Below are 69,928 nucleotides of genomic sequence, written 5' to 3'. Positions count from 1 at the left end.
TCTGGAAAAACAACCATAGTAGGAAATGTTACTTGTGGCAGCCTAAGAGACGGTGGCCATATTGTGGTGGTCGAGCGTCTCGGGCCATGGCGATGGCAATTACCGCAAGGTGTCAACAATCTCAGCAGTCTCATGCTGTCCCTCTGTTGTTTTTTCAATTTGTTTGAATTGCTGATGTGGTATCTTGTGAGCTATTTGATTAATCATAACATGATGCATGTATTCTGGCATCCACCTCAGCACTCTGGCTAATGAAGTTAATAGAGGGACTAATGGTGACTCCCTTTAAAAAGTACGAGGACCATTTTGAATAATAAAAGCATAGGACGATTTTGTATTTCCAACAATAATACAGGTACTACTGTTGGCATTATCCAAGAAAAAAAAATGGCTGATATGCTACACAAGTACAATATGATTGACACTGTAAATCATAAGTACGATCCTTCACACTGATAAAGTATAGAATAGGAAAATGCATCTGCTGCTCATTTTTTTGTCTTCCTTGTATGGAAATTTATGAAATGAAAATTGGTGCTGTTATGTCCGTTTTGAAGTCAAAGGACATTGAAACAAATTTAAGTAAGCTTATGTCCCTTCATCATTCATATTTCCTTTTGGTTCAACAAAATGAATTCTAAAATTATAACCTTGAGCCAGTTTGACTTTGCAGCAACTAACACCATGCCTGTTAGGAGGGATTAGGAGTTAAGAGAAAAATCTCTAAAATTGTGTTTGGATGATAGAAAAGAGACGGAAGGATTAGAAGGGATTATGACAGTGGTTTGGTCAATTTTATGTACATTTTAAATTCCTCCGCATCCCTCTAACTATGGCGTGATTCGGAAAAATTGAGAGCAATTTGTGTATTAATAAACAAATTATTATTATTTTTGAAAATTGTAGTCATTGATAAAGCAAAACTTGCAAACTTGAAAGGGAGACTACAGGGATTCCTAGGGTTATTATCTATCTTTACAATGATGGCTGAGAATAATCTAGATCCGACATCTATTTGTCAAAGTTAAGACTCGGTAAAAGAAGGATGCATGAAGTCACTATAAATGCAGCAATTTTGATTATGTAATGAAAAAAAATATAGATTTCATACATTAGGAACCATCATAAGGTAAATGAATAATTTTAATAAGGCTTAAGTACACTACAAGTGCCAAAATTTGTGTATGACGCTCACTTTGGTGCCAAAACTTTCAAAATGATCACTTAAGTGCCAAATTTTTTGAAAAGTGATCACCTCAGTGCCAAAACTTTTAAAATGATTACTTAAGTGCCAAATTTTTTGAAAAACACTCACTTCGGTGCCAAGTCCGGTGAACCACGTCGGCTCAAATCGAAGTTGGCGCTGAAGTGAGTGTTTTTTCAAAAATTTGACACTTAAGTGATCGTTTTGAAAGTTTTGGCACTAAAGTGGGCGTCGTACACAAATTTTGGCACTTGTAGTGTACTTTGGCCATTTTAATTAGCTTTCAATGCAAATTGCCCAGCGAAAACGGCACAAAAATTTACATACCTGAGCAAGAATGGCAAAAAAGTTGACTTTGCAGCAACTAACACCATGTTTGTTAGGAGGGATTAGGAGGTGAGAGGAAAAGCTCTAAAATTGTGTTTGGATGATGGGAAAGAGACAGGGAAGGATTGGAAGAGATTAGTAGGAGATTATGACAGTGGTTTGGTCTATTTTATGTACATTTTAAATTCTTCCGCATCCCTCTAAATATGGCGTGATTCGGAAAAATTGAGAGCAATTTGTGTATTAATAAACAAATTTATTTTTCATTCTGACTTATACCCTATATCTATATATTCATATAATAATGCATTCTTTTTCTTTTCTTTTCTCTCAATATCATCCGAATAATATGATAACTCTATCCCTTCAAATCCTCTATTCTTTTCTCTCATGACAGTGTAAAAGAAAATCCCTTTGTTTCTTTTCTAGTCACTCCATCCAAACTGTGTAAGGTCACCTGGAAGTCCTTGAGACTAGGTGATTTCGGTTCATCATTGAGTATACACTTTTCTCTGCTTCTTTTATTATTATTATTATTATTATTATTATATAATGAGTTCAATGCTGAAACCTTTCGTATATAGAGCCTTCACCTGCTTTTTAACCATAGGGAGGCATGGAATATTGAAGTTAATGTTATGGTGCATTTATGCTTGTGACATGTTTGTCGCATTACATATAGGTTCTTCTTTATCGCCTTGGTTTGGGGCAATTTAATCAGGGCACTTTTTTTCGAGGAATCACAGCGCTACCAAGTACCTAACTTGGCAATCCTCAACTGAAATCAGTGTTTACTTACATTAAAAAGATGAGGTAAATTTGGCATATATATAATTTGTTCTTCAGTTTCGGGCTTGGGAATATTGTGAAGTAGTTTGCAGAGTTCCACAATCTTCTGTTATAGATGAAGTTTGTATTCATGATCCTCCCTATCCTCTCACTTCACATTCTAGGGAACTCTAAGCAATAGGAAGATTTTGAAGAAGGGAGCTGACCAAAACTTTGAACTTGTGAAATTTTCATTTATGTTCATCGTATCTTACTTAGCATACCTTAAGCAGATACTAGGCTAATGAAAAGAATGTAGAGCATGAGTATTTATATAAACATATTATGTGCTACTTATCTCTCGTTCTGTTTGCTTGCAGTGTATAGGAAAGCTGAAGACATGAATTACCACTCAGTTTGCCTGCATGTTCTTGCAGATTCCATTCGTAGGTATAAAAACACTCTTGCATTCTCTTTGGCCTTATATGCATTTGTAATTTAGGAATCCATCTTAAGCTTGCGCATATTTGTTTCTCAGTGCAGGTTTGATACTTGCATCCTGGTTATTGTCCATTGGGTAAGTACCAATTCCATTCTTGATTTATTTTGGCGAGGAAGACTTATTTATTTATTTTTTGGTTGGCAAGGAAGATTACTTGCAAGTTTTGCTTGCTTTTTTCTTTCTCTAGTTTGCATGAGATGACTTTAATCCTTTTGCTCTGCAGGGTTCAGAATGCAGAGGTTCTGTGTTTGGGTCTAGTTTCAGTGGCCGTCTTTATGCTTGTTATGCCACTCTTTAAAGCGAGTGGGGGTATATTGCTCCAAATGGCTCCACCTAGTATGCCAACTTCAGCATTGAGCAAATGCTGCAGACAGGTGATTGTGTATTTCTTTATATTCTGCCCACGTAAATTGGTCAATTTATTAACGGTTCCTGAAGGTTTCAAAACTGTGTGCAGATTACTGCTAGAGAAGATGTAAAAGAGATATCTCAGGCTCGTTTCTGGGAATTGGTTCCTGGTCATGTGATTGGCTCACTTTCCGTACAGGTAACTTTAATATGTATCATTTAATAGGCGTTGCCCTCCTTACTTCTTCACTTGATTGTTCTCTTCTGATTTGATTTCTGGTAGCTTACTTTATTATGATTTAATAGTGATTAAGAAGCTTTGAATGTTGTCTCATGCTAACAGGTGAAGAATGGGATGAGTGATCAATCGTTGATGCAGTTCGTCCCCGGTTTGTATCATGATTTGGGTATTCAAGATTTGACATTGCAAGTAGACGATGTCTGACCTGACCTGTTTGTTGCTCTATTCAACGGTTGGTATTTGAAACTGTCAATGTGTCTGCATTACATGGATCTGCTTTCAAACAATGGCTGGATAGTTGTATTATTACAGTGGCATTTAATTCTTTCCAGTCCAGTCATCCGAGTCGAGTCTTTTATGCCTGATCCTTATGTAATGAAGTTATTGGAGGGAGAATTGCGAGAAACTTGCTCCTTTACTTGTGTTCTCTTGATGCCAGTGTTGGTTTGTGTAAGATGCAAATGATTTCCTAGACGAGGTAGCGAATCCCTGGTCTGAGGTTTTGTGATACGAGCTATAATGGATTTGTATGTTTTGAGAGAAATGTTAAACGTATCCAGTAAATTTGTCTACCGAGCAATGCGGCACATTCCTGTGGGCTGTCTAAATGAGCCTACTAACTTAAATAACAACACGCAGAATGAGACATCTCTTTATAAAACTATTTTAGTAGACAGTCTTATTATATCTACATTGTTCTTTTCGTGTGTCCTATTCAAAAATTTCAGGTTATCTGATTTACGATGCCGTACTTTTTTGCATTTTCATTGAAGAGAAGTAGCGAATATCCCTTCGCCCCTTTAGATTTGTGATAGAAACTGAAAGTAATGAATGTAGGAAGGCAGAGAGGTTGGACATTCTCCTTTTGACTTGGCTAATTTTATGGCAGATTAGTAGCTCGTGCGATGCATGCAACCGAAGGGATTTGTTTTGAAGCGATGAGCCTGTTGACACCGACATCATACTGCCTGATAATTGTGCGACGAGCAAGAGCTCCTCTTAGGGAACAAGGTATCGATTCCAGAAATTCAGCTCATCTGTAAAAGGAGGATTAGCCTACTGAACAATTCAATATCGCCGGCCTCGGGCGAGCTCAAGGCTCGGCGGGCCGCATTTGTGGCTGGTCGCCATTGAGGCCCGGAGAGTGGCGGAGGAAGGAAAAAAAAAAGAAAAGAAGAAGAGAAAAAATTAGTTAAATAAAAAATGAAATAGTTATCTAAACAAAAAATAAAAAGAAATTATTTTTTTGGTCGAAATAAAAATTGTAAAAAATACTTAAAAAATTCGAAGCATGTAGATAGAGAAAGAGAGAGGAGAGGAGAGAGATTGATCTCCATGAAAAATTATTTCCTCATTTTTTTTTTACTTTTGAATGTGTTTTTTTTATTGGCAGAAATGTTTTCTTTGATTTATCTATTTTTTGTGAACCAATCGCGCTGGAAAATTCAAAAAATATTTTTCTAGAAGTTGTTTTCCGAAAAAAGTAACGGGTTGCCTTAGCGTAACGAAGGGAATGGAAGAAGGGTAGGAAGGCTGAGCTGAGATTTTGAGACCACTGAAAGAAGCTATACCGCCATTCGTGCTAGTAAATCAGTAGGAAGATGCACAGAAGATACAAACAAGGAGATAAAAACATGCACAATGGTGATGATCCCAGCATAAACAATATAGATTCACACGAAACTCGCCGGGCATGACAATCAACCGCGTGTGGACTTCTAGCACAGAGTACGATGATACTTCCGGGAACCCCTCCTGTTATTTTTCTTTGCCTGTCTCACATCGACATCGTCCCAATCATCCTAAGTTCCTCACACCGTAAATTGATGACAGATTCCAACATTCACTGCATCGAACGGACACTCGCACACGCCAACAGGGGGAAAAAAGAGAGCAAAGAAACATGAACTCTCTCAACAACGAGGCAAGGCCGGTTTTCCGGCACTTCAGCCACGAGCACCCGTTGGAACTCGCTAACTTCGGCGGAGCCGGCACTGCCGTATGCTTGGCCTGCAACATTCAGGTGATAGCCGGCAGGGATTACTATGCTTGCGGAGCCTGTCCCTTCTCTCTTCACCGCCCTTGCTTCAACATGCCCGAGCTGGTCCACCACCCGGCGGATCCCACCCACGACTTGAACCTTCTCCTCACGCCGTGCTTCCGCTGCAGAGCTTGTGGATGCTGAGGCGCTGGCTTCTCTTATCACTGCCTCTTGTGCCAAGTCCAGTACCACTCACCGTGCTTGCTCATGCTGCTTGCAAAGCGGAGTCATTGCCATCCCCATGAGTTGCATCTCAAGTTCTCTCCTCCTTACAGCGATTCCCAGGGCTTCCGCTGTGACCTCTGCGGCAACCCCAGTTCCGACCAGTGGGTGTACTGATGCGACGCCTGCGAGTTCGATGTCCACCTCAGTTGCTCCTCAGCTGCTGCTTCAGCACCAGAACCTCCCCTCCAACCTCCACCAGTCGCTGCAAACAATGGGAATCCGCATGTCGTCGATCACGGGCACTCAGTTTGAATGATCATCGAATGAGTTAGCCAGGGTGTCATCCATCATGGACTGGGAGTGAAGGGTCTAGTTTATTTCAGATTAAACTGTTCTCGACTGACTTCCCGGTCTAAAAGTCACACATTAGGCACTGTTTTGTAGTGCTTGAATAAGATGACGGCTTCTGTTCGACAATACATAAATGTCTGTGTCAACAAATGGGCCGCGAGCTCTCCAACTTCCAGCAATCTCTCTAATTTTCTCGTGCACAAGGCAGATGCTCATTGGCAACGATGAACCACTCTCCATCACCCAATTGGAAGAAAACCGGCTTCGAAAGTTCGCCAACTGCTCAGGAATTATCAGAATGATGTTGTTCTCAACCGCGAACAGGTAACAGCCACTTACTAAGAAAAATAAAGCCCTCAGACACGGTTCAAATTCTTCCTAGTGTAGGAACTGTGAGAACCTCAAAAGTGTGTGGTCTGTCAATGTCCAAATGTACCTAAAGGGAAGATTTTCAAGATTATCGCATGTCATTTGTCTTCTGCTAAAAGCTTCCCTGCACTTCTTGTTTTGGTTGGCTTCTAGGATGAAGGTCCACATCTTGGGCTGAGCAGAGAATGAAAAGATATCCCAAAACTTTATGCGAGACTTTGGAACATTTGCGAATACCCCAACAGTTTCATCTTTACTTCAGCAGGCCGGCCGGCCATTACTTTGTTGTCGACTTCGTTATCTTCAAGTTAGGATTCGGGGAGATGACAAAGTGTGACTTCGTAATCAAGAAAGACCGAGGCCGGCCGGCACAATTCTTTCAGTATTCTGTATTCCACATGGACTCAATTCCACACATTAGTTAAAAATGGTACGAACTTCATTTGCACAGCTCAAAGCATTGGATGTTGTTAATCATTCTTTCTCGGTCCGTCTTTTCTTGTGTGCTTGCTTAAGAACTGAATAGCCGAGACTCGTCGAACAGCTGCTGAAATAGGTTTTCTGTGACTCCAAGAGGAGCGAGCAGCGATGGAAGTACAGAGAAAGGAAGCTGTCTTTAACCACTTCAGCCATGACCATCCACTGCAACTAGCAAACTCACCTACTTCGCAAAATGTTCGGTGTTTCAGATGCAAGCTATGTCTTCTCCCAGGAACATACTACTACTACTGCAAGAGCTGCCCTTTTTTCCTGCACCGGCTCTGCTTCAACATGCCGAGGAAGCTGCAACTTCCCGCCCATCCAGATCACTGCTTGACCCTTCTCTCAACGTCCTCATCCTTCCGAGGCGACTCCACTTGCAAGGCCTGCGAACAGCAGGTCGACAGCGGTTCTTTTCGCTACAGCTGCGCGGTGTGTAGCGTTTCTTATCACGCGTTATGCTCGGCCCTGCCACCTTCAATCGCAATCACTTCTCACCCTCATGTGCTCAAATTGTTATTCTCACTCCCATACGAATTCAGGTGTGATCTGTGCAATAAACCCAGCTACAGAGGGTGGCTATACAGATGTAGCATCTGCGAGTTCGATATTCACCTCACCTGTGCTATTTCTTGCCATCGAGCGGAGCTAAATGGGGAAGAAGATGCGAACAAAGAAGTAATGCAACTACTAGCGCAAAAAATTACCAGGAGTGAAGCGGCTAAATGGGTCGAGATGCCTAACTCTTTAAGAGAGAACATCACCATCAGGAGTGGCTGGACGGAAAGTCCCGATTTGAGTAGAGGAAAACTCGAGACAATTTCAACTCCGCCGCTCTCAGAACAGACTCGTCCAGAGGACAAATCGCCTCTGCTTTCTGAAGGCCACCTGACTCCAAGTTATCAGTTCAGCGACGGGTACTTCTCAATTGATTTGGCGAAGTCTTACTCGAGCTATCTCGAGAAAAATCAGCCAGGAAAGGGAGCAGCTGATGAAGATGCTACATATGTTTCTGGAGCAAAAGAGAAGATGAATTCCGGTGGTAACACGATGCCGGGCAAGAGCGTGGGAGTGTCCGAACAAGAAAAGCGGCAAATGAATCATTGGAACATAGTCGGACACGGCTTAGCATCGCAATATAAGGTGCCAGATGCTGGGACGAACCAAGCATTTGTAACATGGGGTGGGGCTTATCCCGCGCAGCACTTGGCACTTCAAATGGACCAAAACGGATACGTCGATGGATCCATCAGCAAATCGCAGAGTGAAGATCAGAGCCTCGGATCAGCTGCAGTGAGTAACTTATTACTGATAAGAACTCCAATTTGCCTTGCTTGTATTGAACAGTGGACAGAAACATTTTAAAGTTTGTCCGAATTGCTTCCTAGCACATTCTACATCGAATATTGATATTCTCTACTATATCTACGTGTGCAGGGAAGGTGTCCAAATTGGAGGAAACTATTTTTCTGGTGCTGTCATTCCGGCTAAAGAAAAGCTGGACAAGGCAACTCGGGAAGTTCTATACGCGAGCTCTTCGATGTACTTAACGAAAGTTTTGCGAATTTGGGATTTTAACTTGGTCTCTAAGCTGTATAACTGGCAAGAATGAGTGAGTGAGGCTGGCCAACTCAAGCTTGATATGACCGAAGGCATGTACATTATACATATACCAGCTGGTGTATGCTCCATAACAGCTGATCTTTTTAGTTTGCAAGTTCATGCATTCTGATATTTCCATAATTCCCTAGATGCATTCTGATATATTGAGCAAGATCCTATCTTCCTTCTGTACATTTTTCGGATTTTGAGACATGAACAGGCCATGAAGTTGGAAGAGGAATGCCGCGATCTCGACATGGATCTTTGTCATGCACCACGTACACGATTCAATTGTCCCTAATATCCGATGTAAGCTGCGAGCATGGGGAAACAAATGTTTTGATCGAAAATCGCGAAAAAAAAAGCACGGTTTTGCAAAGGGAACGAAAACTACAGTCGATTGCTCAGCATCATCCACTAGGAAGCTTAAGAAGGATTTAGCATGGCGCTCTTGACTTGGGAAACTTGATAATTCTGAAGTTGTAATGCGACGAGTATGGGAAAAGTATATTAGAAGTGCCACAACTTTTGTATGGCATTCACTTGAGTGTCATAACTTTCAAGATGTTCACTTAAGTGTCATAACTTTCAAAAATCGTTTATTTGAGTGCCATGTTGATGTGGACGCCGGACAATCTAATGTAGCAGCCGAAAAGTTGACGTGGCTCACCGGAAAGCTGAGGTGTCACGTCGGAAAGCTGGCGTGGCACGCCAGAAAAATTACTGTAGCACTCAAGTGGATGATTTTGCTCCGACGGTGCACTTAAGTGAACGATTTTTGAAAGTTATGACACCTAAGTGAACATTTTGAAAGTTATGGCACTCAAGTGAACACCGTACACAAGTTATGGTACTCATGGTGTACTTATCTCCGACGAGTATTTAACGCATAAACTAGTTATTACTATAACAAACTACACCCATTTCAAGAAATAGAGACGACTATACAACACCCAACAAGAAAGATAAAACTTCCCGACATAATTTTCATAGTGTGATCGATTCCGTTCATCGCATCATCGGTAAAACGAGCCTACGCGGACATTTTCATATCACCAACAACCAATCCAGCATCTTGAGATCGTTTCTTTACTACCTCGTGTGCGTCCAAAAGCTACAACCGACGGGCACAGCATCACTCGATAATACCTCGTTATTCTCTCCACGAAGCAAATAAGCACAAGAAACCCTAATGCTTCTTCCAAGGAATGTCGATAGACATGTCCTACAGAAGTGGCACTCCATCTATCTTGATCAGTCTCGACCCAATGACCATCGTTCAATAAGAAAGACTAGAACTATTCAAATACGTGCACAAAACGTTCAATTCTGAGAATGGCCGGCTTCCCAAGCGAACTTTTTGACGAGTAAGCTATTATATGTACATGTACATATAGGTCAGAATAATACAATATACAGCAATCAAATTACTTGTGTTGCGTACCAATAACCTAAGTGAATACCAAGTTAACTTTATGGTGAGGTGGATGCTTATTAAAATTTCCGAAACCGAAGCACAGAAGAGGAGCCAGATTGGTGGCAAAGGCAAATGGGAGGATGGTGTCCATCACCATCACCATACTAAATTCTAATAATGCTTCTGCTGTCCACCAGCCTGGCTTGTCGTCACCTTTTTTTTTTTTTTTTTTTCACTCATTTTTTCTTGTCCAATTAGCTCCCAAATAGGTCCCACCCAACACATCCTCTGTACACGTCATCCTTAATGAAAAAGGAGGAGATAGAGAGAGAGGGAGAATAATTTTCTTTGCTATGGTGGGGTATGGTAGGAGATGGGAATATACACATAAAGACGGTCCATTTTTCAACTTTGCAACCCGGGCAGCTCCATCTTTTGGGAAGAAAGAAATGGCACAGAAGAAGTGGGAAGACGTCGGGAAGAAGTCATTTCATATATTCGGTTCAGTTAAACTATGTCCATCGATCGAACCTAAGAAATAGCGAGACCTATTATTTCTATCCCGTCGATAAATATAAATCTCTATGTTATTCCTGATTTCATCCATCACGTTATTTTCCGGATCATTATATCTGTTATTGGTTTAGAGGACATCGATTTACACTACTTTACATATCAAACAAAAACATATGGTACCAACCCTCTCGATTCTCTTATGAGATAAAAGCTAAAGTCAAATGCTTGAGTAGTTGTTTAGCGCCAAAAACCCTAACGAAAACGAGAAAGATAAGAACAAGGGTTTGGATGAGTCAAACCAAAACATATGAATAGTGATCATCGTCCGATAAAAACTGTGCCAAAAGTATAACCAAGCCTTCAAAGTATTGATATATACAAGAGATATTGAACTGGAAAATGTTAAAAATAAAGTTTGACATTGCTTTATTGGTTTTATTCGTATAATGTTGGGAGGTGTTCGGAAAACTAGGTTTAACTGTACAAAACTTGTATTTTTACCAAACGGGGGAAATATATTTCCATGAAAAATCTCCCGTTCCTTCTCTCCGTATCAACTTCATTTCTTCAAAGTGAGCGAGATCTTGCCTTAATCTCTCTCTCTTTCACTGGCTTCTATACCTCTTTTCTCAAGCATTCTTCCCTCATTGTAGAAACATCGCAACAAGTCGCCGGTCTCTCCGTTGCCGGTGTCTTTGAGCTTTCTCATCTAAGTCGCCGGTGTATCGCGATTTGGCTCTTTAATTTCTGACTGTTGGAATGGTTTGCCAAAACTGTGGTTTCTTCCTTCGGTTCTGTTGATGTGAAAAAAAAAAATTTAAATATGTCAATCGCATGTAAGAAATAGCGAGACCCATATTTCGAGGACATTGATTCATAATACTCTACATCCGAGTAAGAACAAAGAATATGAACTCTCTTGAATATTCTTGTAAGATATATGAAATCTTGAAGGCGAAATGCTTAAATAGTTCTTATCTTTGATAAAAAAAAAACTCTAATGAAGATAAAAAAAAAATGGAACGGAATTACCGGCGATGTTATATATCTAGGCAATGTGACATTAGTATAGAGGGTTCGACCCAAAAAAAAAGAAAAGAAAGGACATTAGTATAGAGAGGCAAAAAAAAAAAAAAAAAAGGGGACGATGATGATTTGAAACGAATTTGAACCGGAGAGAGCATGAATTACTCATTAATAGGTCCTAAAAGAGTTGCATTTGCTACTAAACTCTAGTGCAATGTGATTAACACTTTGTTTTCGGGATAAAATAGCGGATATTTCCTACGTCCACCTATCAATCAAAATAATCCAGATAGACCTAATATTTCACATTCATTTTAAATAATTCACTAATTCAACCAGCAACCTCACCAAGAAAATAAAGTGATAAACTGCGTGAAACATAGTATACTGCACTTAAAACTATCTATGCAAATTCATGATTTCGGTGAGAATAGGATTATGTTATAATTTCATGCGGAAAGCTTTCCATGCACAGTGCACGTATGGATGATATAGACACAGTCGGCTATTAAATAGAACGTGCCTTTCTCTTAGGAGCTTTTATATGTTAAAATGGACCAAACCAACTTAGATGAGTTCATGCAAATCGAAATTATCCGCATGAAATTGGTTCCGAGATTAAGAGTGCGACACATCGTTGCGTGATCTAGATGCCAGGCGCATGTACACTCCACCCGCTGCGTCCTCATTGACCACTTGATCGCTGGAGACCCCCTACTCGAACAAAAAAACTCATCGAAAGTGCATCAGGCGTACATAATAAGTCACTCGAAGGGATAGTCCGGACGTTCATTTCTTAGAACTCTTTGCATCATCGGTCATGGGTTGGAGACCTGATGGCTTGAAAGAGCCGAACATGCGCGTCGATCTCATCGACATGGAGAAAAAGATGGAGCGAAGCATTTCCTTACATGTGATAAAAATTAGGGCTACGGATGTGAGGTTCCAAAGATATCTCGTCTCGTCTCCCACTCTCGGACAGCTAAGCTGTCGTGGAAGTTCTCGAGCCTTTGGCATTTCATGAACAGCTTCAAATTTTTCCTTGTACTCACATAGCTATAATACCCCTTTACGTGTAAATTGCGAATCTACCTAAGATTAGTTTGACTGGCTCACATTGTTCTATTTCGAGCTAACATGCCGTCGAAATAGATGTCTCCATGCCGCACATCTCCCTCCCTTTTCTTTCCCTTTCTGTTCGTAACTTTCGAATGAAAATTTGTCGAATGTTTGTCCCATGTTATGATCAATTTTCTGACCACACACACACTCTTCTCTCCTTTTCGAGCGGCAAACTCCAAATCGCATGTGCCAGCCAGCAGCCAAACGCCAGATCATACGACGTGAGTCAAATAATGATACAGTGATCATGAAAAAGCTTCGGTCTTCTGGGGTCGGCCCACGCACAGACCTATATATAAATTACTAATAACTTTCCTCATCCCCTCAAGAAAAAAAATGATAAAATATAAATATAACACTGAGCATCAAAGAATAATCCAAACTGAACGAAAATTGAAAACCCACAAAAAAATTTGATTTGAAAATCTCACGGAGAACACGCCTTTTCTTTTATCTGATTCCTTACATGAAACAATACACAGCTCGAAAACATTAGAAACAGTTGACCTAGTAGATCAATACCCACACCTCCGTTCTTGTCCCTCTCCGGTTCTTTCCCCGACGTTGTCGGACGCTAGGTACGCTAATAAGAGTATGTCGAATCACTCAGCTGCATGCCGATACATGAGCTCAGTCATAGTATGGCTAGCATTGTTGCTAACCTAGACTTGGCGCTCGCACATGCTTCTCTTCTCCATGCTCCCGACATCATCGCAGCGTGTCGGCGGTTGCGGCTGTTGCTTGGCCGAGCAGGCTGCTCATGGAGCGAGCTTTCACCATCCCGAGCTTCACCTTCTTCTTCACCGCCGCCTTCTCCTCGATGTCCCCGTCATCTTCTTCATCTCCATCTTCGGGGCCTTCCGCTTTTGGCGGTGAATCTAGAGCTCTCTCTCCCGGGAGTAGTTCGTCAGCTCGCGAGGGCGGTGGCAAGTTGGGTCTCTTGCTTTTGCTCCGGACGCTCGTCATGCTCCTGAGCCTCCCTTTGCCCAAGTGATGCTCGCACAACGAGTACCCCACCAGAGTCTGCTGGCAACACCGCCATCCTCTCCCGTTGACGCGGCTGCACCTCGAACCTTCCATGAGCGCGCCGCCCCTCCCTTTCTTCTTTGCACCGGAGCTCTCAATGCCCACCGAAACCTTCTTCTCTTCCCCTCCACCTTGGCCTCGCCCTTCTTCGAATTCGCGGTCACCATCCTCATCGATATCGTCTCGCCTCGCATCTTTCTTGCTTGTTCTCGCGTTCCCGGACTTGGCTGACTTCATCTTCTTGCTGCCGCTATCTTTAACATCTAGCATCGCGGTGTCGCCCAAAGTCCCTCTCCTCTTCTTCAGCGGAAACGCTCTCTCCCCCTCGCACCATCTCTCCGCTGCTAACAATCACACAACAACGCACATTCGTCGAATCCGCCCCGTGCTCTATCAGCAGCAACACACGTTCCTGACCCTTTTCATGAATTATTTTTTTTTTTCGAAATGAAAGACTCACCTTGACGGGAAAGAGATGAACTTGCAAGAGACCCGCTTGGATATTCCGCGGCCAAAGCACTGGGGCGCGCAAGATAGCCACACAACACAACACAACCAGTGATGAGCATGAGCATGGCGAGCCATAAAAGAGAGAAGATCGACGACCGCAGTCATGCGGAGAAACTTTGAGGCAGAAAAGGAGGGACGAGAAGAGGAAGAAACGACCCAATAATAATAATAATGGAGAGTGAGTGCAAGGTGCAACAATGAAGGGTGCAAAAATGTTCTATTGCGTCTTTCGCTGGACGGGGACCAGCATCCTATGCTAACGTGCGCCGCATCAGAACTATATGTATGTATCTATAGCTCTATACATATATAGTAGTTGGCCAAATTTATAACAAGGGAAATTTAAAAAGAAAGAAGAGGGTGAGATTAGATTCAAGTGACTGGTCTACCTGATCTTTAAGCTCCTTTTTTGTTTTTTTGCCTTTTTACTACAAAGAATTTTCATGTAGAGGAGAGAAAAACAAATTGGGTTTTTCTTTTTTTTCAAACTTTATGTTAATTATTGTTGATTGGCTGTCTTACCTGGAATCATTACCCTTCTTCTTCTCTCCTCCATCTTCTTCCTCTTCTTGCAACAACAACAACTCCTGTAAAACTTACGCATCATATGGAGGATCTATATTCAACAACAAGACTTACACCAATATGTCCTAACCCCACCTATGAGGAAAGGGATGGATCAAATCAAAGACAGTACAGCTCTCGCGAAAATCACATTGAACAGAAAAAAAATTGCATTATTCCCAACAAAAAAGCAGAAGGAAGGAAAAAAAACGAAAATCGAGAGCGCCCCTCTTCACAGAACAAAGGGAAAGTGCATAAAATGAACGTCTTCTGTTTACTTACGGGGAAATCTGTCCTTCTTTCGCTCTCCTCCAGAGCGGCAGCGGAATCGGGCGAATCCCGGGCTTCCGTGTCTGGTCCGAGCGGTTGGGAAGGCCGATTGGGTCGATCAGACGGCTGAGAACTGGTGGGGCCGTCGGCTTTGTCGTCGTCATGGGCGGACCGGAGTTGCACCAGGTAAGAGCGGTGGCTGGAGAGGGGATCTGAGAGAGGGGCCGGCGAGAGAGCCGAGAGAGGAAGATGGACTTGCCTCTTCCTGATCCTCATGCCTCTTTGTTTGCTTTTGGTGCCCCGCTGCCGCAGAAATATTGCCGAAGAAAGGTGCGATTTTTGTTCACCCAACGCAAGAAAGACCCAGCAGAGACGCGACCCACCAGCTCAGACAGCACCAAGGTCTGATCTTCTCCGAGGTCTGATTACGGTGTGGAGGAGGTGGAGGAGATGAAGGAGATGGGGTCTAGAGAGAGAGAGAGAGAGAGAGAGAGAGAGAGAGTGCAAAGGCGAGACCGAAAGAATACTTGCTAATACAACACCAAGACCGAAGGAAGAAAATGTCTTTTATATTTTAACTCATACAAGTCACGCACAGCAGACGCACCACAAACACACAAGAAGAGAAGAACACATTACTTTGGTTTCTCTCTCTAACTTTTATTTGTTGCACCACAGGAACAAGAGAGAGAGGGAGGGGGAGGACACACGTGGGAGGGGCGGGGCAGCACGTGCGGAGACGGGCTGAGCCGGTAACCGGTAAGTCACCGCAGGAAGTGGAAGGTAGGGAGGAGACATAAGCACCCCTCCCTTCCTTGTATTGGCGATCATCTGCCGGAGGTTCATGCCAAATTACATGTCCGATAAAATCACATAGTCGAGGAAATAACTTATCAATTTCTCGTTACGATATGGTAACTGAAATTACCGCGATCTTATTACAAAAAAAATGTCGTATGCAATATCACTTATAAGTTTCTACGTATCTTTGAAACATTTCAAGTAAAAAAAGAAGAAAAAATAAATATCGAAAGTTTTTACGGAGCATTTAAATATAAAAGTAAGTCATGAAATGATTTTTTTTATTCATTTAATTCGTATTTATTTGTTTATATTTTGTTGGGTGTGGGTGTGGGTGTGGGAATGGATCGGGGGGATGATGCTCCTGGCTGGCTGGCTGGCGGGCCGGGGTGAAGTGAAGGGAATGCTACAAAATGATGGGAGTGGGTGGTTTTATCGTTTGCACCTCCCCCTCTCCTTCCTTTTTTTTTAATCTTAGGAACATACCACAAGCAAGTGGGCCCCCCCTCCCTTTTGGTGTAGCAGCGACCGAGATGCTCTTCATTAAAACCCTCCTTCCTTGTCATTAAAGAAAACCGCAACCCCCCCACCGCCCCAAAAAAAAAAAAAAAAACACTGCAGCTCCCCCTCCTCCTTTTGTCTTGCCGGATCCATCGTATCGACATTTTGGCTACTCATGCGCGACTCACATGATCACACAATCATAGCATGACCGACCCGTTTAGATTCGGATCCGGGCAAAGCGTTAGCCTGCCCTCCTTCTCCTTCCTGTCGGATCCTCTGTTTTGGCCTTTTTGGCTGTTTACGTGTGACCCGCTTAATCAGGCAATTATAATAGAATCGATCTAGTTCGATTCAGATCTGGAGCAAAGCGTCGCCCTGAATGGCGAGGGATACTTGTGTGGTATGGTTATTCCCTTGCACAAAGACATGTGACGGGATAGGTACATTTCATTTTCGTCTCATGCTCTCGCGAATAGCACCAAGCACACTAGCTAAAGAGACTTTGCTGCACTGCCCATCCTTGTCTAAATGAATCTGATCCGAACGTGATATTAACTACGTATTCCACATTTGATGTTCAACTATCTTCTGGTTAATTGAACTCGGAATTTTAAAACTCAAGAGAGGAGATTGTTTATGCATGATGTGGATTTGTTGATGCAATGTGAGAATGTGGCATTAAAATGTACACCTAGCCTTTCCGACGCCGTAATCACGTAGATGCACCAAAGTTATCGCGTCATCGCCTTGATTTGACATACATCAACAACTTTTTTTTTCCTTATTGTGCTTATGACATGAATTGGCAATATGTAAGATACATGAAAAGGTCGGTTGAATATATATATATATTCCGATGTGCATGTAATGTTTATTCTTCACACGAAATAAACAAAGTGTGTCTTTATAGAAATTGTATCGATATCAAAATCTCATCAGTCGATATTAGGCTAATTTGGTGTATTTCAAATCTAATACATCATCTGACCAAAAAAAGAAAAATGTCTCACACATTACAAAAAAAGTTCCATTAAATAGATCAAAAGATATATGTGGATTATTACTAAAATAAATAAAGCCTTGAACTTTGACGATATCTCGTATATACTAGGGAAGATCAAAGGAAAAGACCACGCAAAATATATATTCACCTATGTCACTAATAGAGTGGAGTACATTTTAATGGTAAGTTGGTGTAAAGTACCCAACATATTCTGATTTTACTATCTAATTTTGACAATCATACATATTTATCAAAAGATTGTTCTTGGTACATCTTTTGATCTTAGAAAAAATTTGATTAAAACAATTATTATTTACAACTATTCTCAATGTGGCAAAGGCACGGGATTATTACTAGTGTAGTATTATTTCGTTCGATGGGTGAGATGAGCGAGGGGGAATTTCGGAATAATATGCGAAAGACCTTAGGGATTATATTAATGATGAAATATCACTGGGCTAAATCAGCGTGTTTAATATTTAACAAAGACCAATTTGCATAAAAAGACGGTAATAATTGAATTCTTTTTTGCTAAATAGGTCCTTAAATTTAATTATATCTTTATTCGAGATGATCCTTTTTCTCAAATAGATGAAAATATTGGTGTTGCCCGTTTATTGCCGTTAGGTGCCCGGGCGAAACATAAAGAATTAGATAAGACAAATTTTGAAAATCAGAACACGGAATTTTGGAAAGAAGAAGAAAGGTAAAGATAAAAACGGGGAAGGGGAAGTGGCCGTGGCGGGGAGGAAGCGGGCAGCGGCAATTGCGGCGGAGGCACCGGCGAGGGCTCGGTGCCCTTGCCCAGCTTAGGTGGTGCCTCCACCTCCGTTGCTGCACCGACACATACATGGAGAGAGTGAGAGAGGGAGAGAGAGAGAGATATCTCGCCACAGATCTGAGCCAGATCACGACCCTCGCTGGCTGTTGCGAGTTGAGCTCGTCCGACAAGATGGGTTCGGACATGAGCGCGCGCTTCCAGAGCCAGAACATGGCGCAGGAGCTGCTGGAGAAGGGCTCAGCGTAGGCGACGGCCGCCAGGATATCATGAAATCTGCTTGTTCGACATGAAGACCCCCTCAATAATGCAGACAATGGCGACCAGGCGCTCGGTGAAGGACCGAAAGCCGTCGACCTAGTGAAGGGACCACTGGGCCTTGCGAGCGGGGATGCGTGCGGTGTAGGCGGCCCTCGCTGACGCTTGGGCAGCGGGGCGGCCTTCCCTGTCAGACTCGCCACTTCCTCCTCCGAACCCTGGCCATACCAACTAGCACAGCCGCTTCCCCCGCACCTCTCGCGAGCGCCTGGAAGAACACGAGGGTCAACGAAGAAGAAGGAACGTCGGAACTTCTGCTTGATCTGCCTCAGTTTCGAGCCGAAGGAAGTGAAATTTGTTCGAGCCGAAACTTGTCATCTTGTTCCACCTCAAAACAGCGTGGAACCCTCACCCAGATCTGCTTGGAATCAAAGGCGCGGCGGCCCTCGCCAGGGCTGCACGGCGGTGACAAAGCACGATCGACGCGCAAGCCTAAAGTCCCTATCGACTTTGGGTGGTGGGGCGCAGGAGAAAGCAAAGAGAACTGCGCACCAACGAGTCATTCACTCAGATACAAAGCACACGATTGAACTCGAACAAGAGCCTAGTAAATTTGTGGCGTGATCTAACATATTCGACGGCTCAGATGGATTCATCGAGCGCTCGTTCACGAAACAAGGGGTTCCGAAATGGTGCGGGGGATTGAAGCCAAAATGGAGAGCATTCCTCGTGAAGCCCTTATCCAAAGGAATCTAAGATTCGCTTGAAAACATCCACTCGGCTTTTTTTTTTTTGCTTAGGAGTGCATGCCATGTTCCTTTCTTACCATCTTTTTCACAGAGGGCAGGGGGGCTAGTCCTCTTAGCTTTGCAATTATCTAATTGTTGTTCATTGCCAAAGCGCATATGCTTTCAAAGTCCTTTTTTATCTGCCAATGTATTTTCTATTCAAATGGGGTGTACACAGTCAAGAAAAGCGCAACACACATCTGCAATTATTGGCAAAATGGGAAAACAAAAAGAAGAGAGAGGGGAAAGCACAAATCAAATCTTGATGAGAGAGATGGATAACGCATAGGATCCACGCTCTAATGGAGTTGTACGAATTCAATGGAGTTCACTGACCTTAATGGCTTTTTTCCCTTGGCATTGAAGTACGATAAGAGATTCGAATCCCCACAATAATCCAACACCCGGTTAATCAAATCAGATTCGATAAAGATGCACCTGTTGATGTTTGTTTGTGAAACGAACAAAATTGTGCATTTTCCTTGTCAGATGGGAAAGCGTGAGATAATTTATAAGTGAAAGTGAAAGGCTTATTTTAACCTTTCAAATGAAGAAATGGGTTAAGTGGGTTAGACCTCAACTGAATATGTTGACGAGCTTGAACTTGTGCTCCCTCTTGGCAATCTTCCTGGGTGAAGGAATAGAACTTCTACTAAGCGCCCCTAACAAATGGTATCATAGCTGATGCTAGGAAAAAGGCTAGGGATGAAAATGGGTATTGGAGATTCAAGTTGATGCAGAATGATTGTATATACTCTAGTTGACCCCGAGCTCACACGTAAGAAGAAGATTGTTGAGGTACGTTTAAGTTTTGAGTAAAGGTAGGTCGTCCAACTGGATACGCGATCTCTCTAGGTGAATATATCATATTTTTGCTAGCGCGCTCCCAACATATACGAAGGTTTAGGTACATTCTCTGTGCACCAAGCGTTAGCATGTGTGGCTTCTGCTCAAAACCCGATCGATGAACCGGGTCGCAATCTATCCTCCTCATGATCAATTGAACATTATTTCGTTCAAGCCAGCTCCTGCCCGAGCACAAGTCAAGAATCTCTCCGCAACACTTTCGAGCAAGGGCTAAAGACCATTTCACTCCTATCAGCAAAGCCGTTCATCATTCAGATTGCTGTACCTTACTCCAACCCAAAGAGAGAATCGAACTTTCATGGGACATTACTTACCCAGCTAAGGTATCGGCCCAATAAAGCAAGAAAGTCAATGTCGTATCTGTTGTTTCCATCTCCTCTCTCTCTCTCTCTCTCTCTCTCTCTCTAACCCTTTCTCTCAAAATCTACTGCTTTTGCCCTCCCTTGCAAGGCTGCTGAGGCCTCAGATTCCCTCGTTTTAGAGGATTCCCAAAAGTGCAAGGACCCACTTCATGCACTCATCATTCATGACACATTTGATCTTCAAAACAAAACAAATTATCTACCAATAATCATGTCGATGGTTAGCCCCGAATTTGGTTTTCGCTTCGGCCGATTTTACTAAAACCACTTTCTCGCGTAGTCCGACGACGCATCTCGCCTGTTCGACTAAGCAATAAACAGATGGATGCATAGAAAAGACTTAGGCCTTAAGTAATTAATCGCGGTGAAGGAGGTTGCCGGTTGGCTTTCCGCCAGCAGCATCCCTTGCCTTGGAGGAAATCGATTGACAAGGAAAGAATCTCTTCTTTTACGAGATAAAAGGAGCTTCTATTGTTGTCTCAAAGATTAAATTGGTCCCTAAATTAGATTCGTGTAGTGATGTCGCATCACCACGATAGAAAGGAAAACGACTAACCAATCCTTAGAAAGCCTTCTTGCCTCTGGCTTCTCTGAGGTCTTATGGCAAAGAACTTGGTGCACATTGTGGAGATATTTTCCGAGACTAGACATATTGTCAACTATTCTTGTGTTCAATTGGAGCATTAATTGATGATTTGAAAGATATAAAAGCAACCAGCTCATCGCGTGATTATCGCCAAAGCTACGCATAACATGAGCTTTGCTTTTCTTCCCAATTAAGTTGGGCTCTAGAGTTCCCACACTCGTTTGGAGGAACGGAGACTAATCTGATGACTTTTGTTGTGAGGTAGCGCCGAAGCTGCCGAATCTGGTGGACCGAGTTCATTGCTTAGGAGAAATCCGAGCTTGTCTAGGACTTTATAGAAGTTCATGGTGGTTGAGCGTCCATCAGTTCATCGACAGAACCGGCATGAATGACGAGAACAATAACTTAACTTCAACTATGGAGTTAACGTAAAGAAAACGTTAAACTATGTCTCGAGTTTGAGCCCGTCATGGAGAGCTCGACGCGGCATAAGTGTGGCCTGTATTATGTAGCTGCTTGGGGTATTGATTTAGATGAGCCCGCTTGGACTTTGCTTTCCAAGAAAATTCGGTGGACATGATCTTGGAATTAAAGGAAGGAAAGAAGGGATTCCATGTTTTTTAGTCCGGGAAATTTATGACTTGGCTTTGGATTCTTGTCTTGACCACCTTTGTTCTTCTCGGATTCCATTAAAGCCGAGTGTTGCATGAGAATGAACGCACATGAAACATCCGAGGCAGCAAATGTTAGTTCTGCCCGTGAGTTTGCTTATTGAAACGAATAACACGAGTGATATGAATAATTCATCTGTAGATTTTTTTGAATAAGTTCTCTGTGAGAAATTATGAGATAATATTTTTATGAGTTTGCTTTGGATGTAATTTGAGACCGAGAAATATATTAACGATTGAGCGACTGTAAACTCTGTAATTCTCCGGATTCGTAAGAAAATTCTTTGCCACCGACTCTTCCGGTGGCGTAGATACCTATCTTCGGGCTGAGCCACGTGAATTTTTAGATGTCCTTATTCCATGTTCTCTCACGTTCATCGAATCGCAAGATCTGTTACCTTTTGCATTATTTCACAGCAACTTCGACTATTATCTAATTCAAAGCTGTAATACGTAAAAGCATATGTCAATATTTGAGGGGTGAGATTTTCCTTCGCAAAGAATATACTGCTATTTCAAGTTGGATTTCGTTGGCGAGTATCTCAATTACATTAGTTAAGCAACCAATAGAAAGACTTCGCGGTTTTTAATGCACCGATTGTCGCTTGTCATCCACAACGGGTACATTAAACATCTAATATATTATTCCAAGAAAGTATAGTTGACAAGTGCTTCCAGGATATTAGTTTACAGCACCCAACCAGTTTATCAAATTTTCAGAACCTCCCCGGACATAGGATTCCAAGCATCTTACGTTATACATCGAACTCTGTTTCTAAAGTTTCCAAAAAGAGTGTTTGAGGATTTCCCTGCATATAAAGGTCAGGTTTCGACTGTATAGATAAGGAAGACGGGCCTTCTACAGTGTCTCCGCGTAAGGCGCTCGCTTAGTGGCTGATGAACTCCAACGTGCCACATCATGAAAAATTGTCCACGTTAGCCCCGGTCTGCTGCATGGATTGAATTAGCACAAATACAAAAGGTTTATGACTCAGTTGGTTAAAAAAAAAGTTTATAACTGAATTACCACAATTGCAATAGGTTTATGACTGTTCTGGTAATTATCCCCGCTTGAAGTCATCATAACGCGTCATAAACATTTCTTTAAGTGTTAATCAATAGAAAATGTCGTGGATTACTGCATATACTTATACAAAAGAGCCTTTTGATTAACCCACCTAGTTTAGCATAAATAAATATAAGGTGCTTTATCATTGACAAGCTATTTCGATACGATAACATCAGCTTATTTATGATAGGTTACCAAGGAATGTGATGCCCCGGGAAGACATGACCCTAAAGTAATGATATTGCTATAGAGAGTTGACTGTTTCAACTTAAGGCCAATAGTTTTTTTATAGCACCGATTCACATAATGTGTATCCGTATGTTTTGTAAAACATAAATGATTTGATTTTTTTATATTATCCGCTTCTATCAATTGAAATAATTAGTCAATGGAAAATATATTCATTTTTGACAACAATTTATGTCTAAACATTTTCGTGAACAATCAAAATATTTTTCATTCGTTCATTTTTCTAAGTGATATAAATGATCATTTTTATGAAAATATTTTTCAAATTATTCATCTATCGCGAAAGAAACGCACCTGGTTGAAGTTATTCGTATTAAGATTATTTCGGTTAACCCGTTTATACATGAATAATGGACTGGCCATGTATACTTGACATTTTTCATACATTTATGTTGATTGATTAAGTGCTTAAATTGAATGTAATAGATCTTGTATGCAAATACTAGTGTTGTATGGAGCCTTTGCATTCCACTTTATGGGTGAAACCTTACTTGATACATGTATCTAGGAGTGTCAAAGAAGCCCGAACCGGCCCAACCCTATCCGAAAATTTAGGGTCAGGCCATGCTCTTCTTCGGCCAAGGGTCAAGCGCTGGGTTTTCAAGGTTAAGGGACAAGAACACAAAGTGTGAAAACTTGTCAAATCATTGTATGAACTTAAACAAGCTCCTAAACAATGGCATGGAAAGTTTGACCATGTGATGATCTAAAATGGGTATAGAATCAATGAATGTGACAAATGTGTGTACATCAAATCTATGCCCATTGGATGTCTACTTATTTGTCTATATATAGATGACTTGCTTATTCTTGGAGATAACGTTGAGGTTATCAAAATTACTAAGAATGTTCTCAAGAAGAACTTTGAGATGAAACACTTAGGTGTTGTAAATGTTATGCTCGGCATCAAAATTCTAAGGAATTCTAATGGCCTAAGCTTAACACAATCTCATAACATTGAAAAAGTAATTGAGAGATTTAAAGGATTCACATTAAAGATACGAATAATCCTTTTCTATCACACCTAACCTTTAAGAAAGCATATTGGAAACAATGTCAGACAATTAGAATACTCTCAAGTAATCGATGACTTCATGTACATCATGAACTACATTAGACCAAATATTGCATACCCAATAGAAAAACTAAGCGGATATACAAGCAATCCAGGTCATAAGCATTGGAATGCTTTAGTGAGAGTATTATGGTATATAAAAAATACCAAAGACTATAGTCTATAATATGGTCAATATCCAGCTATGTTAGAAAGATATAATAATGCCAACTAGATCTTTGATTCTGATGAATCAAAATCAACTAGCGGTGTATGTATTTAAACTAGGAGGTGCCGTAGTATCATGGAAATCGTCAAAGCAAATTCTATTAGCGCGCTCCACGATGGAATCAGAGTTTATTGCTTTGGATAAAGATGCTGAAAAAGCGGAGTGGCTTCAACAGTTTTTAAAGGATATACCATTGTGGCCAAAATCTATGTCTGCAATATGCATTCACTGTGACTATCAAGCAGCTATTGCAAGGGCATATAATGTGACATATAACTATAAGTCTAGACACATTCATCGTAGACATAATACCATAAGGCAGTTGCTCTCGCATGGAATAATTTCTTTGAACTTTGTGAAGTCAAAGGAAAACAGTGCGGATCCGCTAACAAACGGTTTATTGAGAGAGCAAAACAAGGGGATGGAGTTAAAACCCTTAACCCAATAAAGAGTTTCCGAGGTGGAAACCTAACCTATGCAATTGGAGGTCCCATGGACTAGGTTCAATAGGACAACGTAAATTTCGGAGACTCTAAAGTGAGCATTGTGTCCCGTTCCTATGATGCAACAATGCTTCCTACAACGTTTTAAGGGCACACTATACGTTTAATGATTCTTATTACTTGGATTTTAACATCCTAGTAAGGTGTAGTAGGATACCTTTAACATGAATGCACCTATATACGTGGAGTTGGCCGACTCTATGAAAATCTTTAAAGGCTGGATTTTCTAAAGCATGCATAAATCTTGAGAGGTTCGGGGTCGAAAGAATGAACGTAACCGAGAACCAATCTTGATTCAAAGATACTCTGTGTGAGGTTATTAACTAGGCTCACACCAACAAATAGCTGTTCAAAACTAAGTTCACAAACTGGTTAAGCATGTCCAATAGGCTTTCACTAAAGAAGGTTCAAAGCAAAAACTACCTATCTTGATGCAAGTGTATATCCACGACACACTTGGAATTTCTCAAGTCTTAGTTCTATTGAGCCATTATGTGGGGGATTGTTGTAATTATGTGGTTTAATGGCTCAATTATTGTCGGCATAACTAACGTGCACTTATGTTAATGTAATCGACGTGTATTTATGTCTGCGCAACTAATATGCACTTATGTTAGTGTAACCGACGAACATTTGTGTCTCCGTAATCGACATGGTTTAATGACACAGTAACCGACGTGAATTAACGCGTAACCGACATGGTTTAATGTTGGCATAACCGACGTTTTCCCGGTCTATAAATAGACGTGTTTCCGTATTTCAAAATTACAAGTCACAACTCAAGCCATAATCCTCTAGTTCTCCCTTAGTCGTCCTCCAAGTCTGCTAATTTCGAGAAGTGTTTGATACGGTCATGTTCGTATAGTGCTGATATAAATAGGTTTGAGGTGTTGTGTCTTGGGAGGCGTAATTCGTGAAGCTACTTAGCACCGTTGGTAGGAACTAATCACCTTAAGGAGATTCGGTTAGTCGTACATCACCTCTTGTCCAATTCTTTTTGAGTTTACAGTATTCAGCAAATTTATTTGTTTTGCGATCTTTTTTTGTAAAGATTGTAATCTGGCTTGACCGATATTAAATGTTGTTATTGCTTTCTATGTGTTATTGTTTTTCTTGTTTCAACAAATAGTGTTACAGATTTTTCCCGACACATTAACATGTGCCCAATTGTTTTCCAACAGGCCACTCTCCAGCAACTTTGCCCGCCGACCGGCGACAGCATTGTCTTTGCCTGTTGAGATAAAAACGTGGAAACGCTAACGGACCTTGCAAATAAGTCAATACGAAATCACCAGAGAAATTACGAGGAACAATAAAGGACCACCAGATACTTACGTGGTTCAACCTCCAGAACAACGCCACGGGGAAGACAAATATAATCCACTATAAAAGAGAACCGATCAACAGCTGTACTCGAAAGTTCCCTAATTAGGCCAAAGCAAACTCACAAGTATTATCTCGCAATCTCACACAGAGAATTTATTCGGCAAACTCATAAAGAAAAGCGATACTCATCTTCTTTGTTTTACAGACGGCCTAACCAAAGCTCGGCATTCAAGTTCTTTCAACTCTCCGGGCCAAGACGTTAGTCCTCTTTCCAGAAGTAAAGGGGAGATCAGGTTCAATTGCAGGAAGGTCAATGAGAGTTAGAGATTTTCTTATTGTCTGAAATGTCAATCCTATTGGGAGAGAGCCAGAGGGTTGAATTTCTACATCGAGTGTATAGTGTTAAGAGTTTATCTGATTATAGTATTACATAGGATTACGCATCTCTTATAAAAGATCACATCAAATAAATGAGATCTTTCTTATCTTGATCATCCATAAAGAGTTTGTTAGAAATTCCTATTAACATGGGCTGAAAAACATGGGGTTACAAAATAAATAAGGACCGATAGCTCAAACACAATTTTTTTAAGTACCGATTGAAATTGAGGTATTTCCAGTTCCATCTTATTACATCGTTCATTTTTTGCACAGTTTTTAAGTTTCTTGAGATGAGATTTTCACAAGATGCAATAAGAATTTGTACGTTTCTTCACCTCGATATTTTTTTTTAAGAAAATGATGAAAGATATTGCTAAAATTTCTTTCTTTCTTTTTTGGTAAGGGCTAAAATTTCTTTTGTCACCATCAATTATGTTTACAGGTTCTTTCTAAGATATTGATATGCAGATGTCTCATTAGTAAATAACATGTCAACTTCTACTACATTTATCAAGTTTTATCTGAGTTTCTTATCAACCTTTTTGAAGAAAGTTAAAAGCAATCTTAGTTTACCAACTCTAAGCTCTTACCAATGTAGATCTAATCGGTTCCACACAAAAAAGAAAAATAATTGTAAATTGTTGGAATAATTGGCAATTCCGAAATGCTTAGATAAACATTTGTAAATGACTCAAATAAGAGATGATAGTTTAAAACTAGTTGGTAAATTCATGGGCTAAAAAAAAAACATGATAAGTGACCTCCAAATAAAGTTAGTAATGTGATGGGAAAATGACACAAAGTTCATGAATTTTGTCTTAATGTGCAATATCGTCCTTAAACTTTTAATTTGTTCAATGTGTTTCTTAAATTTTAGCCCAATGTACAATGTCGCACAAGTGTACATAAATTATAAGGGATAAGTGTATTGGCTATCCTAAAACTTGTCATGAAAATGCAATTGAGTACTAAAATTTGCAAAAAGTATAATCAAGTCCTAAAACTTGTCAAATTAATGCAATCAAATCCTTCCATAACTACGACCAATTTAGATAATAAAAAATGCCGATGTGACTTTTTTTAATTATTTTTTCGATCCTACGTTGCACCGACCGTCTAAAACGATGTCGTTTAGATCTAAATATGATTTTAATTCAAATTCTATTTAATGTATACAAAGCAATTTTTTGAAAAAATATAAAAAAAAAAAAATAAGGAAGATGGCAGCAAAGGCTTGCAGCCATCGCTTGCTGCCACCATCGCCCCACCTTTGCGACCGTAGGTGAGGGTTGCGACCCTTACCTAGATCAAGTGAGGGCTGCGATCCTCGCCCGGATCCGGGCTATGGCTTGCGGGCCTTTGCTCGAGGTCACGAGAGTTGTAGCCCTCGCATGTATCTTCCTTCTTCTTCTTCTTTTCTATTTTTTTATTAAAAATTTGCTTATTAGTAATATAAATTAAATAAAATCTAAGTTAACAATAATATTTGGACCAAAAAAACATCATTTTAGCCACGTTGGCACTACTTAGAATCGAAAAATATTTTAAAAAAATGACATTTGCATTTTTAGTTATCTAAATTGGACAAAGTTAATGGAATGATTAGATTATATCAATTTGACAAGTTTAGGGACTTGATTGCACTTTTTGCAAGTTTTAGGACTTGATTATACTTTTGTGATAAGTTTTAGGACTTTCAATGCACTTATCCCAAATAATATCAAAAGACCTTTTGTATTCATCCTCCTTTCTTTTTACACAGCTTTCGCATAGATCAGTAGGCTTGCTTCTATCTAGAGATCCTGCATGCAACAAATTTGAAAGAGAGAAGAAGAGGAAAAAGATTCCAAGTAAACTCACAAATAATGAAGGAATGTCCTAAAATTTAATTACCTGCATTTATTATAGTGTTATTGTCCTTGCATTCTTAGATTAATATCGTGTTAAAAATATGAAAATACTTTTCTGATAGTATTATCATAGATGGTACAATCTCAACAGTAGATCCACAAACCATCACCGCGTGTTTTGTATAAAACATTCATTAATTGGGAGATCGTGTGATTAGAAATAATTGATAGTATTATCAGACTATCGGACTAACAAAATAGATATAAAAAGTCCCCCTTTATTTGCGTCGGGATGAGGGATTACAATATTTATGAATATTCACTAACCATCAGTTTCTTACATCCCATCTCTTTTGACTAACATTATTAGCGATCCAAAACCATTGACAAATACATGCCCCGACGAATCACGGGCCATGTAGCCGGTGTCTAAAAAGCATGGCCAAGCATAACATTACCAAACTAATAAAACTAATGGAAAAATAACAAATGATCTGAGATAGCGCACTTTAGAGGGATGAATTCAGAAAACTTCCCCAAAAACCCACCTCAAAAGCAGATCTTGAGGTTAAAAAAATGAGCTCAAAGGCACTTCAGGTAAGATTTCAACCTTTACTTACAATCCTCATAATAAATTTCAGTTTGATCAAAGGTTATGTCATGTTCAATTCCCCTAGACAAAACGAGTAGATTATCCTGGCCCCAGGCAATATCTACACATGCATATCATTACTAAATTCGTATCGCAGCCTACTTTGGCTGGTAAACTATAGTCGATTAAAAAAACCTTCAATAATAATAATAAGCGTATCGCTATCATTAGGATGTAGGTCTAATATTTAAAGCAGAAGCTATGTTCAAAATTGACAAGTTCGCCGTTGGACAAATGTATCCATTCAAATTTAACTTACACAACTCACCTACGATTGCGGAGGAAATGGTAGACAACCAATTCTTGATTATTGATTATGATAATGCATAGGAGTTTTCGCTGCATCCATTTGACCTAATTTAGGTACATAACCCAAATGTAATAATTTTATTCGTAGCAGGGATATGCTTTGACCCTTTGCCTTCTCCAGTTCGCCGACTTCTTGCTTACGATTGGATCTGACAGAAACTACCATTGTATTGAAGAATTAAACCCTAGATGGTAGACATGGCGTGCCGGGGAACCGGTTCCGGTTTCGGGATTGGAACCGCCGGTTCCGGTTCCGGGTTTGGAACCGCCGGTTCCGGGCCGGTTCCGGTTCCGATTCAAAACCGCCGGTTCCTAGGCCCAATGGTTCTTTTTCCCGGGGCCTCCTCCCCCTTTCTTTTTTTTTTTTTTAAAAAACCGGGTCGGAACCGGCCCTTGAGAGCCGGTTCCGGTTCCGGGTCGGAACCGTGGGCCCGGTCAACGGGCCGGTTCCGGGCCCCGGTTCATTTTGGCCATGTCTACTAGAGGGTGGTGGGTGGAGATGAATATTACCCTAAACCCTTGATTATTCCGATCGTCACTTCTGACGGAATCATCTCCATAGTTTCGCTCCAAAGTTTTATATATGTTCGATCCTTAGCACCTAATTCAACGTTAATAATTCCACCTTGAGACGACGGAGTAAGGATGGAAAGAGTCAATTTTTCAATGATTTTACGCGCTCAAGGTGACTTCGAGCCCTAGGAGCTTCGACGTATCCTTACTATATATATGTATAGGACCAACAATGTGCCTTCGTATTCAAATTCCACTGTTTTTGAGAGGGATTCAATCAGTCCGAACCACATTAATTTACTCGTCATGATCCGTTCTCCGGCTCCTTTCTCGCTGACAGCGATGACCGTCTTCGCCGCATTGTGGTTTCTCCTCCATCCGTCGAGCGCTCAGTTAAGCCCAAGCTTTTACGCCACGACATGCCCGAACGTTTCCAGCATCACCCAAACCGTGATCCAACAGGCCCTTCAATCCGACCCGCGTATCACCGCCAGCCTAACCCGTCTCCATTTCCACGATTGCTTCGTCGATGTGAGTCCTTGAGCTAGGTCATCTCCCGCTAACGGGAAGTCCTAAATGATCACTTTGTTTGTTATCGTACTTTCAATCCGACTATCGGGTAGTTTTAGTCACGTGAACTAATGGTTGAGCATAATATGTGTTAAAAGGGGTGTGATGGATCGCTGTTGCTGGACGACAGCGCCACCTTTAAGAGCGAGAAAGACGCTGCACCAAATTTGAATTCCACGAGAGGGTTCGACGTGGTGGACAACATCAAAGCGGCTATTGAGAGCTCTTGTCCTGGGACTGTGTCTTGCGCCGACATTCTCGCCCTCGCTGCTCAAGCTTCCGTCTTCCTGGTATACATGGTTATGGCCTAAGAAACATTAAGAATCAATTCAAAGTATAGTTAGGGTTCGTCACTAATACTTAGCTGCCTCCACGAATCACAATTGCTACTGAAATTGCCAGTCAGGAGGTCCATATTGGACGGTGCTCTTGGGGAGGAGGGACAGCTTGACGGCGAACCAAGCAGGAGCGAACACATTGATACCTTCCCCTTTTGATCCCTTGGCCAACCTCATTGCCAAATTCTCTGCTGTTGGCTTGGACACCACCGACCTTGTCACTCTTGCCGGTAAAATAACAAGAGAAAAAAAGAGGAAACATAAGTGTATGGTTGGACTTGCATATGAAGATCCAAATGGTGGTGTCAAAATTTGCATGCCGACTTCATAGATTTATCTGATAAGTGTTTAGTACACTAAGGTCATTTTACAAAATTAATCTATCGAGTTATGTTGTGGATCATAATTATTTTGACATTTAGCAGTGACCCGTTAATTCAAACGCTCCCTAGCATTGCTCTATTCATCCACCTTCATAATTGAGCGTTTGCAGATTCTTTGATCTCACTTAGCAGCTAACTTTTCTTGTTTGTGATAATAAAAACAGGTGCCCATACCTTTGGACGTGCACAGTGCAAGACATTCAGCCCTAGGCTTTACAACTTCACCGCAAATGGCGGCCCTGATTCCACCATAAGCCCTTCGTACTTGTACAGTCTCCAGCAACTTTGCCCACAGAATGGAGATGGCACCGTCCTCGCCAACCTCGACCCAGTGACCCCAAACACGTTTGACAACAAGTACTACGCCAACCTCCAGAACAACCAAGGGCTTCTTCTGTCCGATCAGGAGCTGTACTCGACAGCCAGCGCCGCGACAATCTCCATCGTCAACAGCTTCAGTGGCAACCAGAGCGCCTTCTTCCAGAGCTTTGCTCGGTCAATGATAAACATGGGAAACATTACTCCTCTCACCGGAAGTAACGGGGAGATCAGGTCGAATTGCAGGAAGGTCAATGGGAGTTGAAAGTTCTTTTTTCCCTTTTTTTTGGGTGCTTTTGATGCGTGTACGTGAATATAAGGCATCCATTAATAATGATATCTTCTAAGCAATTCTTCAGGAACAATCAATCGCATAATATTATAGTTTGTGAAAGATAGCCGATGGCGACGGTCAATGTAGGCCGGTGATTTAACGGTGATGTGTGATGATATCCGTCGAGGCCATCTAAGGGAGGAGAATGAGGAAAAGCCACGGTTTCCTTTGTATGGATTAGTTCGAAGATTATTACTTTGTTTACTCAAGAATAGACAGAATGGTTACAGATGGTATTAAAGCGGGATCATTTACAGTATTACAGACCACGTAAAGAACAGGAGGATCATCACTAGGCCGTAGTACAGACCAACACCGCCAGCCTGACTGTGGATGGCAAGTCCTCGTGATGTTACTCATGAGTTTCATGACATTAACAAAATTTGCACGACACGAGGGATTAGGAGGGAAAAGAAAGGGTTTTAAAACTAATATTTTATGTACATTTTAAATCTCTCTGAATCTCTCCAAATATGAAGGGATTAACTTGACGAATTTATTCTTCTTTCTCCCTTACACCCTTATACATATGTCATTATTAGATCTAAGTAAGTTCTTAAATTGTTTCGTCTAAGGCCTCGTCCAAACTTCGGGATCCCTTACACATAAAGCAAATAGAAAGTATTCTTCGCCATTAGAGAAGAAAAATATATGATTTGGCAATTAAGAGGGTGGCGGTGAAAAAGGTAAACTCCACATCAACTTTAGTTGCTACCACAGGGTGGAGTGGTATAGTAGCATCCCGCATTTAGAGTGAATCATCGAAACTCCTACGTTATTGACTTGTTGAGCCAAGGATAGGCTATTCGAACAAAAAGGATCGGGAGAGGAACTTACACACGCGGACAGTAATTATGATCTTCGATGGTTGCTCTTCTAGGCCTCCAAGGAAGTTGATAGGACAACGATTCTTCTAGATCGATGATTGCAACTCTTCAAGGATGCAGATTTTGAAAGCCTCCGACCTTCAAGAAAAAACTCTTCTAGGTTTTCGGGGTTGGTATGAACTCTTCAAGGTTCAGGATAATTGCATAAAGCAAATTTTCATTAATCAAGATGTCTATACAGCAATTAGATGGCATTTTATAGCCAAAGAACGCAAATGAAAATACTAAAATCAAATCTAGAAACGGAGAACATTAAGAACATAGAAACCATAAAACATTAAAGTTCTTAGAAACTAGAAGCCATAAAAAAGAGATATTTCCCAACGTCTTCGTAACCATCCCAAGGTGTCCTCAAGCTCCAATCGTAAAATGACAAAGCCTCAAGCTTCCAATGCGTAGAAATGACAAAGCCTTTATTGGGGTGGACTCACGGATGTGGTTTCCGATTTGTGTTCTTCGATATCGGTAGGACTTGTCGAGCTTGAATGCGGGCTGACCCCCCCAAGTGAGCTTGTCTTCAAGCCATCACCTCCCTTCTTTAAAAGAATTCCCCAATTCATGTCATCTAATCCAACATTGAATACATCATGTATCTTCATGTGAGAAGGAAGCTTCAATCGATATGCATTAGGATTGATGCGCTAAACTGAGGGGACCAAGCTTTCGATCACTTGTTGTAGCTAATAAGCCCAAACAAAATCTCTTTAAAAACTTCACGCCCTTATCGATGTTCATTTTGTAGGATTTTTGCTCTCCATCCTTTGGCGCACATCTTCATGAATTGTTCTCATTTGAGAAACAATATCCCGACTTTACTACTCGACCTTGCAGTAAAAGGAATTGGTGCAAGATCAAGAGCAGTTTTTGTTTCACCAATAGAAATAAGATTCACAATATACGAATTAACCAAGAGCGGATTATCATCGACAAAGTCCTCAAAAGATTTCCCAATGTTCGATTGACGACTTTAGTCCGCCCATCCGTTTGGGGATGAAACACATATGCAGTTTAGTACCGACATTCTTCCATAGTTGCCGCCAAAAGTGACTAAGAAATTTAGTGTCCCGATCAAGTCTTCGAATGCCATCAACTTATAGACTTCCTTGAAAAATAATTCAAAACGGAAGCACCATAGTTTTGCGGCAAGGAAGAAATCGCCATCTTTGAAAATCGATCAACAACAACAAAGATCGAATCCATACCTGTGTGCGTGGTAGTCCAAGAACAAAGTCCATAGAGATATCTTCCCATGGTGCTTGCAATCGACAACAAATAAAGACCACATTAGTAGCTTGTCCTTTCCCAATTTGGCAACACACCTCATCACATGTCGATGTACATCACGTTTCAAATGAGGCCAAAAGTATTTGGAAACAAGTTCACGGTCTTGTCACCCAAAATGTCCTTCGCGGTGAACTTCATCAACACCCTTCCAAGAGAACAATCCCACATAAACGATTTCCTTTGAAAAGAAAACCATCACATCAAGAAACAGCAAGTTTCTTTTCTTGTCTCGGAATGATTTTGAAAAATAAGGATCTTCATGATATAACTCTTGGAAAGAATCAAATCCAAAAAAAAAGATCTCATTGTATGGAGTAAGCTCTTCTTTCTACTAGACCTAACTCCACCTTTAATGATGAAAGTGAACCCTGGACGTATTCACCCATTTTGCACCCCGGAATTAAGCTTTTCTGCCCCAAATATGCTTGAGAGCTTCATGATCAAATACAAAATAAACTCACGATAATGAGATATGGCCTCCAATGTTAAGTAGAACTGATCATAGGTGCTATAACGAGTTTTGCACCTTCAATTTCCTAAAGAAAGCAAGGTCGACACTTAGAACTCCCCTATACAACCCGATGCGCGCAATGCACTTCAAAAACAAGATCAAAGTTAGGTAATGCAAGTACCGTCTCAATTTTTCTTGAGCTGTTCAAAACTTTTCAGCCGCACTTGTCCATTCAAAAACTCCTTTCTTCATGCACGAAGGAGTGGAGCCCAATGGGCAAATGCGCAATAAACCGCCGATAGAAAGAAGCAAGACCATGAAAGCTTATTCATGCACATTTGTTGAGTCCCCCTCTTGAATCACTTGATCTTGGTATCATCCACCGAGATGCCCTTATTTGAAATATGAAATCCCAAGAAAAGGATTTGCGATACATAAGTAGCACTTGTCGGGGGCTACATAAAGCGCTCCCCTCAACACACGTAATACTTTTCGAAGATGCTGCAAAGACTTCTAAAAATCAAAATATCATCAAAATAAACCACAACAAATTTTCCCAAAAGGGCTTCAAAACCTGGGTCATGAACCTCATGAATGTCGATGGTGCATTCGACAATCCAAATGGCATGACTAGCCATTCATACAGCCCATCTTTCGTCTTGAATTGTCTTCCATTCATCTCCAGCTTGATTCCGATTTGATGATATCCACTTTTCAAATCCAGCTTTGAGAAGATAATCGCACCAGAAATTTGATCCAAGAGATCAAATGTTGTTTTTGTTGCTCCCCCCCCCCCACCACACATCCTCCAAGTACCATTTTCTTAGGTACCAAGAGAGCAACATGGAGAGGCTTTCGTATAAAACCCTTATTCAGAGTTCTATAACTTCGATGCAATTCCTCATGTTCGCACTCATTCGTAATGACTAAATAGGGAACGCAAAAACCCGAACTCTTCCAAAAGCGAACTTGTTGGGCTTGGAAGAAACAACTATTCTCCACACCTGTTAAAAAAATACACAATACTAACCCCTTTCAAAGCACCTTTCACATCCTTCATCGTAAAATGAAAGAATTTCAACTACGGGATTTTTAGAGGCTCCTTACTAGGTGCTAATGTAATTTTCTTCCCTCCAAACTCAAAAGAGTACTGTTACGATAACCGTCATGAGTAGTTCTCCTATCAAATTGCCAGTCGCCCAAGAATAACATGACTAGCATCCATTAGAACATCGCACCATATTTTGTCATAATAAATAGAACTAATGGACAAAAGCGTTTGGAAACGGTTACCTCGGTGCCTTTCGTCAACCACGACATTTTAAGGGGGGTCTTTAATTCCAACTTCAGCTTGTTCGTACTTCAAATTAATCTCAAAAAAAGGGAGCAAAAAACATTCCCTTTATTGTGCAAATAAAAATTAACCAATATCATCAAAGGAAAATTTTCCATCCCAGAGAAGTTTGCCGAATCAGCATGCAATATTTGTTCGCAACCGCAGCCTTCTTCATCATCGTTCAATTCTTCGAGCGGATCCTCCACATCCATAATCATACCACCAAGACCGGCTACGATTCTTGTTAACCCGAATTGCTAGCACGATGACCCAACTCCCCACAAGAATAGCAACGTATACAGTTGTTGAATGTTAGGTGAGTGGAAGACTTGCTAGTGGTTTGCGTTGTAGCCTCAGCAACTTTGGTTGTGCCTACTAGCGGCAACATGGTAGAGAACGCTCCACTTTGAGTGCCCGTTGATGGCATCTCCTAAGTCCCAAATGTCGAGGAGTTCCAAGGCATCTTGGATGTGAAGTTGAAGACCATTCAAGTACTTGTTCACACCCCTCCGCCCCCGGACGTTGTTGCAAATCACCAATCGTTGAATTCGTTAAAGTCCACCGTTCTGTCTTAGATTTTGGTACCGTTGGTAGAGCTCCCTTTGTATCCTTTAGGTAGAAAATATTTCGGATCTTGTCCTCCATTTTTCTCCATGAAGTGATCCTTTTGGCGGGTTTGCTTTCACGCCTCCACCAAGCGATGGCCTTGCCTCGAAATCGCATAGCGATGATCCCGACTCGACGATCCTCCAACACTCGATGCTCAAAACTTCATTCACAAGTGTCACCCAACAACAATTTCATCGAGAATCATTACCAAAATCGGACATCTTTTTACTTCCTTTTCCCACTCCGGTTCGCGAACGCGAGCATTCCTTCGAAAAAGATTGAACACTCCAAGACAAGAGTCACCATAGGAATCTTCGCCCCGAACGTGGAGGATTCCCCCTGGGACGTTGAACTATCCAACTCATCAATTTGTTGTTGCATGTGTTCTGTAAATTGTCGCGACGTTCCAATGGGATGGTTCGGCCGCCACGACGCCCGGCTTGTCTTGGGGGCATTGTTCTCTCCTCCAAAGCTCAACCAAAATGGTGCAGCCTAGGATAGGCTATTCAACAAAAAGGATCGGAGAGGAACTTACACACATAATTATGATCTTCGATGGTTCCTTCTAGGCCTCCAAGGAAGTTGATAGGACAACGATTCTTCTAGATCGATGACCAACTCTTCAAGGATGCAGATTTTTGAAAGCCTCCGACTCTTAAACGGAGTAAAACTCTTCTAGGTTTTCGGGGTATGAACTCTTCAAGGTTCAGATAATTGCATAAAGCAAATTTTCATTAATCAAGATTGTATACAGCAATTAGATGGCATTTTATAGCCAAAGAAACCAAAAAAACAAATCTAGAAACCGGAGAACATTAAGAACATAGAAACCATAAAACATTAAAGTTCTTAGAAACTAGAAGCCATAAAGAAAGAGATATTTCCCAACGTCTTCGTAACTATCCCAAGGTGTCCTCAAGCTTCCAATGCGTAGGAAATGACAAAGCCTCAAGCTTCCAATGCGTAGGAAATGACAAAGCCTTTATTACGGGGTGGACTCACGGATGTGGTTTCCGATTTGTGTTCTTTCGATATCGGTAGGACTTGTCGAGCTTGAATGCGGGCTGATCTTCTCGGCCGAGTGAGCTTGTCTTCGATCCGGGCTGCATCACCCGTGCTTCGCATAGTGTCTATAACCAACTTGTCGGCGACGTACCCCTTGTTGCGTACACTATGCCCCTTTATGCATATGTCATTATACATATTTTCATTTTTTTCCCTAGCTAGTATTCAGACAATCTTATACCTCAGTTCCTTTAAATCATTCCTCTTCATGTCTCTCATAACTAATTAAATTCATTTTTTCCTTCCTAATCCCTCCATCTAAACTGAGCGTAAGATTTTTGTATCGAGTAGAATTTCGTTCTCACCAATAGAAATTGAAGATTTACATATGATAGAATAGAAACTTCCTTAAAAGAATTTGCAGCTGGTGGTGGACACATATGGATAATGATGTGTTTCAATGAGCATAACGATAATTGATTCCAAATTTCTAGGGGTCTACATGAGCGGGCCAGATCGAGCTTCTATACTAGTTTTTGCCCGGCCCATATTTTCAGGCAAAAAATTTCCAGGCCCCAAAAGAAAAGCAATTGAACTCGAAATGAATTAGGGATAATATAACGAAATCCTCAAACTAATACATATGATGAATTTACGTCAAACTATTTTTTTGACTACCAAAAAGCCTAAAATGGTACATTCATGATAAATTTACCACAAAATAAATTTTTTTTATCATCAATAACCCTAAACTAGAACACCCGTGAGTTGGATGACACGTGGCGGTTGACGGATGTATCGGTTTGGGATTTTTACCCTTTGTTTGTCATAGGTGCATCAATTTTAAATGTTTCGTGGTATTAACTCAATTTAATGAAAAATAACGATAGATAAATTTATCACAAGTATATCAATTTGAGGTGTTTGGTCATCAAAAAATTAATTTGGGATAAGTTTATCGCATGTGTACCGGTTTAGAGTTTTTTTTATGGTCCAAAAAATAGTTTTGGGTAAATTTATTATATATGTACCACTTTGAAATTTTTCGTGGTGTGAACCCAATAAACTACTAACTCCGCCCATTTCTAATTTTGGGCTTCCGGGTTCTTTGGCCATGCCCGAGACATAATGAACTTAAAAAGTTGCAAATAGTGTGCTCCCTTGTAAAGTTTTTAATTTGTTTCAAATTTCCAAGTCATTCTTATTACTTCAATAGTATTAGAGATTTTTTTTTTCTACTAACCACTTTTTCCCATTTAAGCAACATTTAAGATAAAATTTATCAACGGAATACTATGAATATATAAATTTGCATGAAAAAATAAAAATTCAAGCAGGCCAAGCCATGGCAGAGAACCTGTACATTCCGGAATAAAAATATAATAAAGCTCGAAAACCCGGTTGATCTATTTGGGCTAAGAATTTTTGGGTCGGGCTAAATGTTACGGCTCTCGGACTTTTATTTTCGCCCTTATGGATCTCACCATAAGTAAACAACTTAATGTAACATGTCATATGAAAACCGTACTTTTGTTAGAGAGACCTTAAAATACGCTCTCTAAAATAAAGAACCTTTATGTTTTCTCCTTTTCTAGTCTTAATCTATTTAGGAGGGTCGAATGCACCGGTTTGGATTTATCGGCGAAAATTGAAATGACAATCATATTCCCACCGGAATGTATTTGATACGTATAAACCCATTTCGTCTATTTTTGAGGAAAACGTAGTCATAACTCATAAGATCTCGTCCCCTTTCCGTCTTCCGTAATTATGCCTAAAAAAGGCATGGTTAGGTAGTCCAACACTCTTGGGCTAAGTGTTTGTCTGTGAAATGAGAAAGATCCATGAGTTGTAATTTAGGCCCATAGTGTTGGAGCGTGTCTATTTCTAAGATTAGCTTCTCACTAGTCTCAAAGTGGGCCCTTGCATTTATGAAAAATGACGCAAGAGCGATGAAAGCACACGGGAGAGAAAGAGTAGTTAAAGAGTTTTATTTTGCCCATTCGAGATTGCATTGCATTCACATTGAAAGAAGAGTTTTTGGTCTTCCTACTAATTTGGATCAAGTTTCAAATAAATTGCGTTTGCTATTATAGTGTGGTATTACATGAGGGCAATTGTCAAAAAAGTCATAAACCTATTGCTAGTGCTCAAATCGTCACGACTTTACTTGCTAGCGGTCAACGAGGAATCCCAGCCCTCGCTCGCACTCGGCAAGGGCCAGGTGACTCTTGCCCACCTGCCGATGAGGGTCCGACGACCCTCGCCTAGTCGCTTGAAGAAGAAACCCAAAAAAAAAAAATAAAAATAAAAATATATATTAAAAATTATTAAATTTATCTAAGTTGGCACCGACCATGCCACGTAGGACAGTTGGCATCCACATTAGCGATTTCCAACTAGTAAGACTTAATTGGCAAAAAGTGAAAAGTTTATGACTTAGTTGGCAAACTTACATTAAATTAGCAAAAGTGCAATAAGGCTCAATTTGTTTCGCGAAAAGCAACTTTCACTAAATGTTTTTTTTAAATTTCCGGCGTTTGATTCTCAAAAAATAAGCAAGTCAAAGAAATTATTTTTCACTCATGGATAAAACTCTTTCAAAAGTGAAGAAAATATTTGCCCCATCTATCCTTCCTCCTTTGTTTCATATTTTCTTTCTTTTTAATTATTTTTCACTTTATTTTCATTTTTTATTTGTTTTTTCAAAATCCGAAAATCTATGTTTCCATTTTTTAAAATTTTCTCATTTTCTTTTTTAAATTTTTTTTCTTTTTTGCTTTTTTTTCTATTCCCTTCTTCTTCAGCCCGGTGATGGCCTGTGACCGGCGTAAAACATGAATAAAAAATTATTTAAACGAGTGCACGGAGGAAAATCAAATCAATTTTTCATACCAAATGGCAAAAAATGTTTTCCAATTTGTTTTTAGGTTTTAGCCAAATGCCAGCTGATATTGTTATCTTCCTGAGAAACGGTTTTTAAAAAAATATTTTTCATAAACGCCATATTTTTCACGAAATAAATGGAGCTTAGATTTTGGATTTTTTTTGGCAATTTTTTTTGTAGCACCGGTTTTGTAATTTAGAGTTTGTGGTGTAGTGTTCCGTAGAAGGGCACTTTTCCCGGATTATCTTTTATTTGGCTTCATATACCACGCAAATGTGGAAGTTTCTTTCTTCCTAACAAGTAACAAGCACCGATAAGCGAAGTGACTCTGCCATTGGTATTCATCTTATGATATTCAATTCTTGTTGTCTTTGGAATCAGTTGCTTCTTTCTCTAACTCAAGATTCTTCTTTGTCCTAGAAATTGATTTACTTGGCATTATTTGTATTGGACTAACTGTCAAAAAGTTCTACACGAATACCTTATTTTGCTTGGCGACAAAATTACGTGCTTTTTTTTCTTTCACTCCTTTTAATAGTAAGGACAAAGGAGCAGACTGTTCTACTAGACTAGAATATTGGGTGAGAAGTGTTTTGAGTGTTGGGTTGGTTCAAAGCCTCTTTTCTTTGTTTGGGTGCTGGGATGGTGTCGAAATGTCATTTTTTTCCTTCTTCTTCTAGCTCATTTGATGTAACGTGAGACCCATCAGTTTTGGCGATTATCAGTGTCCTTTTTTCACTGAAAGACAAGTCTTTTCTCGAATCCTCTTGAAAATTTATATATATAAAAAAAAGATCGTCCAAAAATGTCAAAGGGACTCATGGCGGGACGGTGAATTTTTTGTGAATCGAACAAGCCCGAAGCTTCTCAAGCTTGAGACCGAATGCATAAGATATCATTTTAGGTTAGAGTTAATATCACGAAAAATCCTAAATTGGTATACGTATGATAAATTTACCCTAGACTACTTTTTTGACCATAAAATTCTCAAACTGGTATATTTGTGATAAAGTTCACGGGTGTACCGTTTTGAGGTTCTTACGTTCTGTTTGTCACGGATATATCAATTTGAAATTTTTTGTGGCATTAACTCAATTTAATGGAGGGTAAATTATCACGGGTGTATTAGTTTGAGATTTTTTTTTTTTATTTTTTTCTTTTGATTTTTTTTTCTATTCCCTTCTTCTTCGGCTTAGTGATGGCCGGTGACCGGCAAAAAACATGAATAGAAAGAGAGAGAGAGAGAGAGAGAGAGAGAGAGAGAGAGAGAGAGAAAAGCAAAAAAATAAAAAAATAAAAAATTCAATTTTTTAAAAAATAGAATATAAAATAACAATAAAAATCTCAAACCGGTACACTTGTGACAAATTTATCTCAAACTAGTATACATATGCCAAATTTACCTTCCGTTAGTTTCCGTTAAATTTAATCGTCAAATTGTTGAGTTAGATGACACATGGTATCTCGTGGGTGTACTAGTTTGAGGGTCTTACACTTTGTTTGTCACTAGTATATCAATTTGAGATTTTTCATGACATTAACTCAATTTAATGGAGAGTAAATTTATCACGGGTATATCAATTTAGAGTTTTTCATGGTAAAAAAACTTTGTTTATGGTAAATTTATCACATATGTATCAATTTAGAGTTTTTAGTGGTTAAAAAAATAATTTGAGGTAAATTTATCATAAATATACCAGTTTGGGGTTTTTCATGGTTAAAAAAATAGTTTATGGTAAATTTGTCATAATTATACCAATTTAGAGTTTTTCATGATATTTAATCCTTTTAGGTTATTCTCAATCAACAGAACAACCTCAAAGATCATTGAAACGAATCTAAACAAAGAATGAGTTATCTCGATTTTTCAAGAAAGATCATGTTTTTCATGAAATTGCTCATCCATGTATGACGTGGGTTGGAACGGAGGTTGTTGAGCTTGATTAGACGCTCTTTCGTTTATGCACGAATGTGTGTTGATATGCGGAGATGCCACGGCGGATTTCATGTTGAATTTGAGTGAAATAAAGTCATTACCATGCTTGAATTTGGTAGATCTTTGAACATGTTTGTTGGTCGTGACTTTGATGTTCTCTACTCCCCATGGCATTGGACCAAAAAATCGTGGGTAAGTACTAAGTAGCTGGTAATAGCGACAGAGACGTCGGTTGACGAATGAGAACTTTCCACGTGGCGGTATATGTCTAGTGAAATCAATGGTTGGTAGATTGCCGCGTGGCATGAGGACGCAAGCTAAACGATGAATGGCTAGTTGTCAGGTGCCCTATATTCCAAATTCACCGTGTCGTAACATTTTTTATAGAGATACTATAAAATCAGTCATAAATCCCAAGTCATTCATACATAAAACACTATGAGGCATATTTTCAGATAAGAACAATAAGGACATGCATTTGTTTTTAGATTTTTTACTAGAAGAAGTACTTTTGATTGTCATGGATATAAAATTGATGAATTAGACACTCGCAAGAGTATGTCAATATATATATGTAGGGGGATCTCAAATTTTAACACGCTGGAATCCCAGTTTAATTCTCTAAAAAAACTCAAATTTTGAGTCTAATTTTAATTTTATCTCAAACTTTTTTGTTTAAAGAAAAACTTGAACTTTAGGTCTAATTTCAATTCAACCCAAACTTTTTTTTTTATCTTAAAAAATCTCAAACTTTAGCTTCAATCTCATTTCTGCCTCTAACTTTTTTTGTCAAAAAAAAAATCCTAAGAGAAATACCTAAACTTTATATTTAGTCCAAAATCTACTCCAAACTTTTTTTTTGTCTAAAAAAATTACAAACTTTAACTTTAGTTGGAAATTATTCTCAAACTTTTTTTTTTGTCTAAAAAAGTCACCAACTTTAATTTAGTCTCAAGTCTTCCCCCATTAAACCTCCGTCCAAAAATTGTCATTAGTTATGTGACATGGTATTTCCACGTTGGTAACAAATTCATGTTAGTAAGGTAACATGAAAAATTATCTTCACAATGAGACCATTCTTTAATATGAAAATTTGAGAAATTACGGCTGATTAGTGGTGAAATTTTATGGAGGACTAAGGGCAGATTAGGGAAAAAAATTCTGTGATTTCTTTACACAAAAAAAAAAAAAGTTTGGATAGATTTGGGATCGAACTATGTTCGGGTAGATTTCCAACCGAACTTAAAGTTGAAGATTTTTTCTAAAACAAAAAAATTTTAGGGCAAATTTGATATGGACTTAAATGTTTGAAGTTTTTTTCTTAAAAAAAATAATAGAATAGAATTAAGGAGAAATTTTAAACGAGGGCCTGAAATACTCTATTTATTTCAACGAAGAACCTAAACTAAGAGTATTTTCGTCATTACATATTCTAAATATTTTTTATTTTCTTTTTTCTTTTGAAGGGAATTGTAATTGGAGGGCTTCCTCGCCGACCGCGGGCATGGCCAGCCCCCACCAAATTGGGGGGAGATGGAGTCCTAAAGCGAACTACTCATTACTGTCTTGTACCAACTCAAGGAGGGTCGCCACGCCCAAATGAGGCACATGGCCGCTCGGACAAGGCCAACCCTCACTTGATTTGGCGGGGGCTTGCCTCACCCGGGCGAGGCCAGCGACCGTCAAGGGCGGCCTCCTCAACGACTGCCTAGGCAAGGTGAGCCCTCGCCCGATTTGGCGAGGGCGCAAGTGGCCAACTAAAGCAAAAAAAAAAAAGGAAAAATGAAAAATATTCAAAATATGTAATGACGAAAATACTCTTGGTTTAGGCTCTTCTTTGAAATAAGAAAAAAATACTTCATACTTTTATTTAAAATAAGGTTCACTTCATCATTAGGAATTGTCACCGGAATTGACATAGCTTTTAGGAAATTAGGCCTTGGAATCTCCTTTTTTTTTTTCTAGTAAATTAGTAGGTCATGTTTACATATGGTGTCGAGAGTTGTGATCCGTTTAGCGAGCGCCCCGCGTAGAATTTGGAGTGGGTACTGCTGATGCAGGAGCTCTCTCACAATGAAACTTGTGCAATTCATTTCTCACGCTCTCGCCTCTTCTGTAAACCCTCTCCCTTTTATCTAATTCCATAGGATCCGAGCTCGAGTCAACTCGAGCTAACTCTGCTCCAATCTCATCGTCGTTCCAAGGATAAGAGCTCCGAGGTTCGAAAGTTCGTAGAACTGGCCATCTAAATCTTCTCTCTCAAACCAGGTTTTTCAGCTCCTGATTGTTAATTTTTTTTTTTTTTGTGGTCCTTTTCGGCTTTCCTCTTCTTAGACACCGATTATTGTCGAAATTGGTTTATCTTCGAACTCGGAATCGCTGTGGCTTCAAATAACCCTTTTGGTGATGGTCGTCCATTCCTATTTGCGCGGTTCGACATTTATGGGATTGGGAACTTTGATCTAGGTTCTCGAATTGGGACGGAGAAAAGCTGTTCTCTGAGATGGGTTATTCTGTATAGGTAATAAAGGTGCGATTTTTCCATCTGGGTTTGCTGAGTTTGAGATGGGGAAAGAGCCATCAAATCTGGGTTTTGGGGTTGATTTGATTTTGGTCAATTTAAATTCTTGCTGTCTGAATAACTGTACCCTAGAATAATTCGGCGCTTTGCATTTTTAGCTGGATTTTGACGTGCTTTGTATAGAGAGAGAGTTCTTGATCAGTAGTTACTCGATTCCTAAAGTAAAGGGTTGTGATGGCGGAAGAGACATCTGGTTTGATGAACCTTGATTTGAATTTGGGTCCTATTCCTGAGCGAGGCTCAGGATCCATCCCTGGTGAAGCTGTGAATTTGGATGATTGGATTGAAGAACCAATTCGCGGGCACAGGGAAGCTGCTCGCATAAGGGCTTGGCCACGGTGGAGATGGCGACAGGCACCTGAGTCTCAGAACATTTCAATGGAGTTGAGTGAATTGATAGATAATTCTGTTGATGGGACTTCACTGCAAGCAGGCGAGGGTAGTGTTGCTGCCGAGGAGAGAGCGAGTGATGTCCCCAAAGTTTGTGAAAATAATACCAACTTTTTAGCAGATGGAGCGACAGATAAGGACAATGTTGCAAAGAATAATGGGACTGACGGGAGTTTCTTCGATTGCAACATATGCTTGGAGTTGGCAAGAGACCCTGTTGTTACTTGTTGTGGCCACTTGTTCTGCTGGCCATGCCTTTTTCGATGGTTACAACTTCATGCAGATATCAAGGAATGCCCAGTTTGCAAGGGAGAAGTCACAGTTAAGAACGTGACACCAATATATGGCCGTGGGAACAACATTCATGAGCCTGAGGAAGATCCAAGTCTTAAAATTCCTGTTAGGCCCCACGCACATCGTGTTGAGAGTTTGAGGCAGACCATTCATAGAAATGTTCTCAACTTCCCAATGGAAGAGATGATCCGACGCCTTGGAAGTAGATATGATTTGACTAGAGATTTGTTTCATCTGCGAGACTCTGATGGTACTCGTGAAACAGGTGGGAGAACTGCTTCCTTGATAGATAGGTTTTTAACTTCTCAGAGGATGCGCAGAGAACAGAACACGGTTGTTCCTCCTGATGAAATAGTTGACTTAACACAAAATGAGACCACAAGCATTGAGAGTGGTGAAAGCCGCCGGTTTCACTCGCTTTTACTTAGAAGATCACAATCTCATAGAAATGCAGAAATTTCTTCTCTTCCGACTGCACTTGGTCCTGCTCCAACCTTAGTGGAATATTTCCGCAATGGTACTTTAGGAAGAAGCCAGGAGCAGCCTCCTCCAGTTGATGATAGAGATTCTTTTTCAAGCATTGCTGCTGTTATAAACTCAGAAAGTCAGGTGGACACTGCTGTAGAGATTGATTCCATGGTCTCTCTTTCAACTTCAACTTCCAGAAGGAGAAATGATGTTGCTCGACTTTCAGATTTGGACAGTGGGGATTCTCGTGCACCCAGAAGAAGACGACTAAACTGAAGATGAACTTACCTTGTTGCAACAGTTTCCTCAAAAGTTTGACTTTGTCTGTACACCAGAACCAGGTAAGTGCTATTTGTCGGTACTTAAAGATGTTTCTTTTAGTATGTAACCTTTTTTAGAATAAGTCTGTTCTGACCCGACACATCACTTTTTAGTTTCTTGATGGAGCAGCAGCATAATAAACCTTTCCTCTTATCTCCCTTTCTTCCTAAAATGTTGGGCTGATTTTTTGGTACGAATTAGCAGTTTTTATAAGAATTGATTCTTTCAGTTTAAATGATGGATGAGCAAGCATGGTAATTTTTATGGATGCCATTGGCTAAGCAGATTATCAGTAGCTTGTCTAGCTTTTTGGCTTGTAACTGCAGTGGAAGTGAGGTGATGGCCAATTGGCTGGCAAGATTTTGAAAGATCACAAAATATGCAGTCAACATAGATGACTGAGAAGTTGAAATATTGCAAAATGACTGAGTCTAGATAAATGTTATAGCCTAGTTGAGTGAAAAACAGAGAAACCTGAAAATTTTGGTTTCTTAGGACATCTACAATAAGGAATGATTCAGCCTTTATCTTGCAAAATGCAGGCCAAGACCTTAGATTGATTTTTGAAAGTTGTCTGTGATGCTGCAACCCAAATATCTAAAACATGCAAATGATATTATCTCTCGGCCACCAGCATGTGAAATAAGAGGTCTAGAAAAGTTGATTTGACTTCTCTGATGCTGCTGCTTGGTGCAGAACTTTTCATGGTTGAGCTCTTTTCTTTCTTGAGTTCTGTTTGGGCATGGATCATCTTGCTCTGTGGGCAATACATGTTATTTTTGCTGGGCTGAACACATTTATGAGCTTCAACTTGACTTAGTTGAAGGTGAAGCTTGGATCAAGTTGAATTTTGAGCACGGATAGTACTACACCACCCTTGTATAACATGTTGAAGCTCAATATCAGTGAAACAGAAACTATAAATTAAAAATAAAATAAAATGAAACACCAATTTGTTTGTGCTTATGTCAGTTTCAACCTAGAAGCCCTCGCTCATAGTGGAAGATGATTGACCCAACCTTCTGGATAGTCTTGCATCTAATCAAAGCGGAAGAGATGTGGGGGGTTGGGGGGGGGAGAAGCAGAAGAGTAGTGCTGGTGTGCTGGGAAGACAACCATTGGCATGGCTTGAAGGATTACCATCTGTGACTGCTGGATTGAGGATGCCCATCTAAGTAACAAGGAAGAAATTGATGTGATATCATGATCTGCAACAAAGAGGAATTTTAAAACACCATTGACAACTGATTTACTCAAATGAAGAACAGTGCAAATGCATTATGAATTATATCTGCCGTTTGCTCGCTTAGGCTTGTCAGGGATCCAACTAATTATTGTAAGTCTTGAGTTTGAGCTTGATTGTAATAGTCACACAAGTTTGACAAAATTGAGTCAAATGAAAACACATTTTGAGTCAAATATGAGTAGCTTGACTTATTTACATCATTGATCATAGCTATCAGGAGGTTGTGCTTGCAGATAAACCTCCAAGTTGCTTGCAGTGTCCAGCTGGTTATGGAATGCTTCTGATATCTGTCCATGTTTATTAGGGCCAGTCACTTAGGTTCCAAAAGTTGTGACCTACCCATGTCCGAAGTGTAAGTGATTAGGTTAGTTGTGGTCTATTGGGAGAAGTTGATCGAGTAAATAATAACAGTTATCCATGCACCTGATGTGATTTAAGTGTTCTAATTGTAGTACGTATGGGGTTGCTTTAAGATGTGCCTCATTCAGATTTCTCGCTGGGACAGTAGCGATGTTCTTTCTTAAATGTTCCCTATTGCCAATTTTATAGTTTCATGTATGCAATTTGTCATAAGAGCGTAGAATAGGTCTTGGAAGCACGCAAGTTCCTACCATTTTGATTTAATTGCAATTGAATGATATCCATGCTACTGATAGAAGCCTGCCCTTGCTTCTTTCCAAAGAAGGCATATAATTTCTCATTCCTGCTTAGGCACTATCATGCCTTCTGACTCATTTTGCTGCTTAGGGTAGCTAACATTTCTAACTTATTATTCTTCTTTTTTCAGGAATGTTGGCGAGTCACAAATTTTGATGGAATGTGGGTTCCGAGATCCTGTAGATCCTCATGAAAGTCCAGTCTCTGTTATTATGTCCGAGGATAAATATGTAATTGCTGTTCTTTTGCCAATCCGTATCATAAAATGTTGTTTTTGTCATGTACTCTCTTGCTAGAAAGCTACTGGTGTGCCAATAAGGATCAGTTGACATCCTATCATTAGATATATTATCTGCTAAGTTATGCAAATAATGAATGTTCAGATCAGGTTTCCTTCTCCTCTGTGGTTACTATTGTATATGCTTTGTTTGTTTGAATCCACATGGAATACCAAGTTGTAACGTCCCTCTCTCGAATGACTCTCTCATGGAAGTGACTTACCATTGCGGATGGCGACAGTGTGCTTTCTTCTTAACCTTCCTACTGGCCTCAGAGTTAAGATCAAGTTCTGGTTTACAGGGCGAACCGTGGGAGCTATACTCCGCGAGGAGCCAAATCGGCATATGGCTTGGCCTAGCCATTTGACCTCTCTTTTGGTACGTTCAATCCTAGCATTCAGGAAGTCCCGGGGTCAGATTCCATTGGACCCTGATCATGGGTGTGCTTCAAATATCTTCAGCACTCAGAAGATCAGGAATGATCTTGAAGCACAGCCTCATGCAGATGCTCAGTTAGTGAGCATTCAAATATTCGATCTCGATGGGAAATAGTGACGAACCAAAATCGGTACATTGATGGTTTTAGAGAAATGGATTATATCAACTTGCCCAAATGGGCGGGCCTGGGCAGAGGACGTCAAGAGGTTTGGCCCGAACTGGCCCAGCCCGCGCCTGCCCGATGAGCATATCTTAATTGTTTGGGTACTCTTTCTGTTCGAATTCCTATGCACGTGAGTCCATGACCTTAGTCAATTGTTACGATCATAAAACCACATTTTTCCGCCTTTCGATACTAAACCCGGATAGGGGGTGGGATGATAATTGTGACAACGCTGATCGGGATTTTGGGCAATACTCGAATTAGTCTCGATCGACGACGCTGGCACAAAGCAGGATCAATTCGAAGCGTTCTAGTGAAGAATCGCTTTGGCTATCACCCAAAAGACTCGAAAAGCATCAAAATGAGTGGTCAACTTTTTGGCTGCCCTTAGTAATGGATAGTCAATGATTTCAACTTTAACTTTTCAAGTTGCACCATCACATGATTTAGTGTCTTATATCAAAGAATAATTACACATATAGTTTTTGAATTTTGGCTCAATATGCAATGTCATATCTAAACTTTTAATTTATTCAATGTGGTCCCCGAACTTTGGCTTACCGTGCAATTTGGTCTCTAGACTTTTAATTTGTTCATGTGGTCCTTGAAATTTTGGTAAATATTCAATCTAATCCCTAGACTATGTAAAAATATCCACTTACATTCTTTCATTAGTTCAAGTTTAGGACAATATTGAACATTTATTATAGTCCAATGACTAAATTCAGTATGTATCAAAGTTGAGGGGCTGCATTGAACAAATTAAAAGTTTATGGACCAAATTGCACTGTAAGCCAAGTTTATGGGTCATTTGTGTCAATTTTTTCCTATTTGAAATGGAAAATGTATTTATGTGAAAAAATTAAATTTTCCATCTAATATTCATTCTAGCGGATATATTACTTCATTGTTTATATTTTTCAATAAGATTGAGTGTGTTTATGTTTATATGAGTGTTGACACCTAAATTTTGGTTTTCCTTAAATCATTCATATTTCATAAAAATCAGAATTAAGTTTAGTTCTCTCAAAAAAATAATCTTAATGCATAGCATATTTTATTTTTTCTCATTCATGCATTACATCTTGCATTATCGGGATTGGTGGTGTGGGTTTGTGCTCTATTTGACAAGCGACTGGAATGCATCGTGAAATTTTTAACCATGGTAAGAATGTGTGCCGAATCTTTATTCTATCCATCTTAATGTTTTAATTTGGGAAAAGGCTTAATTTAAATGCATATTTAGTTGAAAATATTGTGCAATTGAGCCCAAAATTAGATGTGAAATTTGGCAAGCTCAGGAGAGGGGCGAAAATTCTGATTTAAATTGAAGTCAAATTGATGTATTTTAGCCATTTGGGACTTGATTTAAGTCATGTTTTAAACTCGGGACTATTTTGCAAAGATTAAGAAACTTTAAACCCCAAGCTTGCAACAATTTTCACTATAAATAAGAAGCTTAGCCTAGGGTTTGAGGGGGGTTGGAATAATAGAGGTATTTAGAAAAATCGAGAGAAAAAATCGTGAGAGAGAGAGAAAGAGGAGTTCTTCGACTAGTCGCTTTTCCCTGTGATTTATGGAGATATTGCTGCGGTTTTCTTTCTTTTCCCTGCAATTTTAAGGCTGTTACTGCGGTTTTGCACCTATTGCTGCGGTTTTCCCTTTGTTACTGTGGTTTTGCACCCGTTGCTGCATTTGGGTCCAAAGAAGCTGATTTTGGGCGATTTATTGTTTGGTTAAGTGCAGATTTTTGGGCTCAGTTCAAGGTAATCTCTCTACACTTTTATAGGTTTGATTTCATGAAGTTTTGAGTTGAAAAACAAGCTATTTTGCCACTGTTCACATGCTGTTTTTATGCTGTTTGTGTGCTGGTTTCTCCGAATCAAGGCCCTTTTGCACGTTTTATGATAACTAACCATGTAGATTTTTGCGGGAGCATAAAGGTAAGTATTTTACGTGTCTTAGATGCTGTTTTGCATGGATTGAAGGCTATTTGCTTGCTGTTCTTCAGTGTAAACACCGAAATTTTTTTCGAAAAAATTCAAGGAACAAACCCTAATTTTATCAGATTTTTTTGAAAAGAGATTTTAATTGGACTCATTGAACATGATTTTTCAGAATAAAAAATTCTAAATCTAAATTAGGAAATTTTATGTCCTAATAGGCAACATCTACGTTTAGTTGGATAAATTTATCCGTTGCCATTCGGATACGACCCTCCAACTTAGCAAAGATGGGAATTTAGTTAATCTGATCTATCGCCGTTTAGATCCGATTTGCTATTTTCAAAAGGCCGAATTTAGATTTATGAATATCCTTTTTTCGAAAAAAATTGCAAAAAGATATGGTCCGATTTGCCTCAATTTGTCCGGATTGCTATCTTGGGTTGCCTGATTGAGTTAATATTCTATGCTTGATTGGTATTTGGTCCGATTTAAATTTCCCGATAAACTTTTTAAAAAAATCCTAAAAAATTTAGTAAGATATGGTTTTCCTAGAAACCATGTTTGATTAAATCTTTAGAAAGATAAAGTTCCTTAAAAACTTCATCTCATTAAGTTTATCTTGAAAATTCAGGTTAAGAGAATCAAATCAGAATATCCTTAATTTGGCCGAAAATTCAAAGAAAAGGAATGAAAATCAGTTCATTGTCATCTTGTGTGATTTCATGCATATCTCATCTTATTTACGAAAAATACAAAAAAATCTCATGCATATCTTCATGTTATTTTTCCACATATCTCACGTTCCATGCATATCTATGTTTGCATTATTTCATTAATCTTGCCAAATTCAATTCATATATTTTCGAGTATCACATCTTGCATTCCACATTTTCAAAATCACTTGCATATCTTTTAATCATCTTTAGTTTCATGCATATTATATTGCCAAAAATAAAAAAATCCGCTCACTTGATATCTTGCATCATCTTTTGGTTGCATCATATTTTCGAGTGTCAACCAAGCCCATCATCCATTTTTTTGAAAATTAGCACATATTATCCATACATTCGTACTTTCGAGTACCACTTACATATTGCCTTCCATGTTTAGAAAATAGCATTTTTACATGTCTACGTGACATAGTAATTTCGCATATCATATATTGCGTGCCCATGTCAATTTTTTATATTTGCTATGTCATTCTTGCATGTCATTAGAATCATGTTTAGGATCATTCATGCTAGGTTAATCTAGTTGTGTAATTATTTTGCTTGAACAAAAAATTGCACGCTACTTAGTCTAATCATAATTTTTTGCATGTTACATATAGCCTTTGCATGTTTAGTATATTTAATTGCACGATTGTTTGCACATCGCTTTGAATGTTGCGTTGAATTGATGTTTTTTTTTTTTTTTTTGCATGCTTGATTTAATCATATAAATTCGGCATATAGGTTAGTCTTGCATGTCATGCATTGCATCCATTCTAAATAAGTGAAAATATAAAAACACCTTGTTCGAGCCTAAATTCAATCAAGCTTGAGTCATCGATTTAGGACATCTCGTGGAATTAAGGTACCGAAAGGGCATTAATTTTAATTAGTTAATGTAACCAAATCTTTGAATCCTTAATCTCTGGTTCGTAGGAATAAAATAGTTCTCCCGCTATTTTATTTAGGTTTCTAATCAACCTACCAAAAATGGTTAGTGGCGACTTCAAATTCTAAATCATTCTAATTAATCAAAATTGCGATTTGGTAGGGCTTGGGAGAGTTCATATTAGGTTAGCCATTAAAATTAACCTGATAATCCATTAACCTAAATTTATTTTTTAGGTTGCGACAATGAGCAAAGGTGAAAATAAGTACATAATACATGTCCTCTCATATCATGCATTCTTGTTATAATTTCAAGGGATAATTTTACAAATGATCTTTGAATTTTGGTCAAATGTGCAATGTGGTCCCTAAAAGTTAGCCCAATGTGTAATGTCATCCCTGAATTTTTAATTTGTTCAACATGGTCCAAGAACTTTTGGTACATGTTCAATTTAATCTCTAAACTATATGGAAAAGTTAGATGTTGCCATTCCTTTAATTCAAGTTCAGGGACAACATCAAACAATTTTATATAGTTCATGGATTAAATAGAATATGTATCAAATGTCCAAGGACCACGTTAAACAAATCAAAAGTTTAAGGGTGACAATGCACCTTTAGGTTGAAGTTCAGGAACCACATTGCACATTGGACTAAAATTCATTGACTATTTATGTCTTTTACCCTAGATTGTAAGTATCAATACCCCACTCTGAAATTTTAATTTTGTTTATCATAAAACAAGAATTTTAACCTATTTGAGTTACTCGATGGTAGAACCGAAGTTACTTTATTAGAAATGAACATTTAGTAACAAAATAAAATGACTTCTCTATAGTTTGATTTAATCACAATAAACGGTGGATGGACACAAGCAAAATGAAGTTAAAAAAGATGTTTGTGTTGAAATATATTTTTATGAATAACAAGCTGACCCTGTTCCAACTAAGCCAACTACTCTTTTCTGTACTTAACTCTCAAAGCTTAATTTACCGATGTGCTAACCACAAAACGTTGCATGGCAAAACGTGCTAGACTCCTCGGGACAATTGTCCAAAAAGTCCAAAACCTATTATATAATGGCCAATCTAGACCTAAGCTTTTTAATTGTGTCAATGTAGTCATAAACCTTTTGATGATTTATCAATCTAGCTCTAAATCTTTCAATTGTGCCAATTTGTAATAAACCTTTTGAAGTTTTGCCAATTAATTGACAAAACTTCAAAAGGTTTAGGACATTAAAAGGTTTACGACTAGATTGATAAATCATCAAAAAGTTTGGGATTATATAAATACAATTGAAAGGTTTAGGACTGATTTGGCCATCGTACAAATAGGTTTATGATTTTTTGGACAGTTTTCCCGGTCTTTCTCTCTTGGTATAACACATTAGTGTTCTTAAAGGCGAGGCAAGCGACTGTATAGAAATCTTCCGCCGGTAAAAAATTAATGTTCCGGGTAATATTTGATGGGGAATATCATTAAAATGAGGCTAACCTGTTCCCATAAAACGAGCTCGAATCATCAACTTGGAAGCCAATGTGATTACGCAGGGCGTTTTAAGCAGCCTGTGCTCGCTTGTCTTCGCAAACAACACACAAACGTAGTATGCTCCATGTGATGTCGATCCCTCATGATTGCTCATGATTCACATCATTGCATGAGGAAATGATGGATCGTGTACTTTGACTAGCCCGAAGCAACAACAGAGGAGTGGAACATCATTTGCTTTTTCCTTCGAAATTGGAACGGGCCGAATTGTTTTCTTTTCTTTTCTTTTTTCTTTTTCTTAAGGGTCTCGTGTCTCTCCTTTTCCGAGCACTCGCGCAGCATCCCAGGGTAAAAGAAGATAGGGGAGGGATGATGATCCGTGATGATGGCGACGATGATGCAGATCATTTACGAGCCATTACAGATTGATAATGAAGAAAGAAAATAAAAGCATGACATTTTCTTAATCATGATGTTCCCGAGAGGGAACAAGATGATCCCTCTGATTCCCAAGTTGCGTGCCTTGTGATCATCGAATGTGTCCTTCCTTGCCCTAATCTTGGCAATCACTTGTCTTGCTCCTTTTGGTATATATTTTTTTTCTCTTTTGTCGTAAAGCGAAGTATCAAGTTCAACTAACTTATTCGACACACGCAAACCGTCTCGTCCACGTGCATCGAGTAAGATTCTATCCTACAAGATGGCCGGTTGGACACAAGATATGCCGGATCTAAATCAAGCACTTAATCGCTCGATCGATCAATCCGTTGATGTTATAGATCTACACTTAGAGATGTCCATTGGTCTCGATGTGAAATAAGATCATGTCGGTCGATGTTATGACGGAGTTTGGATGAGTATCGATGTCTTCGATAGGGAGGGTCCAAGTCCACCAGGAGTGATAGATGCGATGCCAATCTCTCCCCCGGCCAACCAGGAAACCCTCCGTGACTTCAATAATTGCGAATGACCCCAAAAGCGATGGCATATCTCTGACCATTTGCGGGTCATATGATACGACTCGTGGCCTTTTGGTCCATATCCGTGATTTCATTCACGACTTTGTAACAATTCCAAAGAAAGCTAAGCCACGCGCATGGGACCACCGACACTAAAAATAAGACATTATTCAAACTCAATATGGAACGTTCAAACACGTGTCGGTTCGTTATTGGAGGACTGACTTTTTTTAGTATTCGCGACTTGAAGTAAGCAAAGTCATTGGAAGAGCTTTCCATCTACGTTGTGTGGAGGAAATTACCAAAAAAAAAAGTCATAAACATATTGTAATCATGTCAATTCAGTATTATATCTTCTTCTTTTTTACCAACTCAGTCTTAAATATTTTGCAATTATGCCAATTCGATCCATCCGATAAATTTTGGCTAGCCGACACCGACATAAACATCGGCTAACCAACGACCTAATATTTTAATATTCTTTTATTCTTTTTTTTTCCTTTTCTTTCTCCTTCCCCTTTCTTGTTCTACCTCCAGCCGATCACCGAACCTTGACGACTTGGCGTAAGACAACCGACGAGGCCGACCCTCGCAGTGGTGGGCAAGGCAAGGCTATCTCGCGAGGAGAGCCTTGCCCAGCCATGGTGAGACACGACCTCACTGTCACTAGGCGAGGCTCGACCGTCCTCGCTAGATCCGGGTTGGCGAGGTCGGCCTCGCTTGACCATGGCGAGGTCGATGAGAGCCTCGCCGGTGGTCCTTTGGCAGGTCGCCAAGTCTGATGATCGGCTGGAGGTAGAATGGGGATGGGGAAGGAAAAAAATATTAATATTAATATTAAAAATTAAATAAAGTATTAAAATATTGGATAACCGGCCGGTAAAAATTTATCGGATGGACTAAATTGACACAATTGGAAAAGGTTTAGGACTGAGTTAGCACAATCACAATAGGTTTGGACTTTTTGGGTAATTTTCCCACGTTGTATGTGTCCAAATATTTTGTTGATCTTTGTTTTTGCATTAGCCCGCTCGCCAGAGAACTGAATATCATAAGGACATAGTTTTAGAAGAGATGCTTTCGATTTCTCTTGGCACGGCGGGATATATTTTCATGGCTTGTTCGATTCAATTAGTAATGTACGATAAAAAGAAGTTATTGGTCAGGCAGTCATCGAGTCATCGGATGCTGCCATTGGTAATTTATGGATCCTTCCAAGTTGGCGCCAAGGGGAAAATAAAAGAGAGATGATGCACTGATGGATAGCTGCTCAAAAGAGCCATAAAAAGAAGTTCACCCTTTCATTTCAGGTAAACAGCAAACAAAATGGTCAAATTACGAAGACATCACGTAATAAGTCGCCGTCGAATCAAAACAAAATAAATAAAAAAATTATTTGTAGTTTTTATGGCGCGTTAGCGATTTGAAAACCGCTAAATCAATTTGATACGGGATACCATTTTAGCAACTATCAATAAAGCGTTGAGGCGGAAGATAAGAGAACTTCTTGCCCTTTTTCAGTGTATTAAATTCAAGCCTTATAGGGAACACCGGATCGTCATATAGCGATCTAAAATCGCCCGAGAGATTAGCTAATCGAAATGCTATCAAAACTAGCCGAAAGGCCATGTGCTTGCTAAATCACGTGATTTCAATACGGCCCCGAAAAAGATTAGTATTTTCAAGTGGGTCGAGTAAATTTAATCTCTTTTCCTAGCACCTAAAACTTTCGTTGGAATAGTAAAAGTTGCCTGCTTTTGTCTGCCCAAATAAAAAGCCAACCATAGAAAGTTAAAAAAAAAAAGAAGGAAGTCAGCTTTTGGTCAACTCGCCCCAATCTGATATCGGCTGAACATCCATGATTATTCCATCTCAATCATGTCAAAGGGATAAACGAGAATGATTTCTTGTAAGTATGCCCAAAAAAACAAAGTTTACAAAAAAAAAAATTTGACTTGTTAAATAAGGTGATGAGTTTTGTCACAAAACTAGTTACTTATGATCCGTTATATTCATGAGTTCAATCGGGCCGAAAAAAATATTTACGAGTTCAGTCAATTTGAAATATGTAAATAACATATTTTTGCGGATGATCTATCTAAATATTCATGATCGTCAATCGTCATCTCCGAGAGAATGGTCATATTTATTCCAGCCGTTTGATTGTTTGATCGGTACTTTCTCTGCTCAATATTCATCACCCTCTGTTTATCATCTAGGTGGTCATTTGTTATATATTACTCATAAAAAATCTCAGCCATTTGGTCAATTTACTGCCTTCTAGCTTCTAAATCTACTGCCAATATGATGAGGCGGCTCTTATTTGGCGACACGCAATAATGCAGCAGGCAAACATTGCGAATGGCTCATGATCATGAGCCCATCAACCTATCTACGAGAAATCCAATAGATAGATAAGTCACCTCACCACTCTCTTAAAAGAAAAGTAAAAAATAATAATAATAAGACTATTGCCTTAATCATGAAAAGTAGTCACGCTGATGCCTTGTGTTCGTTTTCTTTAAGCATCCGTACTTATAATATCATATGTTATTAACTCACTTATTGATCAATGCATTAATTTTCTTTTTTCTGCGCCCACGCGTTAAATAGCGAAAATTGTTACCATTTGAATTTTGAGACAATTTACACATGTACTTGACTTTACTTAATTCAGTTTCTTTCATTAGACGGGCTAGCCTTCGTTTAAAAACAAAAGTTCCAATGCACAAAACCTATATCTTCGTCATTTTTTTTAGTTGGGTGTAACTCATTAGAAAAGAATTTCGTATTTAATGGATCTTACAAGAAAATACGCCGTACGTAAGACTGAGGAGTTCGAATACTTAGTACCCAAAAAAAAAAAATACTCTATACTTATACATAGAACTTGGCATGTTTCTGTCCCACCAAGCCAAATCTCTCACTTTGCTGTACACAACAAAACGTGGTCGTGTATAATCATGTAGATTCACGTGTGTTTGCCAATTGGGTAGTCCTTGTTCACTAGGTCTAGGCAATTAAAACGAATATAAAAGCACTCAGCGTTGGAGGAGGTGTGTGGATTTGGAATGAACTCCCGTTAGGTTTTTATCCTTTGAAAAGGCCTGGGATCTTCCTCATATTTGCCGGGTTGTTGGCATTTTGGCACCGATCAAATGGAACTGGGTCTGAGCTTGGGAGATACTTCGTTTCTTGAAATGGAAGACTTAGGGTTTCATCTTGGGTTGGGAAGCAGCTTTTGTGGGCGGCCGAAGGAAGCAAGAGACCGCTGCCGTGGCGATCGCGAAGATAAGAGTAAGCGATCCAGAGAGGTCGTAGCTCTTCAGCTTCATCTCTTTCCTTCTCGAAGCCTGTCTTTGCTTCCTCAGCTCAACCATAATAATGGTGAGCTACGACGCCCCGTTTTCGCTGATTTTATACTCAGTAATTCTTTGAGTTTTGAGCTTTTGCGAGGGATAGATCGAAACTAGAAACTTAAACGGCAGGCTTCTCGACGCCATTCGAGCGAAACACAACTAAGAAAAGGTCACGGTACATTTACAGGTGGTTCTCCAGATGGGCTAGCCCAAGGGCAGTGGTTGTCAAGCCGGTTGCTGGCGACGAAGGCTGAGGTGGTGGATGCTGGGGCTGAGCAGCTGTCTTCGCCAAACAGCGGCACGTCTTCGTTTCATCTGTCGGAGTTCAGATTGGGCTCGCGTGGAAGAAGCAAGACGGTTGACGCCTTGTCATTGGAAGGCGACAACGACAGAGCGTGTTCCAAAGGCAGTGATGAATACGATGAAGACAATGGGTTGGCTCGGAAGAAACTCAGGCTCTCCAAGGAACAGTCTGCTTTTCTTGAAGAGAGCTTCAAGGAACACCATACCCTTACTCCTGTGAGTGCAATAATATGCAAAAGAGTTGTTAAAGTCTTGTAGAACTATAAATTCTGTTCAGTTCTCGAATTACGCATAACTCCGTTTTTGCACACACACATACTGTTGATCTCATGACCGACAAATTTTACCACTACTAACCTATGCTATGCATATATAGTGAGATCAATTTTACTTGTGTAAACAAAAACTTTCACAGATCTTGACGAAAATACGTTCGTACAATGAGGTAGTTAATATACATATCAGCGATGTGCACATAGTTGCGTGTGTGCGAGAAATTGGTACTTGGAAGATTGAATTTGTCACGAAATCTTTGAGTCGTTACACAGTTTAAAGAAATTACAGACATTTAAAAACTATTTTTGAGAACGTTGTTCTAGGATAATTAACACTAGCAAATTTTATGTCGCGTACTCTTGGAATTATGATAACAGTACAGAATTTTATCATGGCTTGAGAAGGACAAGGGATTTTGATGAATGATACTGCTGAGGGTATACTAAGAATTCGCCCAAAAAGACGGCTGCAAACTCATATGTTACAAACATAGCTCAACTGTTTAATTGTTCACATACCATTTATGTCATCATTGATAAACCGATCTCGTAAATTGGCGTCAATATACATAGCAGTACTCTATAGTTATATTCTTGAAAAATTTAGTAACTAAAATATGAGAATATACAGTGATAAAGCCGCTAGCTCACTGCTAAGATGAGAAGTAATTCTTTCTTAATGACTATGCTCCTTGTGATTTCACGAAATGCGTGATGACAAATAAACTGGCAAATAGTCATGTACACTCAATGTATGAGGCACAAACAAAACACATTTTCGACATATGTACCGTTTCGGGTTTCATTTTCACCATACCTGCGCTAAAGTTCTTGTTTCTTTTCTGGCTTAACCTTGTTCTCCGTAAATGCGCAGAAAGAAAAGCTTGCATTGGCAAAACAGCTGAATCTGCGCCCCCGCCAAGTAGAAGTGTGGTTCCAGAACAGAAGAGCTAGGTGAAAATTTTTCTGCAATTCTAGCACAGAAGGAGATATCTGATTCTATGCAATCACATGCTGGAGCTGAGACAATGGGCATGCATTATCCATATATAGAGAGCTTATTAAAGACTTATCCAATGATTCACGATGATCCAAATTGATACCCTCGTCGTATATTACTCTATGGTTTATGTTAACAAGTTCAATTTTCCATATGTTGATAAAATTGCAACATCCACACAAGAAGTCCGTAATATTTCTTTATTTGCTTGCTCAATGGTATCACAAAGCACATGTTAACATAATTTTATGTACTCGCGTACACCATCAGGACGAAGCTGAAGCAGACGGAGGTGGATTGCGAGCACTTGAAGAGATGCTGCGAGAGGCTGACGGAAGAGAACAAGAGGCTGCACAAGGAGCTTCAAGAACTCAGAGCTCTCAAGTCCTCCCACCATTATGTCAATTCGTTCACAAAGCATCCCACTCCAGCCACCACTCTCACCATGTGCCCCTCCTGCGAGCGCGTCTCCACCTCCAACGCCACTGCCACCAACACCAATAAAATGCCTGCTCCATCATCATCATCGATATCGGCTAATCCTAGAACAACCTTAACTCACCGGCCTCTCTCAAATAATACACAGGCTCAAGCTGCTTCCTGATGCATCAATATTGAGCACGCTGTTCTCTTATCCTTTTCTTGTAAATGGTATTTGGCTTTTCTTCACCATTTTAACTTTGGTTTTGTTTAATCAGGTCTCTCTCTTCCTCCTCTTCCTCCTCTTCCTCAGATTTAAGTTGCTCCTTCTTACCTAAATATCCTACATAGACAAACAGATTTCGACATGGCCACACACCAACGTCTGATGATCTTTCTTGGAAAAGATTGATGCATTATATATTTGTTTATATATTGATTGTTCACGTGGTTTTTCGAACCCAGAATACATATATAGAAAGCTAAACATCATGCACGAGTGGCAGTTGTGTGCTCGAGATCTTCTTCTCCGTCATTGTTTCACGTGAACCGTGACATGTTTTCAAAGAAAACAGATATTGGATAGATTCATATATGAATTATATGTCCAAATATTCTCAGATACTCCAAAACACAGAGAATTAGCCTTCCTGGTGGTTTAGGGTAGCTAATCAGACGACGTTCTTGAGCTAATGCTGCGTTTAGATGGACTAACCTTCGCCCTTTTACTCTCATGTTGTTCTTGCACATACTTTCACCTATATGCCCTCTCATAATGAGAATTTCCAGCTTTATTTACTATTGGACAGAGAACAAAGAAAGATCTTGAGTTGACATAGTAACTTGACATTTGACCGCGACCACACCCTCTTTATCATAACGGTCTTGAACGGTTTTTGAATATCGAGGCGAGGGTTGAATCATGGCACTTGATCTTATCTTGTCCTTAAGTGGGCTTGATGGCCAAGCATACTTCAAGAACCCTAGACCCGCAACGTGAAGTTGATGTTAAATGCCACGCCGGCATCCAATATGACTATGGAACGACCTTAACAAATTATAAATTATCTCCTGGAAGTTCAAAAAAGAAGGTAAGGAAACAATCCGACTGCGTTGGTGATAAAGGTTACAAAGGCGCCACTAGCGGAGCCATAATCTGAAATGGAAAAAATTTATCCAAAAAGTTCTAAACATATTGTATTTGTGGCAATTCAGTCCTAAACCTTTTACTTGTGATAATTCAGTCTTAAATCTTTTGATAACTCGTCAATTCAGTCCTAAAATTTTTAAATTATGCAAATTTAATAAAAAACTTTTTAATGATTTGCCAAACTAGTCCTAAACCTTTTAACGAATGACCAATGTAGTCCTTTTGGCCAATTACTCAAATAATAAGTTTAAGAATAAAATGGCAAAATTTCAAAAGATTTAAGACTAAATTGACTAAATTGATACAATTTCAAAAGATTGAGGACTAAATTGATACAATTGAAAAGTTTATGAGCTAAATTGATAAATCGTCAAAAATTTTAGGACTAAATTGGCACAATTAAAAATTTTATGACTGAATTGGCAAATTGTCAAAAGGTTTAGGACATTTTTGGAAATTTTTCCGAAATTTTCTTGGCTATTTTATTTCATTTCACGTTCGACAATTAGCCCGATTGGACATCCACTAGATCAACACATTGACATCTCTATCTACACACTCCACGAAAGGACTAACCTAGATGAACAACAATGTGGTTCGGAGATTGATGAACAAAACAACATGTCGGATTGACGATGGTGGAACCATTCATTAACTATGACATCCCTCGATTAAGTCACTCGAAGTATTGTTTATTTGTGCCCAATCCTATATTGGGTCTCACGGCGTATAGAAAAGCACTTTCCTAGGAGGTTACCTATCTTGGTGTTACACCTACCTATTAGCCATTACGTCAAAAGGTACCTTCCTAATTTAATTTCAATTATATATATAAAATTGGGGCACATTTCAATTCTTTCGTGCAACCCTTTATCATTCGAGAAGCCCGCCAGGAGCCACTCCTTATCCAGGCCCTATGAATCCCGACGATTACTCTCTGCTGTCGTCGGACCGGGTCATGATACTAGCAATTCAAGAACCTGCGGCGATACTAACCTCGATTGTAGTCAAAACCTAATTCTAAGAAGACCGTTAATTGCGCCGAAGATTTCTTGCGACGGTAAACATTTCGCAGGGGTGTGCAAAATGCCTGTGGATGGGGAACTGAACTGGGAACGTTTCTCGTCCGCACGTGAGAGGCCCATCATTCTGCAATGGCCCGGGATCAGGAGTCGCCAGCTAATAACGTGTGGGACGGTCAAAATGAGTCGTTGGAGTGGAGAACCATTCCTGCTTGCGAAGATTCGAAATGAGAGGGGAGGTGATATAGAATGAGGTAGCTGCTCCTTAGAAAAGAAGAAGTGCAAAGTGCTAAAGCGTCTATTATTTCCACCTTTTCCACTTTCCAGGCACGAGCATGCGAATCTCTCTTTCGATTCCTGCGTTAGCCACGTTATAATTAGTTGCACTGCTGCAGGAAATTATTGGGTACGGCCTAAAGGTCGGCTAATGGGAGGGACTTTGGAGCAATACGGCCATAATGTGGATGCATGACCGTTATCTCAACGGTTGAAATAAGTGGATCATGTAGAGTCGTGCCAAGACAACTGCCGCCCGTCCTGTTGGAAATAACGTGCTTTTTGTGTAAATCTGCCAAATGGGTAGGTATGGTCTTTCTTCCTCCACCGTAATAAGCGGTAGTAGTCACTCAGTGAGGTTTTTCAATTGAACCACCATACCTTGATTTCAACAATAAATTTTTGCATTTGATGCGCTTTGAAGTTGCTTTTATAACAAAAAAGAAGCTTAATTGGTTTGAGTTATCCGTCACATATTTTACGAAACGTGAATCATGTCGAGCTTAGATTAGATAGAGTTCATGAACTACATGTATTGTCTGTCATATGTTTTTTTTTTAGTAGCTCTGATTTCCCTCCCTTGTCTTTTTACGTGTCAGCCCATGTCTTTTGCCTCCTCCGTTTGCCCATTTGGCCCTGCATCTCCATTGTGAACATCTCCCCAGTTAGACTTATGCTTGATTATGTTTGGTTCGGTTCGGTTCAAGCGTACACAATCGAACCGAACCATCGACACCCCTGCTTGTAACGGAATCTAATCATTTTGTTCCCGCAAAATGTTGACGTGGCGGTCGAATTTCTAAATGCCAGATCATCGCCCGTGACCCGATTGGAAAAAGAAGTTGAAGTTTATTGCATTATGCTATCGGAATAAACGTCCGTGACTTGATTGTAAATTTAAACCCTCGATGACCAAGAAACCCTTTATTTTTCTTAACCCAATTGATTGAACAGATTGAGACCGGGTATAGAAGTCTCCCGGCTTTTCGAAAGAATTCGTGTGGCCAAGGGCTGGCCGACACATATTAGAAATGCATCTAAACTTCAACTATTTTGTTAAGGTACTACTTGGGGAAGAAATTCCTCGTTTAATGTTTGCAATGGACAAGGAGCGTACGCTTGTCATTCTTGAGATGAAAGCCGACGCCACAAACAGAAGAACTTAACCGACCGGCACAATTCAACGTCGACGCCGTCTCTCTCCGGCCATTAACAAATGTCTGAAACAGTAGTCAAAACATCCCATGTCACGCCCCGACTTTAACCTGAACAAACCCCGAAAACACCACTCATTTTTTAGATAACCCTCGTGAAAAAAAGCAGCACCAGCCCGGTCATCTTCACAAGGCAAGGACTCCCTTTCTGACAAGGAGTTGCTTCAGGAGGAAGTATCCGGATGGACTCTACTGCTACCACATGAAAAGGAAATTCTAGGAAAAAAAAAAAAAACATTATGCGTTGCATCTTTCACGTTACGTTAACGATCAGATCTCGAACCAAGAGCTGATTAATCGAGTTAACTATTAAGACGCGCAAAGAAATGGGGCCACGTCATCGCCAGCCTAGGGTGATTGCGGAATAATGGGAACATATGCATGTTTTCTTCTCTCAATATAACGTCCATTGAAAACAACAGCCAAGTTTAAAGATTAAAAATAATAATAACAAGAAACACTTACCGTTTACTCATCGCTCCACATGCGTCCTCCTCCCACGAGGCTGTTTTAAAAAATTTAAATTGCTAGATGAAAACGTGATTAAATATTTAATTACTCTTAACATTTAATCACGCTTTCCCTCTCACGATTAATCTGGCCTTTTTTGTCTAGTAATAAACCTGAAAATATTTCACTAAGGTAGCAAACACGGGCCGAAAAAGATTTGAACTCAAGACCTACTGCTCACATCATGTAAGATTTTGTAGAACTACAATCTATTATTCTAAAAATTTAAGTTGTTAGATGAATGCGTATTATAAAGGACCAATTTGGTCTTCTTGCAGTATTATCCTCCATAAGTCGTCTTCCCAAAACAGGAACATAATTTCTAAACAATAATAAAGAGTGACATTGCTATAGAGAACAATGCATCCACACAGCATTAACGAAATATTGCTCAGCACCGAACATATATAGGTTTTTCCGTTCGCTAAACCTATGAAATCTTTCATATGCATAACTTATGATTATATGAACAAAATAGGGACTTTGTTACATCACGGATCACTCTCTATCCATTATCACCCTCCGCTCTCTTTTAAGACGAGGGAACAGAAAGGGGGAAAAGAAAAACATGCATTCGTGTGTGTAATTCTCAGTCTCGCTCTCATCGGTCATGTTTGGCATGCGTAGATACCGACACCGAACAGAGCATTCATTTGCGTGGGACTTGATCAGCCTCGGGGCCGGTAGTAATAAAAGAATTTAACTTCACCTCTGTAATATGTGCAGTTTCAAGATTGATCAGGGTCTCTTTTGCGATTGCTCCTTCTGGTTCAACTTCACGAGGAGTTCAGCATATAGAATCTCGTTCCACGCGTCAGGCACGCCGGGGAGGCACCAGTGGCTGCAGTCTTGGAATCTAAGAGGAGATCTCCTCTCCGCATCTGTCAAATGTTGCTTCCTATAAATCGACGGGTGGCCGTCTTTCCTATAATCCGTCATCTTGGTTACATTTAGGTAATTGACGTGGGTTTTCATTCCTCTAAGCACCTTCTCCAACACAATCATCTTTGGAGGATATTCTCGAAGGTAAGTCTCGTTCTTGATGGGCTGAGTCTCGCTGTCGCATTGTCCGCCCGAATTCCATTGTCCGCCACTGCACGGACAGAAGAGGACTAAGTTAAAGATTAAGCTTTTAGGCAGATAAGCTAAAAAAAAGCAGCATGAAAGCACCAAATGAAGCAGCTTCAAGGAAATTGATAAACGGTACGTGCGTACAGGATATCGCATCATTTAGTGAACTAATTTTGTCAATCAATCTCAGTATCTCTGACATTGTTCAAACATTAGACAGTTAAAACCCTTCAGGATAAAGTTCAGTTTTATCGTACAAGAAAGTACTTTTGGCCAACATTATAGAAGTAGCAGCTATTTACCCTTACAAATTAGCAACAAACTTCATGTAAAAAGAAGTGGATTAAGAGTGATCTTCTACGTGAAAAAACCAAACGCTTTGGCAACATTAAGATTATGAACACTGCATAATTTTCATCTATTATATAATCAGATGAGAAATCATATTATCATAGATGTACATTCACCTGCATAGCTCATCAGCACTAGTTCATATAAACTCGTGGACAGATTGTTCGGGGGCTTGCGAAAACACAAATGTCCCAGAAATCGTCAATCCCAAATCAATTGAGCAACATTTTCTACATGAACTTTGCTAATGATATCACATACAGAAACAATGCATGCCCACGAGCACGCCATGCCCACACAGAGAGAGCGGTAAAAGAGCAATCATAGCATACCTAAAATGGGAGTCGGAGTATCCTCTGAAGAATACAATAGACTTCATGGGGTTTATATTGGCATCGACCCACCTCGCCCATGTCGTAAGAGCTTTCCGAAAAGCCTCTAGGACATTTAATTCACCATACACGTGGCTACCTTCTTGATAATAGTCTTTCCTGAATCATTTAATCATTCTTTGAGATTATCTGAACAACGGTAACAATGATCTCTTCTTCTATGTGAAACAGAACATCACCGATGAAATCATATCTATCTACCACATTCACGATCAAAACAAATGGCATACCCTTTGGAAGTTTTATCGTGAGTCCACCAGTGTCCAGTGTTGAAGATTATAACGTCCGCATCTTTATACTGATCGGATGACCTCCCTACCAAATCTAACCTAAGTGTTTCCTTTGTAGATCCGTTCTTGTCGGGCATTTCCCATTCTCGAACCAAAAACGGGGACACAAAGAACTCCACCGTGAAGTCGTAGTCCTACCAAATACCACCACGAAAGCATTAGCGCAAAGACAAACAACAGAGTAGACACGTATTGAGCAAGAGGGATGCGAAATTCAGGTGATTTGAATGGGAGAGCAATTCAACAACCTACTTTGAAAATGAAGGAGTAGGAAGCTTCCCCACGAAAGTGATGTCTGCCATTGGCTTCATAGACTTTCTTTTGATCCTTCACCGAGCCTCGCAGGATGCAGACCAGCGATTCCCACATATTCCTGTTCAAGGAATCACCCACGAAAACCAGCCGCTTCCCTCTCAACAATTCGATCATGTGACTCGCATTCAACCTGATCATTCACAACCTTCTTACATCAACATAGAATCCCAGAATCTCCAACGACACAGAACAGAGACAATGTAAGTAGCAGAACATCAAAAATGGTAAAGCGGTGTTTGGAAAAGAAAAAACGAAAAGCTCGACGATCTTCAGTTACCTATTTTCATGGCCAAGCAAAACTTAAAATTTGAAAACTCCTAGATGGAGCAGATACAAAGATAGAGATACACCCAATCTCAACCGAAAGTAGTTTAGAAAACAATAAAAAAAAAAAAGCAAACTTTTCTTCATGGCTTCAGGTTTGACCTTACAAAGAAAGAAAAGGCAAAAACAACAAAAAGACGAAGACGAAGAAACAGAGTGAACTGGAAGCACACACATACTTGATAAAGAACAATACCCACACTCCAAATAGTAGATCCACGATTAATTATTTGGGTTCTAACCAAAGCAAGAGCACAACGAAATCACCTCAACAATCATGGTAAAAATCAAATCGATGTCAAGCGCATTTATACCTTGGCAGATTGCAACCCTTAGGCATCCATTTCAATTTCTGATAATCCTTATCCGGCCTCCCGTTGAGTATGCAATTGAATTGCTCGTCGATCAGCGAGCACGAGCCCGGCTTGTAAAGTGGGTACGAATCGTCCTTCACCCACTGTCCGTCGAAGAAATCGCACTTCTTCATCGACTCGATCCAATCACTCATCCCCTGCTTCGCCGACACCCCTGAAACAGTGCCATTGCTATGTTTCTTCAACAGCGAGGCCGTGTAGTTCGTCTTGATTTGCTTCTCTCCAACAACCTCCACTGCCTTCACAGTGTCGTTCTTCGCTGGTGGAGCGAGTGGCTTCGCCGGACTCTGGGTACGATTAGCCGACGAACTCGGCACGGCAACACTCGTCTGATTCTGCTTCCGAACTTCAGGCGTCGTCGGTTTTGGCGTTTCCACGTTTGCTATGCTCTGCGTCGCGTTCTTCACTTCGCCTTGCTTCGACGCTTGAGGGGCAGCCGAACTCGGCGAACTCTGAGTAGTGTTTCGCGCAGGCGGTGAAGCTGTGCGCACAGAGGAAGCACTCGCGGTCTGATTGGGCTTAAAAACTGCATCTTTATCATAATTCACTGGGCCTTGAGTGCTGTTTCGTTCTTCCGGCGATCGAGAACCCGTGGCGTCCGATCTGGTTTGAACATTGTCTGTAGAGGAATGAGAGGACGAGACGGAACTGTCGGTAACGACGACGTCGTCGTTGGGGAAGAAGTAAGAGAAGAGGGGAGCGGACTGAGATCTGTGAGAATCAGAGGCGGTAGTTGCGGCGGTGGGGGCGGTGACGAAGATGTTGGAAAACCAGGGGGAGGAGGAGTCGGAGGAGGAGGAGGGAGAGGAGGGGTTGAGGAGGAGGAAGAGGGTGAAGGCGACGAAGGCAAAGGTGAGGGCGTAGGCGAGGGCGGCGGTGCGCTTGGTGCGGAGGAGGGACTTGAGGTCGGAGTAGAAGAAGAGGAGGTTGCCTCCGCCGCTGATGGGGAGGTGGTGCTTGGTGGGGTCGGCCATGGAGATTAACAGTGCCCTCTCTCTCTCTCTCTCTCTCTCTCTCTACTCCGTTTCTTTCTCTGCTTTTGTGCAGAGGCGAGAGAAGAGACACCCAGAAGTGGAAATGCGTTTCTGGGCGTGAGTGTGGAGAGAGAGAGAGAGAGAGAAGAGAGAGAAGAGAGAGAAAATGGTGGGTTAGTGCGCAGGGAGAGAATGCGAAGTGGGTGGGACTGTGACCGAGTGAGTGCTCCAAAAGTGAATGCGAACGAGCGAGAAAGAGATCGCTATGAACGGACGAAGACGATCGTCAATGGAGTTCGGAAGATCGTTGAGTTGCAAGAGGGCGGATGCCTTTGACCTTGGTCTTTGGGGGTAATTACCAGGAATGCCACTGGTTTCATGTGAGTCTTTCTGCGTTTTCCATGTTCTTTCTATTTAAATAAACGAAAAAGTTCATCTGAATCCTCCGAATTTTCCAGATGGATTTACCTTTCATCCCCATTTTTTTTTGGGTCCAAACTTTTATCCCTACTACTTCGCCGGTGCCATCCGAAGTAACCCCCTCCAAAATGTGAAGTTTCAAATTGTGAAATAAAGTAATCCACCTGATAAAATCGAAAAATGGGTTGCAAAAATAATTATCGAGATGTCTTCACGTGTTCTTCTTCTTCTTTTCTTAAAATTTGTGCATTGTTTTGGTGGCAAAATCAATCCTTTTCAAAAAAATCCAGCAAGCATTAGTTTGATACGAACTGACATCCAACTTCTCCAAACAGATCTTAGGACGTGATAGGAGTAAGATATTCGTAATACTTGATAAGATCGCATAATTAGTATTTCCGTTTCAAAGTGCATGAGCAGTTGAACATATCTAAATTAAATAATTGAATAAGAGATATACGAGAATCGGATGGTTGCTCAAATTTCAATTTGAGAATTTGAATTCTATTAGTCCACTACTTAGTCTAAATTAAATTTGAATTTCTCAAGTTTTCTTTTCTATCTTGGTTTTTTCATCCTCGTCTTTCCAAAAGGAGATCAAAATGAGATTCGACATATTTTGCTCGTTCTATATGCAATGTTTTTTTAATATGAATTATTAAGTAAAAGTGAGAGGTGTCTTTGTGTTCCCCTTAAAAATTTCTTACAATTTGAAAATCTTGCATTAACTTTTGGATAAGGTTAGCATTTGCATGGTATTTGATACGACTTGGCACGGCTCATTTCGATAGATACTATTATCGCTTAAATAGAAGTACGTCGGGAATTTACTCTCAATCTCTAAATATGATAAGTGACCTAATGTGTCATCTATGCGACACTAGTAAAACATATAAAAATGTCAATGCTCGCCCAATGATGTCAAGTGTATTCATGAGCGATTCTCATTATTCAGATCTTAAGATTGAAAAGTATCAATAACCGTCATATTTCTTTTCAAATAACCACCATACTTCGCTATATATATTATATATAATGATTAAACTGTCAAACAAAAGAAAAATGAGCATGTGAGATGTTACGTGTCTTTGACAAGTAATTGTTCATTTTTTCAAAGA

The 69,928-nt window shown here is 39.9% G+C and overlaps 7 protein-coding genes and 1 long non-coding RNA gene across 14 annotated transcripts in view; 5 read left to right on the top strand and 3 right to left on the bottom strand.

The window, feature by feature from the left end:
* Window positions 1–3,808, top strand: part of LOC115732988 (metal tolerance protein C2) — a 7,300-nt gene extending 3,492 nt beyond the window's left edge. The window contains exons 6-10 of one of the 4 annotated variants that reach the window (XM_030663672.2): window positions 2,680–2,749; window positions 2,838–2,876; window positions 3,025–3,175; window positions 3,259–3,348; window positions 3,493–3,808. In XM_030663672.2, coding sequence (XP_030519532.1) covers window positions 2,680–2,749; window positions 2,838–2,876; window positions 3,025–3,175; window positions 3,259–3,348; window positions 3,493–3,594 — 452 coding nt within the window. In that variant the 3' untranslated portion in view covers window positions 3,595–3,808. Of the gene's footprint in view, window positions 1–2,679; window positions 2,750–2,837; window positions 2,914–2,946; window positions 3,176–3,258; window positions 3,349–3,492 lie in introns of those variants that run through there. The other 3 variants (XR_004014436.2, XM_030663675.2, XM_030663683.2) reach the window with 3 other exon arrangements.
* A 3,096-nt stretch (window positions 3,809–6,904) lies between these two features.
* LOC115730151 lies at window positions 6,905–8,161 on the top strand. The gene has a single exon (XM_030660746.2). The coding sequence runs from the start codon at window positions 6,905–6,907 to the stop codon at window positions 8,159–8,161; it is 1,257 nt and encodes a 418-aa protein (XP_030516606.2).
* Window positions 8,162–12,838: 4,677 nt separating this feature from the next.
* LOC115729547 lies at window positions 12,839–15,498 on the bottom strand. Of its 3 annotated transcripts, XM_030660180.2 has the most exons (5): window positions 14,862–15,498; window positions 14,538–14,602; window positions 13,966–14,024; window positions 13,222–13,849; window positions 12,839–13,191 (listed from the first exon to the last, which is right to left on the bottom strand). In XM_030660180.2, the coding sequence occupies exons 1-5, from the start codon at window positions 15,123–15,125 to the stop codon at window positions 13,188–13,190; spliced, it is 1,020 nt and encodes a 339-aa protein (XP_030516040.1). In that variant the 5' UTR covers window positions 15,126–15,498; the 3' UTR covers window positions 12,839–13,187. The 3 variants fall into 3 exon arrangements, with proteins under 3 accessions (XP_030516040.1, XP_030516025.1, XP_030516035.1); XM_030660165.2 differs by having other exon boundaries at window positions 12,839–13,849; window positions 14,862–15,493; XM_030660175.2 differs by having other exon boundaries at window positions 12,839–13,846; window positions 14,862–15,492.
* Window positions 15,499–20,215: 4,717 nt separating this feature from the next.
* On the bottom strand, window positions 20,216–44,139 carry LOC125312580. Its single transcript, XR_007196618.1, has 3 exons — window positions 44,013–44,139; window positions 31,862–31,868; window positions 20,216–20,252 (listed from the first exon to the last, which is right to left on the bottom strand). It is a non-coding gene; the product is annotated as an uncharacterized LOC125312580 (long non-coding RNA).
* On the top strand, window positions 29,879–31,512 carry LOC115729565 (peroxidase A2-like). The gene is made up of 4 exons (XM_030660187.2): window positions 29,879–30,133; window positions 30,271–30,462; window positions 30,575–30,740; window positions 31,058–31,512. The coding sequence occupies exons 1-4, from the start codon at window positions 29,909–29,911 to the stop codon at window positions 31,474–31,476; spliced, it is 1,002 nt and encodes a 333-aa protein (XP_030516047.2). The 5' UTR covers window positions 29,879–29,908; the 3' UTR covers window positions 31,477–31,512.
* Window positions 43,943–48,356, top strand: LOC115729541. 2 transcript variants are annotated; one of them, XM_048286118.1, is made up of 3 exons: window positions 43,943–44,159; window positions 44,275–46,014; window positions 48,028–48,356. In XM_048286118.1, the coding sequence occupies exon 2, from the start codon at window positions 44,696–44,698 to the stop codon at window positions 45,947–45,949; it is 1,254 nt and encodes a 417-aa protein (XP_048142075.1). In that variant the 5' UTR covers window positions 43,943–44,159; window positions 44,275–44,695; the 3' UTR covers window positions 45,950–46,014; window positions 48,028–48,356. The 2 variants fall into 2 exon arrangements, with proteins under 2 accessions (XP_048142075.1, XP_030516014.1); XM_030660154.2 differs by having other exon boundaries at window positions 43,943–46,014.
* A 9,495-nt stretch (window positions 48,357–57,851) lies between these two features.
* Window positions 57,852–60,414, top strand: LOC115731879 (homeobox-leucine zipper protein HOX11). The gene is made up of 4 exons (XM_030662559.2): window positions 57,852–58,157; window positions 58,317–58,648; window positions 59,582–59,661; window positions 59,978–60,414. The coding sequence occupies exons 1-4, from the start codon at window positions 57,929–57,931 to the stop codon at window positions 60,309–60,311; spliced, it is 975 nt and encodes a 324-aa protein (XP_030518419.2). The 5' UTR covers window positions 57,852–57,928; the 3' UTR covers window positions 60,312–60,414.
* Window positions 60,415–64,724: 4,310 nt separating this feature from the next.
* LOC115732125 (protein trichome birefringence) lies at window positions 64,725–68,623 on the bottom strand. Its single transcript, XM_030662790.2, has 5 exons — window positions 67,357–68,623; window positions 66,656–66,848; window positions 66,344–66,537; window positions 66,054–66,212; window positions 64,725–65,392 (listed from the first exon to the last, which is right to left on the bottom strand). The coding sequence occupies exons 1-5, from the start codon at window positions 68,388–68,390 to the stop codon at window positions 65,038–65,040; spliced, it is 1,935 nt and encodes a 644-aa protein (XP_030518650.2). The 5' UTR covers window positions 68,391–68,623; the 3' UTR covers window positions 64,725–65,037.
* Between the last annotated feature and the right edge of the window lie 1,305 nt (window positions 68,624–69,928).

The sequence above is a fragment of the Rhodamnia argentea genome, chromosome 10, assembly GCF_020921035.1.
Source record: "Rhodamnia argentea isolate NSW1041297 chromosome 10, ASM2092103v1, whole genome shotgun sequence".
NCBI lineage: Eukaryota > Viridiplantae > Streptophyta > Magnoliopsida > Myrtales > Myrtaceae > Rhodamnia > Rhodamnia argentea.
The sequence above is the reverse complement of the archived record's forward strand: the minus strand, read 5'-3'. Positions and strand labels throughout refer to the sequence as shown.

What these genes read in the sequence shown, in the direction of transcription:
- LOC115730151 (XM_030660746.2), top strand. Translation starts at nt 6,905, where the DNA reads ATGGAAGTACAGAGAAAGGAAGCTGTCTTTAACCACTTCAGCCATGAC.
- LOC115729547 (XM_030660165.2), bottom strand. Translation starts at nt 15,125, where the DNA reads ATGAGGATCAGGAAGAGGCAAGTCCATCTTCCTCTCTCGGCTCTCTCG. An exon ending in AAAGAAGGACAGATTTCCCC is followed by an intron (nt 14,603 to 14,861) that starts GTAAGTAAACAG and finishes TAAGTTTTACAG; the next exon opens with GAGTTGTTGTTGTTGCAAGA. An exon ending in AAGAAGGGTAATGATTCCAG is followed by an intron (nt 14,025 to 14,537) that starts GTAAGACAGCCA and finishes TGCGCGCCCCAG; the next exon opens with TGCTTTGGCCGCGGAATATC.
- LOC115729565 (XM_030660187.2), top strand. Translation starts at nt 29,909, where the DNA reads ATGATCCGTTCTCCGGCTCCTTTCTCGCTGACAGCGATGACCGTCTTC. An exon ending in TCCACGATTGCTTCGTCGAT is followed by an intron (nt 30,134 to 30,270) that starts GTGAGTCCTTGA and finishes ATGTGTTAAAAG; the next exon opens with GGGTGTGATGGATCGCTGTT. An exon ending in CGACCTTGTCACTCTTGCCG is followed by an intron (nt 30,741 to 31,057) that starts GTAAAATAACAA and finishes TAATAAAAACAG; the next exon opens with GTGCCCATACCTTTGGACGT.
- LOC115729541 (XM_048286118.1), top strand. Translation starts at nt 44,696, where the DNA reads ATGGCGGAAGAGACATCTGGTTTGATGAACCTTGATTTGAATTTGGGT.
- LOC115731879 (XM_030662559.2), top strand. Translation starts at nt 57,929, where the DNA reads ATGGAACTGGGTCTGAGCTTGGGAGATACTTCGTTTCTTGAAATGGAA. An exon ending in AACACCATACCCTTACTCCT is followed by an intron (nt 58,649 to 59,581) that starts GTGAGTGCAATA and finishes GTAAATGCGCAG; the next exon opens with AAAGAAAAGCTTGCATTGGC. An exon ending in TTCCAGAACAGAAGAGCTAG is followed by an intron (nt 59,662 to 59,977) that starts GTGAAAATTTTT and finishes GTACACCATCAG; the next exon opens with GACGAAGCTGAAGCAGACGG.
- LOC115732125 (XM_030662790.2), bottom strand. Translation starts at nt 68,390, where the DNA reads ATGGCCGACCCCACCAAGCACCACCTCCCCATCAGCGGCGGAGGCAAC. An exon ending in CACGATAAAACTTCCAAAGG is followed by an intron (nt 66,213 to 66,343) that starts GTATGCCATTTG and finishes TAAATGATTCAG; the next exon opens with GAAAGACTATTATCAAGAAG. An exon ending in TACTCCGACTCCCATTTTAG is followed by an intron (nt 65,393 to 66,053) that starts GTATGCTATGAT and finishes CTGTCCGTGCAG; the next exon opens with TGGCGGACAATGGAATTCGG.